A 72,089-nucleotide genomic window follows, 5' to 3' on the forward strand; every position below is an offset into this window, starting at 1 on the left:
CGAGAAGTTTACTAAATTTTGTTCTATTAAGCTTTCACGGATTTGGATTTCAACTATTTGGAATTTTGCAATTTTTGGGCAATGACTATTAATTGAGAATCATGAAGATTTATGAAATCTTTCCTTAAGAAGGTGAATTACTTTTCTAGCTCCATAAATCGTTTTACCCCGAGTTGCTGCGCCACGCCCTTGGATTTTCATAAATTTGAGTTGTAATTGTGATAGTGGGTGGCGGGTATCTGACGGGTAGCGGGTTGGTGGATATCCGACGGGTGGCGGGTATCCACGTGTCTTGGGGAATGACAAATAGTAGTGTATAAGAAGTTGAAATTTTCTCTAAAATTTGTTGCAGTTTCGTGGTGATTTATTTGTTGGGTGGTTGATTGCAGGACGTCGACGTCGAGAAGCACCACCGCCCTTACCTCTCAAGCCACGACGGGTATCCTATGGATAGTGGGTGGCAACTATCCGACGGGTAACGGGTGGCGGGTCGCGGGTATGGGTGGCTCCTCTTTAATTTATTTTTTCATTTTAGTTTGATGTGTAACGTAGACCTATATCATATTACCAGTTTTTTAGTGAATAATCTCTATAATTTATAAATATATTAAAAAATAATTTTTATGCTTTTTTTATATAATTAATTATAACACCAAATGATACCCGTCGAAATTCGACGGCTTATAGTAAGAATATATTTATATATGAGTCTCATAACACCGGAGTTCTATGTTCGCTGAAGTGTATATTTGGTGATATGCTATGTTTGACCAATTTTTTTTATTTCAAAGTGGTGATATGTGAAATATTTTTAAATCATGCATACGTATTCCAGCATTATCATTTGTCTGTTCATAAAAATTTGTATATTTATTCATATAATAACTAAGTTGTTCACAACTAATAATGTGGTATACAGATGGTGTTTTGAAGGATTCATTAGAGGGATCAACCACAAACACTAAAAAGATGTTGCTCTTGGGTAATAGTTCAAAAGGCAGGAAAGACGAAGGATTTCAGTTTTTTTTTTTTTTTGTAAATCATTATGAAGAATTCTGGTACCAAGTTTTGAAATATTCACGAAGACCAGATTCTGTTTTGGACCTATATATTAACATATGTATTGATAAATGAATTGCATTTAAATATATCGTGTTAAAAATTAATATTATTACCTTTTATTCTCTTAAAAGCCAATTTTCAAAATAATGTACAGTAACAAGTTCGAATAAAATGTTCATAAATAATGAATAAATCAAATTAAATATTGAACACGGTCATCTGCAATATATAGTACCGTGTTAAACGTTATTCATATTTTGTTGAACAAAAATTGTGATTCTTTGTACGTACAAATTGTATTATGTTCATTGAAAAACTATATTTCATTCATTGAAAATTTGTGGTTATTCATTATATAATAATATTATTGATACCTGATTGACAATTGTAAAGATATTTTATAAAAAACATTTCGAACATGTTTAAAAAAGTGACTAACATCTAAAATAAAATTTTCGAATTTTACTTATTGAAAAAAAATATTATGTGATAAAATAAACCATAACATTAAACTACAAAAAAAAAATCTCTTACATATGTCGAATTTATATATGATAAAAAAAATTATTCATTAAAAAAATTGAACTAATAAAAAATTAAATAAGGAAATCATGAAGATATGCATAGTTACCACCAAAAATACTACAAATTCGGCCAACTAATTAAATATCAATTTGATAACTACCTAAAATAAAGTGATTGGTTTTAGATTGACCACTAGAAACACGGTTACAGATAAATAGAAATTTACATAATTAGCCTTAAACATAATTAATTGCATAATTAAAAGAATTACATACATAAAAGGCGGAAGTCATATAGACCGCTAGATCTAATCAAATCAAAGGCTATGACCAATTCTTTATTCTCAAAATATATGCAATTCTCCATGAATCCTTTCTCTATATATATATTTGTGTTATATATATCCGGAATCCAAGTGCCTTCACCTCTACCAGCAATCCAGCATATTGAATCCTTTTATTTCTATAATAATTGGATACAATCTATTTATTCTATGTATTAATTTTAACGTTTCAAATATTAACTTAGGAGGATAATCAAGTATATGGATCTATATGTCTCTTGGGAGACATTCAAACACCAAACCTAGCTTATATGTGTAAAGAAAGAGTTATTAGTTTCGCCATTGATATGAGTAATGTTATTTCTAAAACTTACCATAGTTTGTGATGCGAGTAAAAAAAATCACATTTTTGTGACTTTTAAGGTAAAATAATTAATTTCTTGTTATACAAGATATATACATATCATGAGGAATGTTATGATACATATCTTATATGAGCACCTTATGTGAGCACCACTCACGTTTAGCCTTCGTTAGCATTTTTTTTTAGACATTTATTTTTATTCTAATACTTTATAAATCGTTATTAGGATCATTAATTTTATAAATAACATAAAAATCAAAGTCTAATTTATTAGTTTTATTAATTATTTGAAGTTAAATGAAATATGAACAAATCGGACTTTGATTTTTATGTTATTTATAAAATTAATAATCCTAATAACAATTTATAAAGTATTAAAATAAAAATAAATAACGAAAACAAAAAAGATAATGCCAAGGAGGGGCTAAACGTGAGTGGTGCTCACATAAGGTGCTCACATGTCACAGCCCGCCCTAACTAAGGATAGTTAAGCCGAGTGATCTACGACTAGGGATGGGGTTAAAGAAGAAGGGGAAGAAAAGGGGCGTCATTTATAGCCGTAAAACTTACTCATCTTAATAAAACTCGTCATTTTTATTCATGAATACTCAATTGAAAAAAAAAAATTGAAAATAGTCTATGAAAGACAGCATAAAACTTAATTAATATCATTAATCAAGTTATACATCATATGAAACCATTCTCTTAAGACTCAAAGTATGACATAACATACTATAACATCAACAACATCTTGCAGCGGAAAGTAGCTAGACATATGTATGAAGACATATTCTAGACAGGTTAACTATTTATTAACAACCCTGGAGACTCCGCTCATTGCAGCACCATCATCACATCAGCTCAACCTGCACATTTAGAAAACATATGCAGGGCTGAGTACAAAAGCACTCAGTGGGCACGTATGCCTAGGTATAAAAATACATGCTTCAAAACTGTAAATTGTCATGCCATCATAAACAGTACAGCAAGGGAGTTTTTCGCTAAAAAGGCCCAAGCTTACTAAGTTCATTTGTGATTCTTAAAGTTCGTCTGCAGACTAAGTTCTCTTGTAATCTATCATATCTGGAACTGTGTGCCGGAGAGGTGGCCACCTCTCACGGTCACTTGACCGGCCAACCCGCTAGATGACTCACGGTCACTGGTGTACACTAGTCCTGGCAGGATAGCTATCAACTGCTCAGGACCCGAATTCGATTGCATCATTGGCAAAGCCAAAGCAGATAGATATCATACTAAAATTGAAACATTTTATGGCAAGACAATACTTGAAATAACTTTAACTCAAAGATTTTGTCATGAAATAACTTGCTTGAATGTAACATTTAAACTCATTTGATATATATGAAACTGAAATTAACAGTTAGATCATCTCATGCATTCATTCGTATAAGAGGCCTACGATACGTAGGGGATCTCTATATACGTATAGTAAAAGTAATGCCCACCTGATTGCAGTGTATTGCTACTTAAGACAATGATTCTCTTTCCTTAGCGCGATAGGTTACTCAGACGCTTTTGTTTATTTGAACCTTTGATAACACGAAAACATGTGTTCGAGTGAATAATAGAAAAGATAACAACAAATGCAGTGAATCACTATTCACTCATTTTTCTAACTACCCATATTTCCTTAAACGACTATATCTAACTCATATACAATCGTTCTTCCTTTATCAAAATATTTCATGTACCTTTGAGGATGTAGGAAATTCCATTTTATATTATTCATTTATTTATCTATTATAAATAAAGAATAATTCTATAAACATAAAACGTTTTCCTTTTCCCCATTTAATAATGCCAATCACCAATATATATATATATACACATCAATAGCTCATTTATAATCTAAAAGTGATATTTTATCAACAATAAAACTTTAAAATCCTTAATAGGAATTATTTTGAATCATTTCCATCTCAACAAAACTGTATAGATTCAACTTCAACTAATAAACTGCTTTTACTCCGAACTCGTATGGAGTCGAATTTTATATCAATAGAAACCTCTTTGAGTCTAGTTTAATTGAAAAAAAAAGTATGTTGAAAAACTCCAAGTAGTTTAAGAGATATAGCGATTTTCCCATCGCCTACCAGATTCGGCAGTTTCTGCCAACTGAAAGTCCAGATTTTTGAAAAAATAGCAAACGTTACCTGAATGAGCTCAACTTTTATATGTAGATAGCTAACACATATATCTTCATACAATAAAAATTTGAGAGCTAAATATCAACATATGGTTACTGAAATAATTACCCTAATCATCTGCCTCACGACAGTTTCAGCAGATACTGGCAGTAGACTTCTCAAATTTTAAAAGGGTAGTAAACGAAGTTCAAATAACATGAAACTTTGAACAAATATTCACCACACTCCCATCTATACCCCAGAAATTTCCCATAATATAATAGAAACGGGAATGCATCGAAATAAGGGCGTCAACTTACCCTTGTCCAAGTGAGCACTAATGGAAGTTGTCCGTCGGGGGTTTTCCGGTCGTCGTTCCGTGATGGTGTTTAGCCGCGAAGGTCTACGACTTAGTTTTCCTCGTGCGAGGTAGATCAGGCTACACAACGGTGGTTTCTCGATCCTTTTTCGTCGTAAGGATAGTGAGAAACGAAGGCCGTAAGTTGGCCGGTGGCTAAGTCGGGAATTCGACGTTGGCCGCCGAAGGATATTGCGGCCTTTGGTCAGGAAAATATAGAGAAGGCTTCGGCCTTTCGATTGTTGGGTTTGGTAGCCTGAAGATGGAGGAACGAGTACACGTTCTCGGTTCAGAGCCTAGTGGCCGGTCGGCGAAGAAACAGCCCGGCGAAGGGAGCTCACTTGAGCTCTTGCAAGTAAGAAATTTAAAAAAATTCTTCTAAACTCTCTCTTGCCTCACACCTCTTGCTGCACTTCTATTTAACAAAGGGAGAAAAAATATACAGTGTTTACAACACTCACAACACTCAACTCACAACCCGTTATACCCCGAGAAAATTACTATCTAATTTTCTCACACCAAAAGCTTCTAACTAAGCTTTTGTCTCAAACCCTCAAACTCTCGTATTTGAGATTTTACTTCAACTTACTCTTGCTCTCTCTAACAGAAAGAAGTATTTTCTGCTTTGGTGTGTTTTTAAACTGCTGCGAATCCTAGCAATTTATAGGCAAAACTGGAATAGTGTTACTGTAGCAAAGGTTGAAAAATCATGCGCATTAGTCCAAAGCAGCCAAAACTTTTCTGCAAAGCACCAACTTTTTTTTTTGACAAATTGTTAGCACCAACTTTTTGACTAACAAGGGAATAGTGTAGGAATTGATGTGTTGGATGAAAAATCGAGACATACGTGTAGTGCCGTGATCTAGTTTCTCCTAGTTCCTGTAATAATTCTCCAATTCTCGTTTAATAAATACTCGTCTTATTTATATAAATTAAATCCTCAATCTTGAGATTTAATACGTGAAAGTCGAAATTAATTCGCGACTTAGTACTAAACATATAAAGCGTGAAATAATAAAATTATTATTAACATAAACTCGAGTTATAATTCTAGCAATTCGATTTAAATAACACGATTTATGAAATCGGTTATAAATCTAAAATTTCTAATACTATTGATTAAATCAATCAACTGGTAATGCAAGGTCTCAAACGTGTAGCTAAACCAATAATTTAATTATTGGTTTGATTCATGATTGAATATTAAATCGCAGCTCTGTATCTCTTATACAGACTTTTGCTGAAATAATATTATCTGAATAAAATAGTCACAATAAATAATTAAAAGAATTTTATAACTAATGCACATGTTTAATCTAATATATATTTAAAAGAGCGGGGCATTACATACTACCCCCCCTTAAAATAAATTTCGTCCCGAAATTTGCATACCTGGTATTCTAGCTTGTGATACTAGTCATTCGTTTCATTCATCTCTTTTGTAGCCTTTTCCATCCTGTGATGGTTCCACTACATGACGAGAACAATATTATTGCCTCGTAACACTTGAACCTTGCAATCTAGTCACTAAACTGATTTCTCTTAAGCCCTGAGCTTGGACTATCTCATCTTTCTTAATCACATACTTTCTTAACTGCGAGACGTAATATTCAGTGTATACATCCACAATCCTCCACTAACCATTAGTGCACTATTCCTGACTTTCGTGAATCCTTTCGTTTTTATTATTCTTGAGGCGAGACACATTTTCTCACCAATATCCATTTTCATTTCGTGCTTTCATAATCCTTTCTTGCAATTCACACTTAACTATTGATGCAACTACACAGCTTGATATTGTCTCCGGATGGTGAACAATTACTAAACCGAATAAGGCAATCACCAATCAGTACTTCATATTTAGTGGTGAAACATCTTATCTTAATTTCCAATTGATGGTACCATCATAAATCTTCACTAATTCGAATCGTCTCTGTTGTCTTACATTGAAATCTCTTTGCTCGAAAAAGCACTTCAAATTCTTGTCAGCTATAAGGACCTCACACTTAACTCCGTAGAGATAGTATCTCCAAATTTCCAACACGTGCACAACCACAACGAGTTCTAAGTCATAAGTCAAGTAATTCAACTTTGGGGCTAATGAGACATAGTGCTCAAGTTCTCTGAAGTTTAAAACAAATACTTGCTTCCTTTGAACATTCCTATTGATGGAGCTTTTGATACTATAGCCGAAACAATCACCCTTCTAGTGTGAGGTTGTTGGCTCTGAGGCTGGGTTAGATCTTAAGTCCTATTCTAAAGTTCTTTTTCTATTCTCGAATTTTCTGTTGTTTTCTTCATTCCATTTTCTTTCCTTCACCACATTTGGAGCACGTCCTGACATTTTGTTGAAAATCCTATCATACTAGTTATCTGCCCTGGTTCTCCACTTGGGATTCCAGAAGTTGCTTTGTTTCTACCGACTATCGGTCAAAAGATAGGTTGATGCTTAGTGTATCTTTCTAACTGTGAGAATATCACCTTCTAGTACTTCGAGAATTGACAGCAAACTAAGTCATTCTAGTCATTACTGTGCTTATCGTGGTAAAATAAGATCTTATTGTGACAACTACATAGTGTGAGTCTATACATTGGGATGACGCCCTACTCAAGGTCAAAATCCTAATTGACGATCACCGAGATCTTAGTTATATGGGCTGACCAGACCCAGCACAATGAATCACTCAGTCAAGTGGGAGCTTCGCCCCCAATCATGTCAACTTCTTATCTCTTATAAAGCTCTAAGTCAACTTCTAACTTAAAGCACTTACTAATAAGTGTTTCATCATAAGTTATTGATACCATGAAAGTCCATTCTATGTTGTTCTAGCCAAGCTATCATGACTAACATCATAATCATAAGCAACATAAGTTCTTATGTGAAAAACTTAATCTCACCGCTATTGAAATAGCTCAAGTGAATCCTTAGTCTTAAAGCATTGCCTCTATGTTGTAACATCTCTATGTTAAACATTTCTATCTTACCAGTCTTTACTTAAATCGATCAAGCGGTGCTATCACGATTAACATTCTCAAAGCATTCTTGGGTGGTACTCAAACGGTTTGTAAGAGGACCCATTATTCTAATCGTATAGGCAGCTAGCCTAAAATGACAACATAAAGCTTTTTCATTCATTCATACATACATACTTCTGTTTCTTTTGAAACCTTAACATATATGGACATTTAATGTCCCTTTCATGAAAACTTTGCTTATGCCGGAAAGATTCAAGGAATCTAACTCGACCATACATACATACATTGATTCGTTAAGGGCTCGGGTTGTCCCAAACACGAAATACATTCATTGAGTCGTTATGGGTTCGGGTAGTCCCAAACACGACAAAAAGCATTCACATAGCATCGTAAACATAAGGCGCACATTTTCTTGAAAAACTTTCATAACATCTGAAATACATATATGTATATTTTTGAAACTATTATCGTACCTTTGTTGCGGCAGTGTGACGGCGAGCTGAGGGTTACTGACATTCTTAGAAGTCTAGAGATACTATTCTAGACTCGACATCAAAACTTATGATTATCAGAGACATGAAAGGAAACTTATGCTCTATCTCATATTCTATCTCCTTACTCAACTCTATATAAACTCTCCACTCATCTCAAATCCTTAAGTTCAAGGATAGGTTTCAAGAAAATCATGGTTCCAAGTCTCGATTTGTCTCTCATATAAGGCTCGTCTAATCTCATTCAAACACATAGACAACACAATCACCTAAGGCCCATAAGAAAAACACAATCAAACATTATCAAAACATGCTTTGTTTTTACATTGACTCAACTTCAAAATCTAACCTGTTCTGACTCCGACACCTCCTGGACTCGAGACTCATACCAAAAGAAAGATCTTCGAGTCTAGTTTCATATAAAAAAGTAGAGTCAAAAACTCCAAGTATTGTAGGAGATATGACTGTTTTACTACAGTCTACCATATTCGGTAGTTTTGAGCAATCGAAAACTTGGATTTTTGAAAAATAGTAAACGTTGTCAAACTGGGCTCAACTTTGGTGGATATCTAGCTAACACTATAAGGTTAATACCATAAAAATTTTGAAATCTAGATCACACAGGAAGCTACTGAAATGAATGACTCTTTCTTCTGTTCTCTGAAATTCTCGGTAGTAATGTGCAGTTTAGGTTTTGTATTTTATAAAAATAGTAAACGAAGTCCAAATGACTTGAAATTTTATCGGTGTGCTTAAGACTCATGTAGGGATTTGCTATAAAATTTTCAAAGCTATTAGACATCTAAAAACCATCGATCACAGTAGGTCAGTAGGCCTACGAAATTCACCAAAATCTCATCTCAAACTCTTAAATGCTCAACCCAACATCCTTCAATGAAAACCAATCAAAGCTCATTTTAAACACATATAGCACTTGAAAACATTCAAGCACATTATAATACTCATCATACTCAATCTTGACTCTCTTCTTACATCATAACCTCAAATCTTAAGTAAAACATTTCAACGAACGCATCATTAAAATTCTCTTCTCATTTTCGTGCTCAAAATTACTCAAATACTCAAACATGATCTCATTCATCATATAAATCATTATACACATATAGATTCCCTTTTATCATGTAAACTAAACTCTAATGAAACTTCATGTATTATCATAAAACTCTTAATAAAACATGACAAACTTTCTCATAATGGTCATAAAGCAATTAGACCTCATTTTATCAATCATCGACTTCTCAAAATATGAAAACTCAAAAACTCATACAAACTAAACTAAGTCAGAAATTTCTTAGCCAACAAAAGACTTACTCAAACATAATTATACACTAATATCATGCTCAAATACATATATCTTAAGCCAAAATCACTTAAATAACACATAGGCAAAAAGTCCTGATTTTTATTAAAGTAAACTCTTTGAAATTTAATAAACACACATGATACCTTAATCCATTCATAGATCTATCAATCTTAGCCAATTAATCACACATATAACCCATCAATTTACAAATTAGAGCATAGATACACATATCCCTAATTTTATTAAACTAACTCATATCAAAATCATCAATTGACATCATATACTCAATTTACTCCCTCCTTAGAATAATGTCTACGTTCCACATAGGCATTAAGTGCAAGGTTCTTGTTTTCATCTTTAGTGGTCCTAACTCAAATTCTAATTTAGAAATCATGTGAGAAACTGTAGTAGCTCTTCCTACAGGAGTGATTACTCTCAACTTGGGACTAGCTCGTTTTGGTTCGAGTTTGAAGGTAACATGCTTCAAACACTTAAAGAATGCAAGGCTCCTGTATTAAACAGGATTCTAACTGGTGCATCCAATATCTTGCCCATACTACCTTAAAGTCCTGCCTTAAACCAGCACTTAAAACTCAAACATCTCTTCATCAGTATCCATCTTCTGATGAGCGAACGTGATAGCTCACAGAGTTCTCAATTATACTCTACAATCGATTTCTTTCCTTGAATCAAACTTCGATAATAAGTCTCTCGCTGCTTACTGTACTCCTCGGTACATATTTCTCAAGAGTAGCCTTGAATTGTTCTCAGGTGTAGTTTACCAGTTGCTCGGGTGTTAAAGTCCTCTGACGTGCCTCTCACTAGTCTTATACATCAAGAGAATCTACTAGGATAACTCAAAAGTTGTAAGAGTTCAACCCTAGAATGACATCAAAACAAATTGTTTCAAGAGACTCAAATGAATGACCAGAGGGTAGAATGAAGTAACTACCAGGTCGAACAAAAATGACCTAGAGTAAGAACCCATCTGGCTTTTCAACCGAAAGTTGAAACACATGGGTTTATAAACCCAAAACACGTCTACTGAGATTTGGATCATGCGGACTGGCCAGGTCCAACATAATCACTCCCCAGTCACACGGGATATACTATCCCGAACTTGGAAATTATGTGTCTTCTAAACCCTCATAATACTATACAAAACTTAAGTTGATACCAGCAAGCTAAAAGCTTAAACTCAGGGTCCTATGTTCTAGACTCTTGTTTCGAAAGTTCAATATTTTTCGACTCTCCTCTCATGTTGCGGTGGTGGTGGCGGAGTATTATCCCGCCTATCCTTCACATCACACTCTTGATGATATCTTTGAGGCATTTTTGAAATCACAAAAGGAAAACTCAACTCGACCAACGCTCTAAGCATCCTCGAAACTCAAGTTCAATTTACTAACTCAACTTTAAGGAAACCTTCACGGTCACCTTAACATTCATCTGTAAGGCAATAAGCACTCACGAAATGCTAACAAAAAGACCACTCTGGTCAACCTAATATATATCCATCAGTAGAATGCCTCTTTTTAGAGGACTTACATAAAGGGGTTATATAAACCCTACAAAAACCATAGTATCTATCGTAATGTCCCTTCTAAACCGACACCATTAATGGTGCTATGTCTCGGTTTGGACTTCCTACGGTAATTGTTACCAGTTAACTCATCTAGTTGCTACTTTAGCACACTAGGAACATCCATCTATTTAACATCAGTAGGGTACTATATTCGCATGCTTATCTATCAGCATGTCAAAAGCTCAAGTATCAATATCCCCTAAGTAAGTTATATACATCGCAATATAATTGAAACTAATCAAAAACAAGGGTGTACTGCTCATACTCTCAAGATCATCCTTAGCTCTAGCCTACATCGGCTTCTCTTCTCATTCTCATCAACTCTAGCCCTCCTTGGCTACTTCTCATCCTTTCAACCCTAGCCTTCCTTGGCTCTTTCTCATCCTTTCATAGTCTATGAACATGTGTTTGAAAATTTGCTAGGGTATCTCTGTACCACATACTGTACGCCTCGTCCTCGTATCCGATCTTCCCTGAGTTCGATCTCACAACAGTCCACTTTCGTGCAGTGCCAACAGTCCTGGCCAACCTATAAGGAGAACTTAAAGGTGACTCTAGGAACTAACTCTACTTGGCTCCAGCAACAGAAATAAACAAAACATAACTTAGCAAAACTCCTACTAAGTAGTACTGTTATCTTAAAACTCAAGCTCAAAACATCTAAATTCTCATCTCGTCCCATCTTTACTCAGTAGGGAATCTCTCTAAACAATGATATTAGATCCCTTAATCTAAATCATCGTGACTCAGTAAGACAACTCAACAATTTTCTCTCAAAGCCATCTCCAAAGACTATGGCTCATGATACCTCCTCAAGTACCATTAAGGTTGCGTGAGCAAAACTCGCGTCACAAAACAACTCAACATATCGTACAATATCTCATTGCAACATGCTAATAACTCATCATTAATCATGCTATTATACTCAAGCTCATAACTCAAACTCATAACTCAAACTCATAACTCAAACCAACAAGTACTTAAAGCAATTGCTAATTCTCTCAAGCTTTAGCTCTAAGTTCTCATTTCATCCTTCTACTTAGAAAAAAAATCTCTCTTAACAATGACATTAGATTCCTTCATCTAAATCATCGTGACTTATCACAATTGCTCAAACAATTCTCATCACAAAACATCTCAAATACATCACATCATAACTCATAATTATGCATCCTCAATCATATAACATCATATGATATAAACGCTCTCATGATTCATCATGTAACGTCAACATATGCTCTTACAACATAATAACTCATTATTAATCATGTTGTCATCCTCAAACTCAAACTATGCACCTTCAAAGTGTAACATCATAACTCATCATATAACCTCAACATCATGTTCTTCAAAATTTAATGTCAAATAAACTTTGAAATTTTACATACCTCGTTGAGTCTGGTGTGATGGTGCGCTGAGCTCACGGTTGTTAATAACTATTAGTCTAGTGACTCATTCTAGACTAAACTCAAGACTTATAATTCAGAGCTTTCCTTCGCTCTGATACCACTTTGTCACAGCCCGCCCTAACTAAGGATAGTTAAGCCGAGTGATCTACGACTAGGGATGGGGTTAAAGAAGAAGGGGAAGAAAAGGGGCGTCATTTATAGCCGTAAAACTTACTCATCTTAATAAAACTCGTCATTTTTATTCATGAATACTCAATTGAAAATAGTCTATGAAAGACAGCATAAAACTTAATTAATATCATTAATCAAGTTATACATCATATGAAACCATTCTCTTAAGACTCAAAGTATGACATAACATACTATAACATCAACAACATCTTGCAGCGGAAAGTAGCTAGACATATGTATGAAGACATATTCTAGACAGGTTAACTATTTATTAACAACTCTGGAGACTCCGCTCATTGCAGCACCATCATCACATCAGCTCAACCTGCACATTTAGAAAACATATGCAGGGCTGAGTACAAAAGCACTCAGTGGACACGTATGCCTAGGTATAAAAATACATGCTTCAAAACTGTAAATTGTCATGCCATCATAAACAGTACAGCAAGGGAGTTTTTCGCTAAAAAGGCCCAAGCTTACTAAGTTCATTTGTGATTCTTAAAGTTCGTCTGCAGACTAAGTTCTCTTGTAATCTATCATATCTGGAACTGTGTGCCGGAGAGGTGGCCACCTCTCACGGTCACTTGACCGGCCAACCCGCTAGATGACTCACGGTCACTGGTGTACACTAGTCCTGGCAGGATAGCTATCAACTGCTCAGGACCCGAATTCGATTGCATCATTGGCAAAGCCAAAGCAGATAGATATCATACTAAAATTGAAACATTTTATGGCAAGACAATACTTGAAATAACTTTAACTCAAAGATTTTGTCATGAAATAACTTGCTTGAATGTAACATTTAAACTCATTTGATATATATGAAACTGAAATTAACAGTTAGATCATCTCATGCATTCATTCGTATAAGAGGCCTACGATACGTAGGGGATCTCTATATACGTATAGTAAAAGTAATGCCCACCTGATTGCAGTGTATTGCTACTTAAGACAATGATTCTCTTTCCTTAGCGCGATAGGTTACTCAGACGCTTTTGTTTATTTGAACCTTTGATAACACGAAAACATGTGTTCGAGTGAATAATAGAAAAGATAACAACAAATGCAGTGAATCACTATTCACTCATTTTTCTAACTACCCATATTTCCTTAAACGACTATATCTAACTCATATACAATCGTTCTTCCTTTATCAAAATATTTCATGTACCTTTGAGGATGTAGGAAATTCCATTTTATATTATTCATTTATTTATCTATTATAAATAAAGAATAATTCTATAAACATAAAACGTTTTCCTTTTCCCCATTTAATAATGCCAATCACCAATATATATATATATACACATCAATAGCTCATTTATAATCTAAAAGTGATATTTTATCAACAATAAAACTTTAAAATCCTTAATAGGAATTATTTTGAATCATTTCCATCTCAACAAAACTGTATAGATTCAACTTCAACTAATAAACTGATTTTACTCCGAACTCGTATGGAGTCGAATTTTATATCAATAGAAACCTCTTTGAGTCTAGTTTAATTGAAAAAAAAAGTATGTTGAAAAACTCCAAGTAGTTTAAGAGATATAGCGATTTTCCCATCGCCTACCAGATTCGGCAGTTTCTGCCAACTGAAAGTCCAGATTTTTGAAAAAATAGCAAACGTTACCTGAATGAGGTCAAATTTTATATGTAGATAGCTAACACATATATCTTCATACAATAAAAATTTGAGAGCTAAATATCAACATATGGTTACTGAAATAATTACCCTAATCATCTGCCTCACGACAGTTTCAGCAGATACTGGCAGTAGACTTCTCAAATTTTAAAAGGGTAGTAAACGAAGTTCAAATAACATGAAACTTTGAACAAATATTCACCACACTCCCATCTATACCCCAGAAATTTCCCATAATATAATAGAAACGGGAATGCATCGAAATAAGGGCGTCAACTTACCCTTGTCCAAGTGAGCACTAATGGAAGTTGTCCGTCGGGGGTTTTCCGGTCGTCGTTCCGTGATGGTGTTTAGCCGCGAAGGTCTACGACTTAGTTTTCCTCGTGCGAGGTAGATCAGGCTACACAACGGTGGTTTCTCGATCCTTTTTCGTCGTAAGGATAGTGAGAAACGAAGGCCGTAAGTTGGCCGGTGGCTAAGTCGGGAATTCGACGTTGGCCGCCGAAGGATATTGCGGCCTTTGGTCAGGAAAATATAGAGAAGGCTTCGGCCTTTCGATTGTTGGGTTTGGTAGCCTGAAGATGGAGGAACGAGTACACGTTCTCGGTTCAGAGCCTAGTGGCCGGTCGGCGAAGAAACAGCCCGGCGAAGGAGCTCACTTGAGCTCTTGCAAGTAAGAAATTTAAAAAAATTCTTCTAAACTCTCTCTTGCCTCACACCTCTTGCTGCACTTCTATTTAACAAAGGGAGAAAAAATATACAGTGTTTACAACACTCACAACACTCAACTCACAACCCGTTATACCCCGAGAAAATTACTATCTAATTTTCTCACACCAAAAGCTTCTAACTAAGCTTTTGTCTCAAACCCTCAAACTCTCGTATTTGAGATTTTACTTCAACTTACTCTTGCTCTCTCTAACAGAAAGAAGTATTTTCTGCTTTGGTGTGTTTTTAAACTGCTGCGAATCCTAGCAATTTATAGGCAAAACTGGAATAGTGTTACTGTAGCAAAGGTTGAAAAATCATGCGCATTAGTCCAAAGCAGCCAAAACTTTTCTGCAAAGCACCAACTTTTTTTTTTGACAAATTGTTAGCACCAACTTTTTGACTAACAAGGGAATAGTGTAGGAATTGATGTGTTGGATGAAAAATCGAGACATACGTGTAGTGCCGTGATCTAGTTTCTCCTAGTTCCTGTAATAATTCTCCAATTCTCGTTTAATAAATACTCGTCTTATTTATATAAATTAAATCCTCAATCTTGAGATTTAATACGTGAAAGTCGAAATTAATTCGCGACTTAGTACTAAACATATAAAGCGTGAAATAATAAAATTATTATTAACATAAACTCGAGTTATAATTCTAGCAATTCGATTTAAATAACACGATTTATGAAATCGGTTATAAATCTAAAATTTCTAATACTATTGATTAAATCAATCAACTGGTAATGCAAGGTCTCAAACGTGTAGCTAAACCAATAATTTAATTATTGGTTTGATTCATGATTGAATATTAAATCGCAGCTCTGTATCTCTTATACAGACTTTTGCTGAAATAATATTATCTGAATAAAATAGTCACAATAAATAATTAAAAGAATTTTATAACTAATGCACATGTTTAATCTAATATATATTTAAAAGAGCGGGGCATTACATCACATAAGATATGTAGCATAACATTCCTCTTCTATTTTGTATGGATTATACTTATGTTTTATATAGGGGTTATTGCCAGAAAATACATATACTTTGTCAATTTTCTGGTTTATAACATGACCTTATAATTTGGCCAGAAAATACATCAATTTTCAATTTAATTGCAATTATAACATGACTTTATAGTCTGATCAGAAAATACACCAAGTTTCAATTTATTCTCAATTATAACATGACCTTGTAATTAATTTAGTATAATAATATCAAGTTTAATACATTAAATATTTTTAATTTTCTTTTCATCTCACAATATATATATATAAATATATATATATTGATCGTATCAATATTTATATATATATATATATATATATAACAAGATATTATATTGATGTCTTAAAAATACACATATATATATATATATATATATATATATTATGAAATAATTAATCATCTAACTTAATTTTTATAAAAATTAATCAATCAATTAACAATATTTTATACATAACAATTTAATATAAATACAATAAATATTAATACATCTATGATGAAAAATAATCTAAATAAGGTCATGTTATAATTGAGAATAAATTAAAACTTGGTGTATTTTCTTGTCAGACTATAAAGTCATGTTATAATTGCGATTAAATTGAAAATCGATGTATTTTCTGGTCAAATTATAAAGTCATGTTATAAATCAGAAAATTGACAAACTACATGTATTTTTTGGCAATAACTCCTTTTATATAATATATAAAAGAAATATATTAGAAGCTTAAGCCACAAATCAAATCACAATAAAATTAAAAAAATAATCTCCTCTTCTATTTTGTATGGATTATACTTATGTTTTATAAATCGACCAATCATGATTTGCTTTACATATATCTACCAGGCTACACACATATTTATTACTATTATTTTTACTTATCTCTCCTTTATCTTCACTTCTTTTTATACGCATTTTAGACCAATTATTTTTTTTTTTTGAGAGAAAGGTGAAGCATATATTAATTGAAATCCGAATGTACAATGTCTAGAAGCCAATTAGGAAAATTGGCCTTCCAAACAATAGCATCAGAAGAAGAAAAAGAGAAGCGAGCAAGCTCGTGAGCTGCTCGGTTTGCCTCACGTCGAGCGTGAAAAAAATCAAGAACAATGTAATTCCTTGCATGAACAAAAGCATCCTAGAGTTCGTCACAAAGAGACTCGGTGCCAAAGTGAGATTCTTGGAGAACATGAGTCGCCAGAAGTGAATCCGTGTAAACAACCACTGGTCCCGTATCATTCTTCAGACAAAATCCCACAACCACCAAGATAGCATGTAACTCCGCAAGAAGAACCGTTGGTGTGAAACCCATCCTTTGACACCCAGCTGCCACAGGTTTTCCCAGAACATTTCTGATGATAAACCCCATACCCACACAAACACCCTCCTCAAGATAAGCCATATCAACATCAACACGCAAAACGTTGGGAGGTGGAGCGTACCAGTGTCTTTTTCCCTCAGCTGGAAGAAGTCGGTGTTCAATGAGAGTCTGTTCCCGAGCTTTATGGTAAGTTTCCAACATTCGCAATCCTTCACTAAAATTCAGGGTGTCATTCGGCCCCCTCTATCCATGTTTGAGCTCACATAAAAACTTCCAAGCAAGCCATAGGAGGAAGAGCCATTGTTCCAAACCTTCATCCCCATCATGGTCCGCCACCACCCTGCAGAGATCCCTTAAATCAAGATTCTTGAACGGCTTTAACAGCTGCCAGAGATCAGTCCCTGTCCAGGCTTCACGGACTTGCTTGCACCAAAGGAGGCTGTGGGTCGTAGTAGCCCAATCAAAATTGCACCATGGGCAGATCGCCGTTGTGGGAACATGATGTCGAGCTAAGTTAGCATTAACAGGGATCAAATCATTCAAAGCCCGCCAAGCAAAGTGCAAAACTTTCGGCGGAAGATTCAGTGCCCAGAAGCGTTTCCACCAATTACAAGATTCAGCTCGCGACGAATTCTCTTGAGGCTTGTAGAAATTGACAGCACAGAGATACCCGGACTTGACTCCAAATCTTCCTTTTTCATCGAAAACCCAGAAGCGAGAGTCGTCCTTTTTTTCTTTTGGTAATTCTATCGAGCAGATAGCGTGCACAGCGAAAACAGGGAAGAAGTTCACAAGTTTCGCCCTCTGCCACGTTCCATCTGCCCCAATAAAATCCTTCACTTTCAAATTCTGATTAGCTGCAGCTAAAAGGGGCGGTTGCCATCTACCCAAACTCGGAATCCAATAGTCGGAGAAAGCTGAGATTTTGTCCCCATTTCCAACATGCCATCTCAGGCCATTTTTCAAAAGCTCTCTGCCCCAGCAAATAGAGCGCCAAACATACGAGCTATTCGCGGAAATGCGAGCCTCCATAATATCATCATTGCGGAAAAATAGCGTTGTTTTAGCACTCGAGCGAGAAGAGACGTCGGGTTTTTAATGATCCTCCACACTTGTTTCGCAAGTAAAGCCTGATTGAAGGGGACGAGTTGTCTAAAACCCAGACCGCCTTTTGATTTCTGTTGACAGAGCACTTCCCATCGAGACCCAATGCATCTTTCGACCTTGATCCGTGTCGCCCCACCAAAACTGAGCACAAGCCTTTTCAATATCCAAACACACACCAATTGGAACTCGAAAGCAAGCCATAGTGTAAGTCGGAATGGATTGAATAACAGATTTAAGAAGAGTCTCCTTTCCCCCGCCGAAAAGAGTTTCTGTTCCCACCCTTGTAATTTTTTCACAGCACGATCCCGAAGGAAATCAAAATGGAGCTTCTTTTGTCGAGGAATGAAAGTGGGCAGCCCCAAATAAACAGCGTGGCCTGCCGTTTCAGTGATCCCGAGCGTCTGTGTAACTTTCTCAATATCCACGTCCTTTGCATTGGGACTAAATGTAATCGCCGACTTTTCATAGTTAATAGTTTGTCCTGAGGCCTTCTCATACTTCTGCAAAACAGAAAGGAAATTTCGAGCTACCTCCTCCGTAGCTCTAAAGAAAAGGAGGCTATCGTCCGCGAAGAAAAGATTCGTGATAGTAGGACTATTACGCGCCATTTTTACCCCACTAAAAAGGCCTTGATTCTCGAAACTCCGAAGCAAAGAAGAGAACCTCTGCGCACAAATAACAAACAAAAAGGGTGAGAGAGGGCAGCCTTGGCGCAGGCCGCGAGTTGGGGTGAGGTTCCCAAACACCTTGCTGTTAATCACGAACGAGAATTGCACCATGGCTATGCATTGCATCACAAGATCAATCAAAGGTAAAGGGAAGCGGAGAATCACCATCATAGCACGCAAGAACTTCCATTCCACCCTATCATAGGCTTTACTCATATCGAGTTTAGCCGCCGCGTAGCTCTCAGATCCTTGTTTTTTGTTTCGAATCCAATGCATACATTCATATCCCAGGATAATATTGTCTGAAATAAGACGTCCTGGTATAAAAGCACTTTGAGACTCATCAATCACCCAATGTAAGGCCATGCGAAGTCTATTCGCGAGGGTTTTGGCCACCATCTTGTAAGTCATATTGCAAAGGCTAATCGGGCGGAAATTTTTCATGTCTTTCGGCTTCTTGGTCTTCGGGATAAGGGCAATAAGAGTCTTGTTCCAATGCCTAATGCTCTTCTTCCCATTAAGAATCTGAAGAACTTCACTAGTAACGTAGTCACCAATTTCGCCCCAAAATTTCTGAAAAAAGAACAGAGGGAAACCATCCGGACCGGGAGCCTTGTGAGGATTCATCTGAAAAAGTGCCTTTCGAACCTCGTCTGTTGTGAAGGGTCTGGCCAGAGCTGCCATCGAGCCCTCACCCAAGAAAGTGGAGCAAGAGTTTGTAACTTCATCAATGGCCGTCTGGTCCGGCTGAGAAGAGCAAAACAAATCTTGAAAAAAGTTTTGCACAACCGAAGCAATCTCACCCTCCTTCTTCACTTCCACCCCATCTGCATTCCTCAAAGAGATAATAGAATTCTTAGCTTTCCGCTTTTTAGCAAAAGCGTGGAAATACTTGGTGTTGCGGTCACCCAATCCGAGCCAATTAGCTCGCGATCTTTGCTTCCAATGAATCTCTTCCGCTTCTGTAAGTTTTTCCAATTCTTTGGTAATTTTTGCCAAGTCTCTTGAAAAATTCTTTGTATGGGACTGCCTATTCAGTAAATTCTGTCGTTTTTCCCTGAGCTCCTTAATTTGCTTGGAGAGCTTATCCAATTTGTCCTTCGCCCAAGCTGAGAGAAAGCTCTGACAGACGCCCAACTGCTCATGCAAAGAGTCCGAAGAAGAGTTGGTCCAGCACGTAAGTAAATCCGCCCCGAAGGTCTTGTCTAAGAGCCACTTTTGTTCAAAGAAAAACCTTTTTTTCCCCTTATCATGTTCCACCTGTTCATTCCTCATGGCGAGTTTCATCAAAATCGGCCTATGGTCCGAGCAAAAGGGTCCAACACATGGACCGCGCCCACCTCAAAAATTTCATCCACTAAACAATTAAAGAGAAATTTGTCAAGTCTGCCAAAACGGGCTTCTTCGCCTTTTCTTTGGTTGTACCATGTGAAAAGGGAGTCAGAAGGTACTGATTTTAGTCCGCAAAATTGAAGTGCCAAATTGAAATCACGCATTTGAGGCCACGGTCGTTTGCTCCTCTCGCAGCATTCAGCCCTACACGTGATTTCATTGAGATCTCCCCCAACAATCCACGGAATATCCACAGCTGAGCTACAAGCAAGCCTTTTCAGTAGGGTCCATGAATGGTGTCTTTTAGTAGTCTCCGGATTACCATAAAACCCTGTAAAATGCCAAGTCAATTCATCAGTTTGAATAATTCAGTCGATGTGGCCCGGGGAGAAGCTGGTGATGTTAACATTACAAGGTTCCTTCCATAAAAGCATCAACCCTCCACTTGAACCTTTGGGATCAACCACGAAATGCCCCTCGAATTTGAAAAGTGTCTGCCACCATTTCGCTTTAACAGTATTAACTTTCGTCTTAAATGCGTGATTTCATATTGACTTCTCAAAAGTCACAACTTAATTTCAGCATTACATTGACTGAGGGCAATCGAAATCCCCGATCGAAAAATATTTTTTTTTTAAAGAAAGAAGGCTTATATTGTAATACCCCGTTTTCTCATAGCTAAATTTAGAGTAATTTTGAATTTAAAAATTAAGATGATTCATGCCGGAGAAAGAAAATGAATTTATTTTAATTCCAACAAAGACGTTTTAAAAAAAAATTGTAAATTTAGTTATTAAATTTATATGCATTGCATATTTATTTAATTGAGCATCAATCATTTACACGAACTATTTATTTAGCGAACCCCGAAAAAAAATATTACTTATATGTTTTTAATTAGTCATAGCCTTTTCAACCATTCCTATCGGCCACCATACTTCCTCTCACTCACGTACAACTACTCTTCAACATAAACCCCAATTTCAGCATGAGGCCATGTCAAGGTACACGTAGGGATCAATCACCTAAAGAAAATATCAAGTCTACATGTAACACCTCCCCTTCATTTTCACGGATAAAGAGCTGCCAACTCACACCATTCCCTCAACAAGTCACTGCAACTAAGTTACTTTGGCATTTCTCTCAAGCTTCAACAATCCTCCCCATATTTCTCTCCTCTCTCGCAAGAAAGGTTCAAGAACAGAATCATCCACCATTCAAGTACTCACAACTCACAAGGTTTTATCTTGAACTCCTTGCTTATCCTATTTTTTTTTTTACAGAGATTAAAGTCCTTATTTTGTGTTCCACATTCTGAAAAACTCAGCTGCACAGACAAAGAAACGCACATACGCATACATCTATTCTGTATGTATATATATAAATATGTGTGTATCCGCATAAACAATCGAACCAAGTTTTCAGTATGTATAACAAAATTCATTTATTGATTTAAAGAAAAGACTTATGTTTGTACATATGAAAGAATCGACTTGATAAAAGAGAAGTCTTGAAGCTTTGTTTTCCCCTGATTTCGAACCTTGCTGTGTCGGGTCCTTTGGTGTGTTTGTTGGCTGTGAGAGTCGATAGATGGAGAGAGGTAGAGCACGGCACAGCGGCAACTCGCCGCTGCTGTCCGGCCAAGGGCGAAGAGTGAAAAGGGGGAGGGGATCCGAGGCGGCGGCTTTGCTGCCGTTGCTCTGGATCTGAGAACGGAGGGAGCCTTGGTATGGTGTGTGTGTTCTGTTGGTTGGGCCTAGGGCTTCAGGCGGCGGCGGCCTCGTCGTCGCTGCCCTGAGTCGCCGGAGTCAGAGGAAGAGGATAGGTCGGGGTGAGAGTGGTTGAGGACGGCGGCCGTCGAGGGAGCTGCGGTCGCCGGGAATCGAGCAAGAGAGTCGGCGATTTGGGGGCTAGGAACCAGAGGGAGTCGGGAGGGTTGAGAAATTGATGGTGACAGTGGCTTGATGCTGCTGTGCACCGGAGATTCCGAGGAGAGAGAGGGAGTCGGCGGACGGCGGCTGCGTGCTGCCTCCGTCCATGTGCCTGGGTGTGTGTAGAGAGCCGAGGGTGGCGCGGCCTATCGCCGCTGCTCCTCCGGCAAGCTTCGGCGGCGGCGGAATTCCGAGGGAGAAGGGGACGGATTTCTGGCGTGAAGAGAGAGAGTGAGATGGGATGAGGGCGCAGCTAGGGATGAAGAAAGGAGGGGTAGGGTTTAAGTTGTTGGGCTGGTCTGTTGGGCCGGGTCTTGGGCCGATTTTTATGAGTGTTGGGCCCGTTTTTATTTTTAATTGGGCCATGTCTATTTATTTAGTTGGGCTGCTACCTGATAATTTTTTTAAAAATGGGCTATTGTTATTTAATTGAGATTGGGCCTTTCCTTTTAATTAACATTGTGTTTAATTATTTTAAAAAGGATGATTTCATAATAATATCATATTATTATTATGTGCATATATGATTAAGCATGAAATGATTTGCATCAAGTATTTTTGTGAGTGAAAGCATTCATGATTTAATTGGTTTATTTATAAATCCAATTATTTAAGAAAATCGAGTAAAGATATTGTTGGTGTCCTTGACTCAAGAATTTTAGTTTTCAAATATTTATTACTCCCTCCGTCCCAATAATGAAGACACACTTCATTTGGGCACGGAGATTAAGGAGAGGTAGTTTAAGTGGTAAAGTGTTGTGGCCCACTTAGATTAGTGTATTTGATTAAATATGTTTAGTAAATTTCTTTATTTTTATATAAATTTATGAATTTCGAAATTTTTAATTAATTTAATTACATTTAATTTTTTTTTCGAAATTAACTGTCTTTTTTTTTTACATCGCACATAAAACTCAAAATAAATCTGAAATCCCCAAAATCATACACCCAAATCAGAAATAAATCTACAAATTTGGATCCCCAAATCATACACCCAAATCATCAAGAAACATAAATTGAAATCGCCATTTTCAAGGTCTACTTCAATTTTCTGAAAAGTAATTTTTCATCTCATCTTTGAAAAGCAATTTTCATTCTCATCCTTGAAAAGAAATCAAATCGAAACCAGAAAAGGAAAAGGTCTTCATCAGCAATTCAATTGAAATCGAAATCGCCATTTTCCACTTTCAATCGCGGTTGCGGCTTTGCTGCGGTCGCCGTAGACGAGAGAGAGGCGACGAAGCCATGGCTGATTTTCTCTAATGAGGTCGAGAAGGATAGCGGCGAGGATGCGAGAGAAGCTGGAGGTGAGGAGGGAGGTTGGGGTTTGGGTGGAGATGGAGCTCGACTGCTTCAATGGAGTTTCTTGGCGAGTATGAGAAATGGAAATATGTGGTTGTGGGCTAACCATGGGAAGATGGAGCTTTACATGTTTCTTGGCGAGCTCTGGTTGGCGGCAGCAAGGGCGACGACCCTATCGAGAGTCCGATGGTGGGCTCGCCTACCGTTGTTTCGCCGGAGATTTGAGGGAGGAACCGGCGGTGCTGTTCGCCGGAGAGGGGAGAACATTCAAGAGAGAGAGAAAAAGATGGGAGGCGGACGAATTTTGTAGATTTTAGGGTTTGGTTAGTTATTTATAGTCTAATTAGTGTTAAATTAAGTAGTGTTGTTAAGCCCTAATTATTTCCCAAAATAGAAGTGTGTCTTTATTATTGGGACAGCCCAATAAGGAAAGTGTGTCTTCAATAATGGGACGGAGGGAGTATTAAATTTTGGAAACCCGGCGTGATGAATCAGGAATGTTTAGCACACTCACTAAGACATAAGATTAGCATCACGAGACCTATTAAGAATAGAATTTCTTGTAGGCTTTGTGGACCAAGGGGATTAGCGCTGCTTTCCCAAGACAAGTTATATGTGTATGATCTTCAGGCTTTGCCTATCCAGGTGGGCTTTATCTTACAAATGTATCTTGAGTTATATAAGCTTTGATATTTCATGAAAATGTTGTTTATCCAATATAAATGTTTTTATGTGCGTTCTGTATAGTTTAATGCTCGCATAAGCATCGATCGAGATTCTCATTTGGCCTAACACGTTAGATGAGGATTGTGTACACAAGGTTAGTGGCTCGATGGGTTGATCGCCATCGTGCACTAACAAAGCTAAGAAGCGTTATAAGGGTGCTTGTCTGGATGTGTTCCGAAGCACAGAAATGATTATTGATCTGACCGGGTGCGTCCCGAGATTGATAAATGGGAGAAAAGAAAGCGGTCCGTCGGTGGCTAGAGGTCCGGGATCATAAGCAGCGAGTAACAATCGAACGTTACATGGCGCCACTTAATGAAAAAAGTTTTGTCATGCTTAGAAGTGGATTTCTATTTTTAAAACCTTCTGAGTCATGATTGTGATATTGGATAAACTGTCTTTACGAAAATATGAAATGTTTATGAAAATGCATGCCCACTGAGTACATTAGTACTTAGCCCAAAAATACTTTCAAATGTTTTCAGGTTGGCTGGCTGGTGCTGACGGGACTGAGCTGAGGCTATGGTTCAACTTCCTTTTAAGACTTCCGCTGTAGCAGTAGATAATATCTTGTCTTTTGTTTTCTCAACTTAAGACTTTCATGCCAAATTTCAAATGATATCCCTGATCGAGTTTAAACTCTTAACTCCCTAGTTTTATACTAATCAATGTCGGTTGTCAGAAGCACGAAACAAAACTTGTGATCCAAAGGGGCGTAGCCCGACTTATCATCCTATTATTCGGGTTTCAATAAGATTTTTCCCTTGTTTATTTCTATAAATCAGTCGCACCTTGATTATAATTATTTCTTTAAGAATTGGGGTGTCACTTATATTAAGAAAAATATGGAATAACAATATTTAAACGTCAAGTAAGAAATAAAACGAGCAAGCTCATAAATTGCTCTATTAACCTTATGACGAGCACGAAAGAAACCCATGATCACATACTGAGCATGAAAGAAATTCAAAATTACATATTTGCGAGCATGAACAAAGACCTCCCATAAATCATCACAAAGCGAATGCGAGCCTTGATAGTTTATATCAATCTTGTAATTTATAATTACAAAAGCGAAAACACGGAAATAAATCATAGGAAAAGAAAACAAATGTAGAAAAGAAACAAAGGAATAAATCAAAAAGAGAAAAAGAAAAGAAAGAAAACATAATGATGAATATAAAAAGAGATAATTGCAAATTAAATTTCAAAATCTGGAGCTTGTTGTAAATAAGTATTTAATTTTTAAAATATTTCGATTTGTTACAAATTCAATCCTTAAACGTCTAAACTAAAAAATGATTAAGGAATTTTGAGGCTTTGACCTTTCGGACCTTTCCTATTATCAATCTCATCAGTAATTCTACCATAAAAATAACTTAAATTTAATCGCGCCAATTTGTGGTTCAATCACTCAACGGTAAGACACGTCCGAAGCTAGAAATATGATTGGATCAATTCAAGTTTAATCATACTTCTAAAAGAAAAAATAACAAATTATCAGCTCAAAATTTAAAAAGCTAGTTTGATATAGGTTCAAGAGAAAAAAAAACAACAATATAAAAAATCGCAACTTGGGCCGCCTCTGCATTGGGTTTTTTCTTGAAGTTTGATTGTGGGCCGTTTGAACTTTGAATATTCTATTCGTAGTCACTATATTACTCACTATAGCCCCCTTATTAAAATAATAAAAAATAATTATAAATTTATTATTTTGTCCTTCACTTATAGCCCCCAAATTAAGATTACTTTTTCCAAAGTCAAATCAAATTTAAAACTTTAATTAATATAGCCCCCAAACACGTACAGAATCTTTGGTTTTTTTCTCTCGTTTCTCTCTTTTCGTAGACAAATACAATTAATCTTTTTCATCTATCTCCCAAATTATGTGCTGTAAATTGATCGAGTATATTTATTACATCAAATCAAAAATCAATCGGTATAAGTAATTCCAAACCCAACAGTTTTATCAAATATACTTCAATACATTGTTCAGAAAGTATGATATTACCCACAATTTGATCACAATTACAAACATAGGGATGAATTAAATTACCCACGATTTGATCAGAATTACAAAAGTAGGGATAAATCAACATACTTGCCGTAAACTTGGGTAACAATATTGACATAGGTTTCAATAATGTGTTTTCGTAAAATATTGGATTTTTTTTTTGGGAAATCGGCGATAATCAACCAATAATTTTAATCGATTCTTCTTTGAAGATGGTGTCGAGCCTGATTTTATCTATCTCCAATAAAATGCGAATAGGACGGTGGACGAAGTGAAGGGCCACTGCATCAACTACGAAGTTGGAACGCAGGTGGGAAGAAGTCAGAGGGACTAAAACTATGGAAAATGGTTGAGGTTTGTAGCCATAGAAAGAATGGTCTACAAATGAATATGATAGGGAAAAAATGCAGTGGAGACGAAATAGGTAAAAGACTATCTTGAAGATTTCTACTCTTGATTGTGGTTGGGGCTATATACTAAAGTTTGAAATTTAATTTGGGATGGTTGCCGTAAAATACACGAATTTTCAGCAAATTCTAGTTTTTCCCATAACCTTTAAAATTTGAAAAAAAAAAATACACCACTGATTTATGCTTAATTGTGCTAAATTTTGGGGTTTATATGAGCTTTATTTTAAGATAATCTTCTGGAAATTGGTGCGTTTTATGGCTTGTTTGATGCTTCGCAGGAGATTTAGGTTTTTAGATGGAAGAATACAATTTTGGAGATTTCGGGGCTAAAGAGGGTGTTTTTAGCATAACTCTGTAGCCAGAGCAGAGCAGCATAGCTCTGTCGCCAAAGGCCGCGCTCCAGACCAGACCAGAGAAGTCAGCCGAGGTCCCGCGTCAGAGAAACCAATCTCCAGAGCAGCGAAGTCTCGCCAGAGAAATCACTTCGCTGCTGGAATCAAGAAGCGCCAGAGGAATCGAAGCGCCAGAGAAATCACTTCGCTTCTGGAATCGAAGCGCCAGAGAAATCACTTCGCTTCTGGAATCGAAGCGCCAGAGGAATCGAAGGGCCAGAGGAATCGGAAGCGCCAGCGAAATCAAAGTCCAGTGCAGCGGAACCAAAGTCCAGTGCAGCGGAATCAAAGTCCAGTGCAGCGGAATCATAAGTGCCAGAGAAATCGAATGCCAGAGCGGAAGCCGTTCCGCTGGCGAGAGCCGCGATTTCCGCCATAGTGGAGATTATTTCCAGAGCGCGCGTCACAGCTGGACTTACCTTCCTTTGCACGATTCTATTCCTTTTAGAGTCCGGCTTTGCATGGCAACTTCCGTGGTGATCCATAGGGATACGAAGTCTATAAATAGGGCCTAGCTTTTCTTTCAGAAAGACAATTCATTGCCCTAATTTTCGTTTTTCCTGGAGATCATCTTTCCCTTAGCAGCCGCAAACTTTAAACTTAGACTTTTTAGTTTACTTTAATTACGTTCATTCTTTTGCTTTAGTTTTCAGTACAGACGATTTCTCTTTTCATTCCAGAGTGGTGATTTTATTTTCTTCGCAATTTAATTTATTCTCTTGTTTTATGTTTATTTTTATTTCTTTGCTTGTTCTTAATTTAAGCATGAGTAGCTAAACTTTTAATTCGGCGAGAATAATGAAACTCTAATTCAATTATCTATGAGACCTAATTGGTTTAAAATTGATTCTTATTGATTCCGATAAATTCCTAGGTTCAATGATAATTCTGATTTTATTTAAGTCTGATCAACTTAGGTTTAATTGGATTATAGTCAATTAGCACCTCCAATCCGTAATTGTTGGAATATGGCTGATTAGTGACAAAACTACCATGTTCGTAGTAGGAATTAATTGGTATATTAATTATTACTAGCGTATCTAGGATAATTGGTATAAATTGGGTTCCTTCACCTTACTGCTATTAGAATATTAAATCTAAGACTGGCGTATCCAGCTAGGTTATATTTTAATAAGGGAAATAGACAAGACTAGCGTATCTAGCTGTCTATCGACACAGTAAATAGAAATTGGGGTATGTCAGTGCGTATCACGATATCCTATAACTTATTGGTTAATAGGGATTAATTGATTATTGCGTCGAGGATCAGAGATTAAATTAGTGTGGATTTATTTGAGCCGAATTACCTTTCTATTGATTTATTTCAATCGTTATTTCTATTTGATTTGTTGCATTCTTAGTTTTAATTAATATTTTCTCCAAAGTTAAGGCGTGGTGGCATCACCGTTTTTATAGATTTAGGGATTTGAATGAGTTTTAACTGCTCTCTGTGGGATCGACCCTGCTTACCAATATACTAATTTATTTTGGTAATTCCGCATGAATTATTTGGTGGTTGGCGACGTCCACCAACCACCTTTCGATTTTTTCTGATTTTTCACACGAGTATGCAATACCCCTAAATAGAGTTGATTTTAGGGCTTTTGACTTAGATTTTTTGATACCTAAGTATGACGGGTATAAATGTGGCATAATAAAGTCGATGCATCGGCTTAGGTATCAATAAATCAAAGTCAAAAGTCCTAAAATCAGCTTTTTAGGGGTATTTCATACCGATGAAAAAAATCAAAAAAATCGAAAGGTGATGTATTTTTTTTTCAAATTTTAAAGGTCGTGGGAAAAATCAGAATTTTCTGAAAATTCATGTATTTTACGGCAAATATCTCATTTAATTTAGATTCACCTTTAATTTGAGACGGTGGGGGGTAAAATAGTGAACATATTATTATTATTATTATTATTATTATTATTATTATTATTATTATTATTATTATTATTATTATTATTATTATTATTAAAAGGCTATAGTGAGTAAAATTGGGGCTATGAATAGAATCATCCTATCATAAAAAGGGTAATTCTATTCACAACCCTCATTTTACTATTTATCAGTATGCCATCCAATGCGATGCACCGTCCACAATATATATATATATATATATATATATATATATATATATATATATATATATTGATGAGGAGTAAATCCTTATCAGCTTGGACCATAGATCTAAAAGGTTTAATTACACCTCATTATGTTTTCCTACTATCATTTGCGATGTAAGTAACTAAACTGTGCAGGCACGTATCAAAGACCTTAATGCCATGCAGCCATATAAGCTAACTAAAGAGAGATGGCTGCAGACCTGCGCCGCCTTAATCACACGGACAAGAATCTAGCCCAAGCCAAGTTGCTTAGAAGAAGGCCTTCCCTGCCTGTGCAGTCGTAATAAGCAAACTCAGAGGTCTTTCCCTGCTTGCGCAGGCATAATAAGCATAGATACTCTTCAGGCCTGCGCAGGCATATTGTTCCAGAGAGCATGATTGAAACCGAGTGTTAGTTGGAAGTAATCCGTTAGAAAGGACTGATTGTAACAGATAATGACATTTGGTGATTTTATGCATGAAGAGTACGTGAGAATGCGAAAAAGACCTTAATGCCCCTCTGCTTTGTAAACTCTATAAATACTCATTGTACCCTAATGTAAGAAGGGAGGAATTTTAGATATCAGAAATACAAGTGTTATTCTTCTCTGTCCTTCGTAGAGTTTTTCTTATTTGAATCGTCTTTGAATTCTCGAACCTTCAATTGTCCAGGTTCTTATTTCTACCCTATTTTCATGACTAAAAGACAAGGGAGATTTTTTTTTCACCATATATATATATATATATATATATATATATATATATATATATAGTAAACTAATTTGAAGAATAGAGAAGTAACTCCAGCCCTTGATTTTTTGTCATCCAACGGTGTTGATTGTTTCTCATAATCCACGCAATACAATACTGAAGGGCTATATATGTAAATTGGTATTAAGCAGATAATGTCTATTCCTTAATTAGAGTTAGATGATTATAGAAAATATTAAAGCAACATACGTTATGGACCTATAAATAGTGTGGTCTTCGACTCAAGAGTTGACGTCCACTCTTCTCATGCTAACGGCCGATAATCATTCAAGAGATCACAGAACCACAATATGACTGATTCATCAGGTATTCATTTGACGCATTTTCAATTAACGGGCTGTTGTGAAATGTAATATTTTATAAGTTATCGAATGCTGACGTTCACGATCAATATTGGTCTCGAGTCATATATTTTGCTGTATAATCGTTGTATTTTGCATTGCTATTGATGTTCTGTTACCCAAAAAGTTAATAGTTCATGCGTAGATCTAAGTATAATCTATACATAAAATACTTAATCAAGAAAAGTCATCTGTAGATTTGCATTTCATCATTTGAACGTCGTCGAACAAATTATGTAGATACTAAGAGTGCCAGACGAACACGTCTATCATTTCCATTTGCCAAGTTATGAAGATAGAATCGTAGTATGATGAACTTTTTATATATATAGGCACTCATATAGTTCAATTCCTATATAATTATACATAAATTCCATTCCGTCAGCTTACTCATTTCGTTGTACCTCAGAAAGCATATACATAAGCACTACGGATCATGGGATTGTTATCCTCAATGCGTCGATCTTCTAAAACCATATACTGGACATATTTTTGGTAGCTTAGTAGAAGGGGTGGAATTTTACAAGGAATATGCCAAAGCATGTGGATTCACCACTCGGATGAGCACCTCTGGGCATTCAAAAGATGGGACAATGATAACACGATATGTCGTGTGTAATAGACAAGGAGTATGGGATAAGGCGGATGAACCACTTGTTCGACCGAACAATCAACGAGTCAAGAAAAGAAAGACGTCATCTTGCAAGGTTGATTGCAGGGCAAATGTAATTTTTGCTTTTGTAAAAAAAGGTTGCTACAAGATACGTGAATTTGACGAAGGTCATAATCACTGGATGGTGCCGGAAGCTGCACGACATCTAATGCCTGACAACAGGAATGTTGATGAGGTGCATTCAATGTTAATCATGTCTGGCTTAAGGGCCAATATTGGTCTGATGCGTACATTTCGCATGTTCGCAGAAATTGTAGGCAGTTATGATAGAGTGGGATGCACTGGAACAGACTTCAAGAATTTTGTAAGAGACTTGAGAGTATATATCAAAGGATCGGATGCCCACATGTTGTTGGAGGCATTTACAAATAAAAAGGAGTTAGGGAATGTCTTCAAGTTTTGTCACGATGTTGACGAGGAAAACAGATTGCGTAGAATCATCTGGGCGGACCAAACAGCTGTTGCAAACTATAAGTTATTTGGGCAGGCAGTCTCGTTTGATGCAACTTACAATACAAACAAGTTCAGTTCCAAACTACTTTATTTAACCGTTGGATAATTTAGATATGATCTTTGCTGTCTCACTATATGCTCAACAACTTAATGTTATAATAATTTGAACTCACAATCATCTTACTTGTTGTTTGTAGGTACAAGTTGATCTTCACCCCGTTCACATGTAGGGATAACCATGGGAAGTGCGTGTCCTTTGGAGCAGCACTAATATCGCAGGAAGATACGGATTCATATGCTTGGGTGCTCGATAAGTTTGCTGAAATCATGGGACAGGCACCGTGTGTTTTCGTAATGGATCAAGATCCAGGGTTAAAGAAAGCAGTGGCGTTGTCTTGGAAAGACACATGACATAGGTTCTATATGTGGCACATCAACATCAAGGTTGCTGAGAAATTGCCAAAAAGGTTGCAGCAAGATCCCGATTTCAAGTTAACGTATGACAGGATTGTGTGGACTGACCTCGATGATCCAGACGTCTTTAAGGACAACTGGAACTCCATGATTCTGGAATTTGATCTATCGGGCAATAAGTGGTTAGCTGACGTGTTTGAGGAACGCAGGTTTTGGATCCCAGCCTATTTTAAACGTTTTCTGTATAAGAATTCTGATTTGGTGTTGTTGTATACGAACTATTAGAGCGGTATTGATGCTCAGAGATATGCTTACAAGCAGGCAACCTTTGCAGATGAGACACGCACGCCCAGAATGCTTACAAATCTCGATATCAAGCAAAATGTATGAGTTATGTACACGAATGCCATATTCCGAAAAATTCAGGAGGAGATTGATATCTCAAGTAAGGCGTGTGTCATACACAAGATGTACGACGAAGGTGATGATAATGTTTATGAGGTTGAGGACAACCTAGATGGCATTTATTGTCTTCGTTATATGCGGCAGGTTGATGAATTGGTTTGCAACTGCAATTTGTTCATCCGAAAAGGTACTTCTTAAATCATCAGTAGACTCATCAAAAACTTCAGTGTCTCAACACTTCTTTCAGTTTCCTGTTTCCTGAAATCATCAGTAGACTCATCAAAAACAACATGTGGTGTTTCTTCAACACAACGAGTTTGAGAATTAAACACTCGATAGGCTTTGCTGGATCGATTAGCCTTGCTATCAAATGTGTTTAACCTCCTCTTATCATTGTTGTGGATGAAACACCTAGAACCGAAAGCATGAAAGTATGAGATTGAAGGCTTCCTGTTCTTCCATAGCTCGTATGGAGTTTTCCCATGTCTTTGAGTGAGGAATGAGCGATTTTGCGTGTAGCATGCGTTGTTGACTGCTTCGGCCCAAAATTTCAAAGAGAGTTTTGATTCGGCTAGCATCGTCCTTGCTGCTTCCTTTAAAGACCTGTTTCTTCTTTCTGCAACTCTATTTTGTTGAGGAGTCCTTGCTGCAGAAGTTTGATGACTGATTCCTTGTTCCTCACAATACTCACGAATAACAGTATTGAGGAATTTAGTCCCACGATCTGATCTGATGCTGATGATGTTGACTTCCTTTTCAACGCTTAGTCTTCTCAGCAGCTTTGGCAATTCCAGCAGTGTCTCTCTCTTGGTGTAGAGAAAGATAACCCAAGTATATCGTGAATAATCATCCACAACAACTAAGGTATACTTCCTACCATTGTAGCTTCTCAGAGGAGTGTCCTGACTTTGACTTGAATGACGTCCTTGTCTACTTTCCTCTTTGACATGCTTCACATTCTTGCATCTTCTGGAACACAATAGAAGGCAAACCTTCTACCAGTTGATGTTTAGCAAGCTTGTTGATCGTTTTGAAGTTGAGGTGGTTGAGTCTCATGTGCCACAGCCAATTGAGCTCCGAGCTGCTTTTGCTGATGAGACATGTTTCTGGAGGACTGTCTTCCCATGAGACGACGTAGAGACTTCCTTGTCTGAATCCTCTCCGAACCACTTATCTTTGATTGTTTCTAACAGTGAATTCATTCTTTTTGATCTTCACTATGAAACCGTTGTCACAAAATTGACTCACAGACAACAAATTATGTTTAAGACCAGAAACAAAGCTAACATTACTGATACTGACATTACCCATGTCGAGCACACCATAGCCTTTTGTTTCTCCGATTGAGTTATCTCCGAATGCAACTTTTGATCCAGCTTTCTCAACATATTGAGTTAGATATTCTTTGTAGCCCGTCATGTGCTTCGAGCAGCCGCTATCCAGATACCATGTTCTGATTGAAGCTTTAACTTCTTCCATCTTTTTATGTTTCCTATTTTGACCTGCAATGAAGAGTTAATTTAGGTACCCAATCAATGTTTGGGTCCTTCAATGTTAGCTCGTGGTCCCTTTGGAACCCATATCTGCTTCAGGACTGATCTTGGAGATGATCTCTTGCGCTTTGCTGGTTGTCTGGTTGGCGCTTCAGTCGGCACATGAGCAATCTTCTGTTGAGTTTTCCTTTTTAGAAGCTAACTCTTGTAGAAGCTTTGTCTGATGAGTTGTTGAGGTCTTCTTTGCTCTACAAAGTACATTCCTTGAGATACTTGAGTCATTCTAGACTGATGGAGACTTGACTGATGTCATGGAACATGAGTCACATGATGTCCAGTCGCTTGTCGTCGAGAATGGGGTTTGGCTCGCCTGGACCTATCATTGCTTTGTCTCCATGGATGTTTTTCTTTTGGAACTGAAGTTATTTCAATTTCTGACTGGTGTTGTTGTTCTTCCCCCTGGACTGGTGAGGAAGATTCTTCTTGAGTCCTGATGTTCCTTGCCCAATCTTTGACTGAAATCTGCTTTCCAGTCTTCTCAGTAGGATGATCTGGTTGGGGGCCTCCTTTGTTTGTCTGTAGCTTTGTGGAGGAGGAACATTTGTCCTTGCCATCAGTTTGCGTTTTCGAACTTCATCCATATCATGATCTCTTGATTCTTCTGATGTGTCATTTTCAGAAGTATCATCCACTACGTTGATCATGATATTCTTTCCTTTATCAATTGCAGCAACCTTTCCTTCAATGCTTTCAACGAGGCCTTTTGATGAAAAGTTGCTCATCATGGGAGACTTCATCATGCAGTCCTTGACTGTTTCTTCCAGTTTGTGATTGAGCCTCTTGATTTCATGAGATGCTCTGTCACATTCTGAGTTGGATATTCTGAGCTTTTATTCCAGTCGACTGTTCTCCATGATTAGTTGATCAAGACAAGTTTCATCCGGAAAGTAGATGATTGTCTGATTCTTGGCTCGTTCATCATTGATCTCATTTTCCATTTTCTGATTCTGCTTGAGGAGATCTTAGAACATTTTCCTTAACTGATAGTGATCAGTCATGAGCTGATCAAACTCGTCAGTTTCATCGGCTGAGTTTTCTCCAGATTCTGAATGATCTCCTCAAAACACCAGGGAATTATCAGTATAAGGAGTTTTTGAGTGAGAGATTACCTCTGAGCCATTCATTCCATTATCGTAGCTGTTGTCGGCCACGCTTTCAGTTTCATTGGCCATCAGGGCTTGGCTCTCATCATCTGAGCTAGTAGAGCTGAAGTCGGATGATTCTGATGTGTCTTCGGAAGATCCAGCATCGTCAGCAACCATCGCTTTCTTCTTCGCATACTTGCGATCTTTCTTGGCTTTCAGTTCTTTGCGCTCAGACTGCGTCAGTTCAGGGCATTCAGTTCGAAAATGCCCTTTCTTTTTGCATCCAAAGCATTCCATATCTTTCATGTCGAAGGCGGCTGACTTTCTTTCTCCGCTTCGATCAGTGGAATGTCTGGGGTTGCTTTCTCTTTCTTTTCCTTTGTAGTGTTTCTTGTGGAACCTTCTGTACTTGCGGAATTTGGACTCCATCTTGTTGAATCTTTCAGTCAACAACGCATATTGACTGAAGAAGTCCTCGTGCTTGAGTTTCGCTGGTTTCTTTGTCTGCTTCTTGCTTTCTCTTGTTGAAGCTTTCAGTGTTGCTCCTCTTGAGGTTGATGGACCATCTTCGTCTAATCCTCCAGCCTTCTTGATTTCAAGATTTCTCTGGATGTCGAACTCATTTGCCAAGAGGTCAGAGAAGAGCTTGTTTGTCGGGAGCTGACTGAATCCAGGCTTGTTCTGATGAGCGACTGAATAGATCTGCCAATCTCCTCGCGGCAGTGCTTGAAGAATCTTCAAGTTGATTTCTCGTTGAGTGTACTTGTCCTTCGAGATGGATTGAACTTCATTCAGGATGATTGAATCTGAGTTCCATCTCATCGACAGATTCATTCTTGAGCATGAGGAAGGAGTCGAACTTCTGGCACGCTATGGACAACTTGTTCTCCTTGATTTCCTCGGATCCTACGCACATTCTTTCAAGAATGTCCCACATCTTCTTTGCACTTTTGCACTTGATGATTTTGGTGACATGCTTGTCTGGAACTGTGCCGGAGATGATGCTTTTGGCGAGGTTGCCTAACTCATCTTGCTTCCTTTTTTCTGTGGTGAAGTCTGCCTTCTGCTTGATCTGGACCTCATCGTATGGATCCCGTGCTGGATCAACGGGAGCTCTTTTGACGGTTTCGGTGATGATGATTGGTCCGTTGGTGATGACTTCCCACATTCGGCAATGTTGGGCGGTGAGGAAGCTTTCAAGCCGAAACTTCCATATGTCGTATTTTTTAATACTAAACATAGGTAGAGAGGATAATCTGTTGTGGTTAGTCTCCATCAAAAAAGATAGATCAGGTAACAACAGATAGAGAAAATAGCAAGCCCTTTTTAGAAAGAGAAGTTTTTCGAGACCTTTGAGAAAAAAGATCTAGTGCAATAAGAATCTAATCAGAAACAGAATGTTCTTGCGAACAACCTGCTCTGATACTAATTGTTAGGTCCGAAGGGTCTCAAATAGGTGTATGGGGGGAATACACATATAGGCTATTTTTCGTCCAAATCAGAGGGATCTCAAGTTAGAGATCAAAATGAAACTTTACACGCAAACTTAGACGCCTGTTAACTGAAAGGAGTTTTGACCAAACAGGGTTGACACGTTAAGGCTTCAGTCGAGTTTGCTAAAACAGAGATGTTACAAGTCTTCCCGACTATCATAGGATAGATCAATTAGACTGATAACATACGCAGCGAAAATAACTTTGTTTCATAATAGCCTTGGTTGAGCACGTTGTTAGGCTTAGGTTTCTCTTTACTTTTAATCAGTATTCAGTTTATCAATTGAAAGAGCACAAGTAAGAATGTAAAACTGAAAGCTGTAAATAACACAGAGATTTTTACGTGATTCACAAAACACTTCCTACATCCACGGTCGGTTGATCAGACCAACAACTTTACTCCGCAAGTGCTTTTACTGGTGCACTGCAAACCTATCTGTGTGCTTAGCCGCGTGCACACAACTGAATCAACTGAAGATTCAATCTTCAGTACCAACACTTCACTCGCGTTGGATTTTCCACTCCCAGCACGAACCTGCACTAGGATCTCACGGAGTCAGAGTACCTTCCTGAACTCCTTTTCAACTCAAACGCTCGATTCTATCTCTCGAAGGGAGGTTTGAAATCTTGCCAACTAGACTTCAAAGAACAAGTTCTTTGGAGTTAGTTTTGACCTCGGCTTTGGGTAAACAAGGGTTTGCCTAAGGTCTTAGAGAATATATGTAATCAGCAGTGACTGATTTTTGGCTTTGGTATTCTCTTCTTCGATTCAAGCTTTGAAGAGGTTAAGCTTCGGCTGAGAAACAATTTTGGCAGAGTTTCAGCTTATGTCGTTGAATCGGTGAAGATTGAAGTGATCCTCGAGCACTATTTATAGGAGAGGTCTTGAATAGATCCGTTGGCGGAGAACGTCTTCAAGATTTCTTCCGTTGGAGAGCTTTTCGAATTTGGGCTGAGGCTTCAATCTTCGAGGTTCCTTATTTGGTGAGAACGGCTATGTTGAGGAGCAGGAGATGTGACGTCTCTGATAAAGTAGCCACCAAATAGGAATGACCTCTGCAAAGAGGGATGATCCTGAGATCTCTGCATTTAATGCGGCTGTACTTTTGGAGTACGTGGCTTCCTTTGAACGTTGGAGGTTCAGTCCGAGGAAGAATGTTTAACTGATACTTGACTTTAATTAGTATCAGTCCGCTGAATCCACGTGGCACGCATTAAGTAATCAGTTCCGGACTGATTCTTCAACTGATACTTCAGTTGGTAAACTTCAGTCTTCAGTTTTCAGTCTTTTGTCCTTCAGTCTTCAGAACAGCAAACTAAACTAGAAATGAACTCTAACACTTGAGTTCGAACAGTTCTAGTCTATTACAATTAAGGTCAATGGATTTTGGTATCATCAAAACAAGGATTAAGATATTTCAATAAGTTCCCAACAGGTTTTATGTTTTTTTTTTCTTAATTATTCGAATTTAAAGGAGCCGTCCGATTGTGTAGATTAAAAGGTCCAGATTTATTCTCTATTCTTTATTAATGGGTCATTCTCTATAGATCCCTACCCAGATGACTAGGGTATAAACACTTCTTAATATATAAAATATGAACTAGTTAAAATGTAAGAATTTTATGTAGAACATGTATGAATTCGCTGTGTAATTGTATAAATTGCGAAAAATAAAATTTTTATTATCTATGGGATTCAAACTCGAAGCCATGAATTCATCCAACAAGGTGATGAATCAACCATCGATCTTGATGATCTAAAGGCTGGAAATGGTTTCAATTTTATATCATAAGAGGTGTTTTTATTTTAGCCCACCCCTATATATATATATATATATATATATATATATATAGGGAAGGGATCAATGAAGAATGCTAAATGTAGAAGGAAACAACGAAGGTTGAATAACTCAATACATTTACTGAATAAATCACGCGAGCGCATGAACGAAAAATGTACGTGTTTATTCAGTAAAATAACTATTCGTGCGGTCGCGTGATTTATTCGGTAAATTTATTAACTTATTCAGAACGAAATATAGTTACTTCTTCATAGATCCCAACCCTATATATATATATATATATATATATATATATAGAGAGAGAGAGAGAGAGAGAGAGAGAGAGAGAGAGAGAGAGATAGAGATGTTCAATTGTAACAACCCGCTCTTTTATTATATTTAAATCCAGTAATATGATAATTATTATTTCATATTTCAGTAAATCAAGCCCAGTAATTATTTATGATTTAAATTCAACTTATGACACTGGATTATATTCAATTAAGCAGGATTATTATTTTATTACCAAGTCAGTAGTTTCGCGTAAATAAAACCGCGATGAAAATTATTGAGTAAGCCAATAATTATTCATTTCAGATTCATAACTGACTTAGCGAAGTCATGTTATTTATTAATCACAATAGAATTATTTTTTTCTATTTTTATTATTATTTCTTGAGTCGTGAATTTATTCCGGCTTATGAAGAATTAAATCTACGGATTTAATTTAGAATTATTCTAGCTAAAAAAGGAAGCAGATATCGAGTAGTTTCATAGAGTACTTTTGAATGAGACCGAGAAGAGAGTCTGAATACAAATAAACATAGATACGCACAGATCAAATCAGTTACCCTCAATTATTTATACATATGTCTAAGATAAGATAAGTGAAGGAAATAAATGCACAACACGCTCTCCAACTCCACGCCTACACTGTGCATCTTTTGACTCCAACTCTCCACGCCTGTCTGTATTCTTTTTGACTCCATTCTGCACATTTTTGACAAAAATGTGTGCATATTCACACCGAACACCTTCACAGATTGAAAGCATATAACATCCTCATACCCATTCCACACTTAAACGTTTTCATCATTCTCTGCCAAAGAAATTTTCAAGTATCAGTTAATTCTTGCTTCATTCAACACCAACGAGCAGTCCATAAACACCAAGCATCATTCAAGGTATTTCATGCCATCTCAGTTCACTATCTTCATATATGCATTCCACTTCCCTCACTTCATGTTTTAGAAATTCAGAAATATAGGATGGAGTTTATTACAGAGAAACATAGCAAAACACATATGCGTACATGATTAGCATTCAACAGAAATAGTTTAATTCATACATTGATACCTTTATACTACCTTTGTACTTAGAACCAAGTCATGAGAATTTCCATCAGCAACAAAACGAATTGAAATACAATAGTAGAGAGATAGAACAATAACTTAGTTTTAGAAAGACATCGAACGCGGCCCTGCGCAGTCGAGCCGCAACAACGGTAACTTCCTACGGCCTCATCGGAGCCCGAGAACGACAGCAGCGGCTGCCAAGGCTCCAGTTGGCGACGGTGGCGGCAACTCCAGACGGCGGCGGACTCCTCGACGAACAGCAACAGTCGACGGACTCCTCGGTGAACAGCAGCAACAGCCGCGACTCCGGGCGAGCAGCAGCAGTTCCAGGCGGCTGAGCGGGGCGGCGCGGCCGAAGGCCAAGCGCCGCTGGTCGCGGCCCAGAGCTGAACAGCAGTAGTCAGCGGCAGCAGCTCCACGCGGCGACCTCGCTGTGAGTCGCCGGAGCAACAGAAAGCGACGCTCCTCGCCGTTGAAGAGAAGAGCCGCGGCGGCGGAAGTTCGAGGGAGGAGATGGCTGGATTGAGCGAGAGAGAGAGATGTGAGCAACGTTCGGTCTTGATATTGTGAGAGAGAGAGAGAGAGATACTTCAATGTGTGTGTGCATGTGGTGATTGAATAAAAAGAGAGAGATGATGTGAAGCCTCGGTTTTGTTTATTAAAAGAGAGGAGTGTTATGCTTTTAAGAGTGTGATGCTTTTAATAAAGATAGATGCTGTCTGAAAAATATTGAGAGAGAAGGAGATGCAGCGTGAGAATTTTTGTGAGAAAGAGAGAGAGCAACATGCGGTTTTGATTAAAGAGAAAAGAATTAAAAGTAGCTTTAATATAGATAAAAGATAGAGAGAGAGAAACGATTTTTATATAAAAAAAAAAGAGAGAGAGATGATGCTGCAAATTTTTCTTCTTGATTGAGAGAGAGCCGAGTGCGTTTAAAAAAAAGGGAGAGAGAATCGGTTTGATGATTAAAAAAAAAGAGAATGAATATAGCTTTAATAAAGATAGACAAAGATTTGTTAATTAAATGTGTAAAGTGTGTGTGCGTGTATGTTTCTAATTGAAAAGGGGAAAAGGGAGTTTGGGGTTTTGGACCAGGTTTGAGCCGGTTTGGGCCGGGTTTGAGCCGGTTTGGGCCGAATTTTTGGGTTTCCCTTGGGCTTCTATTATTTTTCTTATGGGCTTCAGATTTATATAAATGAGCTCCTATTATTTTTATTTTGATTGGGCTTCTATTATTTGTTACTAATGGGTTACGAATTTTTATTAATTGGGTTCTTACTATTTAATTGATTAAGTCTAATAAAATTTATTTAGTTAAGCCCAATGAGATTTATTAATTTAGGCCCCATTATTAATCCTAATTATTTTTAATTAGTGATAAATTTTTTAAGACTTACTAATTATTAATTAGTAAGTAAATTAGATTATTTTAAGATGAGTAGATTATTAAATATTATTAATCCGTCCTCATAAGACGAGCTTTAATTCCTTAAATAGGATTAGCATCTCATAATTTAATTAAAGAAATATGAGACATGCATAATCATTTCACGCATCCTCATTTATTGAGATTTTTCGAGAATTAGAATCTTATTTTATTTTCTCGGATTAAAGGTCAAGCACCAGAGTTAGAGCTAAACCGTGAGTCTGCTATTCAGGTGGGCTTTCTACGTATAAACTAAAATTATATATTAGAATTGTTAAGACTTTATGCTTATGAATTTAAATGATATTGTCAATGCCTAAATGCTTTATGTTTCATTATTAATTGCCTATCTGATGTTAATCGAATTCGGATTCTGGATGGGACCGCAAATCCCTTCAGAATTAGTGTACACCCTTGTGATCGTGAGTCATCTAGCGGGTTGGCCGATCATAGTGTCCGTAGAGGGAGGCCTCCCTCTCGGCACGAGTTACTGATATGGTGATTAATGATATAAAATACTTGCGCGGGTTATTGATGAAAGAAATGATATTATGTTTGGTAAATACGAGTCTTTAAAGGAAAACCCTCGTATCTTACTACTGTTGAAAGGCTTGACAATAAAATATTATGCATGTATGTAAATTTCGGTAAGTGTCCACTAAGTACTCTTGTACTTAGCCCTGTATGTATTTATAAATGTGCAGGTTGAGCTGTGATCGAGGATGTAGTGTGCAAGCGGAGCTTTTGTCGATCTAGGATGATTACCTCAGAGTAGAGTATATGTCTTCATACATATACTCAAATTGTTATTCCGCTGCGAACACTGATTATGTTAAGATATTATGTCATTTGTCAAACAATATGTATTATTTAATAATGTACTAGAACCATTGAGTACCCCGTTTTGGGATAATATTATGTACGGTCCCCTTGTGGCCTTCGTTGATATCTAGATATTTCGATTGATTTCTTTATACAAGTCGAGTCATCAAGAAAACGAATATGCCCTTTCTAAATCCCGCTCCTAAATTCCCTCCCTTAGTCGCGGTTTTCCCGAATTTGCTATCCTTAGCAAGTGCGGTCGTGACAGAATGGTATCAGAGCATTTCTTTTGCTCTGAGTACTAATCATTCCTTCTAAGTTGAGTCTAGATTAAGTAAGTAAATACACTTTGAACTAGTTGACAAAAGCTTGGCACTACATCTCGTCACGCTCAACGGAGGTTATGGTAAGTACTTTCAAGTTTTAATTAAGTTAATTTCTTGAAATGTATGAAGCATGAATAAGTATGACTATTGTATGAATCACAAGAACTTAGAACTATTAAGTTATATATATGCTCACTCACACGAAAGAACATAGAAGAAAACTTAGGGAGATGCCTTAACTTTTCTTCATGTTACGATGACATCAACCATGACGGTTGAAATAGAGAAAGAGGAATCACACGAAGAGTCGCATGATGAAACCACGAGCATGAAGATTTAACAGCGTAACGAACGCCAATAGTACGTTGATGGCATGGGCATAGCTTAAATATTCGAGTGTTTTTCTACGAGGAGATCTCGAATTAACTTGGCCTTTTGAACTTATTTTGTTGAAACTTTTAGTGCTCGTTGCTAGATCTAAGAGTATATCATCATTTCATAACAAGCCCTAAGATTGGTAAACAACGGCACTAGAACTATATGATAGTCGAATTGGTAATCTGTAATTAAGTATTAAGAACCAGTATGGCTTGTGTAAATGCTAGATTTAGATGATGAGGTGTTTTTGCACGTTATGGTTATCGAACCGAACATGTTTTCCGATTTTAGATATTTAGAACCTTATCACTTTAAGTTACTTGTCGTGTGTTACTTTTGACGATAGAACTTCCTTTGTTAGATGGCGAGGACTGTTTACACCCGACGACGACTACTGCCCCCATGGGCTAGTCCAGAGGAGGTCGAGCGGTTCTACCGCACCTATGCTCCATGTCACGGGGATAACCTCGGACAGTTCCTAGCAGGTTTTCACAGACACTGGGTCGAGGCAAGTGCATATGGAGTATCAGGGTATGACGGTATCCAGAGGTTGATCTTACTTTTACCTTCCGAGTGGCAAGGATGGGCTAGGCTAATCTCTGCCCAGTACATCTTTCGCCGGGAGAATTACCACGGCCTCGTGGGAAACTTCCCTAGCTTCATTGCGGAGCTTCAGATCTGTTTCACCTTGTGGGGCCGCGCCCCTCTAGGGCCCTACATCCTTCCGGGAGACTACGTACAGGTGGGGACGCCTTTGCCAGCGGAGACACCCGCTACTGCCCCTGAGTCTCCGATGGCCTTGCCACGAGATTCTCCACCACGTGCCTCAGTTCTAGGGCGCCGTGGTAGGCACGATGACGAGGCAGGCCCTTCTCGTCCACGGGCTCGTAGGGATTTCCCATCGCCTCCTGACTCAGCGATCCGAGCTACTGCTACTCCACCACCACTGATACCTACGGTAGACGCAAGGTGTGAGGCTTCCATGGCAGATGTCGACAGGGTCATGGCCAACATGAGAGAGTTCCTAGATAGGGACAATTACCCTATGCAAGAGGAGGACCCCGAGGAGGATCCAGAGGAGGACCCCGAGGAGGATCCAGAGGAGGACCCCCTGGCGTCACCGAGGAGTAGTCGTACCGCGACTCAGAGTTCACAGATTTGATAGTTTTAGCTTGTGGATGTACTCCGGAAATGATAATTCGTTCCAATGACTATGATTTTATTTATGTTGTTTCTAGCTAGCATTAGTACGGAAATGTTGGTCTCTAGGACGTTCCGTGAATAAAAACCCTTTTGTGATTGCTTAACTAGTAAGCCGGTACATCATAGGGAGTACTAGATAGACTTTACTTACATTTTGGGTTGACGATGTAAAAGCCCTCGATGAGGCAATATTCCATGAGATAAAAATGACCCTAGCATGGGCTTTCTACGACGATCTCGTGTATGTTTTATGTTTCTCTACGGGTTCTATTCTTCACGAGTCAGTTAAGAATATAGTAATTTTGAATAATGTGACTTGTGCATGCAACGGTTCCTGTTATATTTTAGTTTTGGAGTTATAATAAGTTAAATTTGACAAACAGTTCTTTATTAATTGCCTTAGAGACTCCTGTATAGAATGCGTTAAATGGGTGTTTGTATTTTACAGAATGCCGCCTAAACGAGGTCGCCCCGCTAGGAGGAACATTAACAACAATGGAAATCGTGATGAAATACCTGAGGGACGGCGAAACGACAGGGAACCTACCCCACCCCCTCCACCCCCTGCTAGAAGGACTGAAGAACTGTTTCTTCGACAGAATCCGCCCACATTCACTGGGACAGGCGACCCAGCCGAGGCTGAAGCTTGGATACGCGCCTTGGAGCGTATCTTCACCTTCCTACACTGCACAGAAGAGGAGCGACTCTCGTGTATGTCTTTCCAACTAGCCGGATCGGCTGACTTTTGGTGGGAAGCCTGCCGAAAGACTCTGACTCCCGAACAATGGGCAGCATACACTTGGGAAGACTTTAAGACGGGATTATATGATAAGTATATTCCCAAAAGCTATAGAAAGAAGAAGGAGGCTGAGTTCTATAGCCTGAAACAAGGGAAAAAGACGGTGACAGAGTATGACAGAGAGTTCTGCGATCTATCGCGTTATGCTCCACAACAGGTGGATACTGATGAGAAAATGGCGGAGAAATTTTGTGCTGGTCTGAGGCACGAGATTCGGATGACTCTAGCTAGTCATGGTGGACTATCATACACTGAGTCTTTGAACAGGGCACTAGACATCGAAGCTGCGATGCCAGTAGAAAGATTGGCTCCGCCACAGACCTCAGCGCCAGCCAACCCACCTGCACGCCCTCAGAAATTTAAAGGGAAGCGCAACTGGAACGACCATGGAGGAAATGAAAACCAGACTAACAAGAGGCCATGGCAAGGAAATGCGCCGTTGGGACAATATCAGCAACAAGGACAAGGGAAGCAACAGGGTCCTGCCCCGGCTGGAGGCAGCCAAAGACAAAATGAAGTTCCCCTTTGTTCAAAATGCCACAAACCACATCGTGGTGTCTGTAGGGCTGGAACTGACAGTTGCTACACGTGTGGCCAGAAGGGCCACTACTCCTCACAATGCCCCAACAAACAGCAGGGCGCGGCAATCAGGGCCACTTATGCCCAGCCCCTGCAAGCAGTTCAAGGGCAACACCAGCCCCGCCAACAACAGCCATACCAGCAGCAATACCAATACCAGCCCCGCCAACAACAGCCATACCAGCAGCAATACCAACACAAGCACCAACAGCGCCAACAACAACAGAGGCGGCAGCAACCATTGCCGCAGCAGGCAAGAGCCTTTGCTCTCACCCAAAACCAGCCCGAGAAAAACCAGGGAAACCTGGCAGGTATGGGCAAGCTTAAAGGTTTTTCCATAATGATTCTGTTCGATACTGGTGCCTCGCATTCTTTTATATCTGCCCCTTGCGTAGATACCGTAGAAATCGAATCAGAACGAGCTAAGTGTGCCTTAAGAATCACTACACCCTCAGGAGGAAGATCTACCACCACACATGTTTGCTCGAACGTAGAATTTGAAATAGGAGAACTTAAGATGGTAGCGAACAATCTTAATATTCTGCTCATGTGGGACGTAGATATGATCTTAGGAATGGACTGGCTAGCTGAGAATCACGCCACCATCCTTTGTAGTGAACGAAAAATTTCTCTTTGACCACCTGGAAAGGAACCGACGGAATTTCACGGCATAGGTATGAAGAAAAGAGTACCAGTGATATCCGCATTACAAGCCAGAAAAGAGATGATGAAGGAAGGAAGCACAGCTTATCTCGTCTACCTAAACGGGGAAGCTAGTGAAGACAAGAAGGTGGAAGATGTGCCAATAGTACGAGACTTTCCAGAAGTTTTTCCTGAAATATTGCCAGGACTACCTCCAGACAGGCAACTAGATTTCACCATTGATCTAGAACCTGGATCTGCCCCAGTATCAAAGGCACCGTACAGGATGGCCCCAAAGGAACTACAAGAATTAAAGGTGCAACTACAGGAACTCTTGGACTTGGGTTTCATCAGACCCAGTGTCTCGCCTTGGGGAGCGCCTGTACTCTTTGTCAAGAAGAAAGATGGAACCATGAGAATGTGCATTGATTATCGAGAGTTGAACAAACTGACGCTTAAAAACAAATACCCTCTTCCAAGGATAGATGATTTGTTCGATCAACTCAAAGGAGCCAGTGTATTCTCAAAAATAGATTTAAGGTCTGGTTATCATCAACTGAAGATCAGACCAGAGGATATATCTAAGACCGCTTTCCGCACAAGATATGGTCACTATGAATTCATTGTCATGCCATTTGGTCTAACCAATGCACCGGCAGTATTCATGGACCTCATGAATCGAGTTTTCCATCCATACTTAGACAAATTTGTCTTAGTGTTTATAGATGATATCCTCATCTATTCTAAGAATGACCAAGAGCATGAAAATCATTTGAGAATCATCCTGGAGACATTAAAGACGGAGAAGTTGTTCGCCAAATTCAGCAAGTGCGAATTTTGGTTGAAAGAAGTAATGTTTCTAGGGCACATCGTATCAGCAGATGGAATCAAGGTGGACCCCGCCAAGGTGCAAGCAGTGCGCGAGTGGAAATCACCAACCACACCTAATGAAATCCGGAGTTTCTTAGGTTTGGCGGGATACTACCGGAGATTCATCAAAGGATTCTCTAAAATAGCGAGACCAATGACGCAATTACTTCACAAAGGAATCAAGTATAAGTGGAACGAAGAGTGTGAAGCCAGCTTCCAAGAGCTGAAGAAGAAATTGACAACTGCACCAGTGCTAGCAGTTCCAGCAGCCGATAAAGAATACGTGATCTTCACGGACGCGTCCAAAAATGGGCTAGGTTGTGTGTTGATGCAAGAAGGAAAGGTCATTGCCTACGCCTCGCGACAACTAAGGCCACATGAATTGAACTACCCCACTCATGATCTGGAACTGGCAGCAATTGTGCATGCTTTGAAAATTTGGAGACACCATCTATACGGAGTTAGATGTGAAATCTTCACTGATCACAAAAGCCTTAAGTATTTTTTCGAGCAGAAAGACTTGAATATGAGACAGAGGAGATGGCTCGAGCTCGTGAAGGATTACGACTGCGGTATCAACTACCACCCGGGAAAAGCTAATGTAGTAGCTGATGCTTTAAGTCGTAAAACTCAATCCGAGTTAGGACTTCTTCTCACTCAAGAGGACACGCTTGTAAGGGATTTTGACAAATTGAAGATAGAAGTGGTTCAGCCACCGGCAATGACAAGAGCAATTATTGCAACTCTGGTAGCCGTCCCAGACCTCAGAGAAAGGATCGTCAGTGCCCAGAGAGCGGATGAGAGCTTGGAAAAAGTTCGTCTCAAGATCCGAACAGGCACGCCAGGAGGCTACCAAGAGGCAACGGATAACGCAGTTCTTTTTGAAGGAAGATTGTGTGTTCCCCATAACGAGGAACTCAGAAACGAGATCATGAGTGAAGCTCATGACACGCCCTATACCGCTCATCCCGGGAGTACCAAAATGTACCAAGATCTAAAACAGAAGTTTTGGTGGGACGGGATGAAACGAGATATAGCCTCGTTTGTAGAGCGTTGCCTTGCATGCCAGCAAGTGAAAGCTTTACATCAACGACCATATGGGAAATTGCAGCCATTGGAAATCCCAGAATGGAAGTGGGAGCACATAGCAATGGATTTCGTGACGGGTTTACCCAAGACAAATAGGGGCAACACAGCTATTTGGGTAATAGTAGACCGTCTCACGAAGAGCGCTCATTTTATACCGATTCCAATTACCCATGGATCGGAGAAACTAGCCCAACTGTACATTCGTGAGATTGTACGGCTACATGGAATACCAATATCCATTACTTCAGATAGAGATTCAAAATTTACTTCTAGATTTTGGATCAGTTTACAGAAAGAGTTGGGAACGAGATTAAACTTTAGCACCGCCTTTCACCCTCAAACAGATGGACAATCAGAAAGGACAATTCAGACCCTTGAAGATATGTTGAGGACAGTGGTGCTAGACCGAGGAGGAAGTTGGGAATCAGTGCTGCCGTTAATCGAATTCGTCTACAACAATAGTTACCAGGCAACCATTGATATGGCACCTTATGAGGCGCTGTATGGAAGGAAGTGTAGATCACCACTTTACTGGGATGAGGTGGGTGAAAGAAAAATCCTTGGGCCAGATGCAGTAAGCGAGATGATTGAGACCATCCGCCAGATTAGAGCAAGAATTAAAGAGGCTCAGGACAGACAGAAGTCTTATGCTGATACCCGACGAACCGAACTACAATTCCAGATTGGAGACAAGGTTTTCCTTAAAATATCACCCTCGAAAGGGATCGTTAGATTCGGTGTTAAGGGTAAGTTGAGACCCCGTTTTGTAGGACCTTATGAGATCCTTGAAAGAATAGGTCCCGTAGCGTATAGGTTGGCACTGCCACCTAGCTTTGGAAACGTCCACAATGTGTTCCACGTGTCACAGCTGAGACGGTACGTGTTTGACCCCAAACACGTGATTCACCAAGATGAAATGATTCTTAACCCAGACTTGACGTACGAGGAAAAACCTGAAGCCATTTTGGACCGAAAGGTGCAAGAGTTAAGGAATAAATCGATCGCGTCAGTCAAAATACTGTGGAGACACCATGGACCGGAAGAAGCAACGTGGGAACTTGAGGACCAGATGAAAGAAAAATACCCAGAACTTTTCACATAGGTATGCAAATTTCGGGACGAAATTTTTGTTAAGAGGGGTAGTATGTAACAACCCGCTCTTTTATTATATTTAAATCCAGTAATATGATAATTATTATTTCATATTTCAGTAAATCAAGCCCAGTAATTATTTATGATTTAAATTCAACTTATGACACTGGATTATATTCAATTAAGCAGGATTATTATTTTATTACCAAGTCAGTAGTTTCGCGTAAATAAAACCGCGATGAAAATTATTGAGTAAGCCAATAATTATTCATTTCAGATTCATAACTGACTTAGCGAAGTCATGTTATTTATTAATCACAATAGAATTACTGGTGCACTGCAAACCTATCTGTGTGCTTAGCCGCGTGCACACAACTGAATCAACTGAAGATCCAATCTTCAGTACCAACACTTCACTCGCGTTGGATTTTCCACTCCCAGCACGAACCTGCACTAGGATCTCACGGAGTCAGAGTACCTTCCTGAACTCCTTTTCAACTCAAACGCTCGATTCTATCTCTCGAAGGGAGGTTTGAAATCTTGCCAACTAGACTTCAAAGAACAAGTTCTTTGGAGTTAGTTTTGACCTCGGCTTTGGGTAAACAAGGGTTTGCCTAAGGTCTTAGAGAATATATGTAATCAGCAGTGACTGATTTTTGGCTTTGGTATTCTCTTCTTCGATTCAAGCTTTGAAGAGGTTAAGCTTCGGCTGAGAAACAATTTTGGCAGAGTTTCAGCTTATGTCGTTGAATCGGTGAAGATTGAAGTGATCCTCGAGCGCTATTTATAGGAGAGGTCTTGAATAGATCCGTTGGCGGAGAACGTCTTCAAGATTTCTTCCGTTGGAGAGCTTTTCGAATTTGGGCTGAGGCTTCAATCTTCGAGGTTCCTTATTTGGTGAGAACGGCTATGTTGAGGAGCAGGAGATGTGACGTCTCTGATAAAGTAGCCACCAAATAGGAATGACCTCTGCAAAGAGGGATGATCCTGAGATCTCTGCATTTAATGCGGCTGTACTTTTGGAGTACGTGGCTTCCTTTGAACGTTGGAGGTTCAGTCCGAGGAAGAATGTTTAACTGATACTTGACTTTAATTAGTATCAGTCCGCTGAATCCACGTGGCACGCATTAAGTAATCAGTTCCGGACTGATTCTTCAACTGATACTTCAGTTGGTAAACTTCAGTCTTCAGTTTTCAGTCTTTCGTCCTTCAGTCTTCTGAACAGCAAACTAAACTAGAAATGAACTCTAACACTTGAGTTCGAACAGTTCTAGTCTATTACAATTAAGGTCAATGGATTTTGGTATCATCAAAACAAGGATTAAGATATTTCAATAAGTTCCCAACAGGTTTTATGGAAATTTTTTTCTTAAGGTCCCCCTTAAAAGAAATTTCGTCCCGAAATTTGCATACCTATGTGAAAAGTTCTGGGTATTTTTCTTTCATCTGGTCCTCAAGTTCCCACGTTGCTTCTTCCGGTCCATGGTGTCTCCACAGTATTTTGATTGACGCGATCGATTTATTCCTTAACTCTTGCACCTTTCGGTCCAAAATGGCTTCAGGTTTTTCCTCGTACGTCAAGTCTGGGTTAAGAATCATTTCATCTTGGTGAATCACGTGTTTGGGGTCAAACACGTACCGTCTCAGCTGTGACACGTGGAACACATTGTGGACGTTTCCAAAGCTAGGTGGCAGTGCCAACCTATACGCTACGGGACCTATTCTTTCAAGGATCTCATAAGGTCCTACAAAACGGGGTCTCAACTTACCCTTAACACCGAATATAACGATCCCTTTCGAGGGTGATATTTTAAGGAAAACCTTGTCTCCAATCTTAAATTGTAGTTCAGTTCGTCGGGTATCAGCATAAGACTTCTGTCTGTCCTGGGCCTCTTTAATTCTTGCTCTAATCTGGCGGATGGTCTCGATCATCTCACTTACTGCATCTGGCCCAAGGATTTTTCTTTCACCCACTTCATCCCAGTAAAGTGGTGATCTACACTTCCTTCCATACAGCGCCTCATAAGGTGCCATATCAATGGTTGCCTGGTAACTATTGTTGTAGGCGAATTCGATCAATGGTAGCACTGATTCCCAACTTCCTCCTCGGTCTAGCACCACTGTCCTCAACATATCTTCAAGGGTCTGAATTGTCCTTTCTGATTGTCCATCTGTTTGAGGGTGAAAGGCGGTGCTAAAGTTTAATCTCGTTCCCAACTCTTTCTGCAAACTGATCCAAAATCTAGAAGTAAATTTTGAATCTCTATCTGAAGTAATGGATATTGGTATTCCATGTAGCCGTACAATCTCACGAATGTACAGTTGGGCTAGTTTCTCCGATCCATGGGTAATTGGAATCGGTATAAAATGAGCGCTCTTTGTGAGACGGTCTACTATTACCCAAATAGCTGTGTTGCCCCTATTTATCTTGGGTAAACCCGTCACGAAATCCATCGCTATGTGCTCCCACTTCCATTCTGGGATTTCCAATGGCTGTAATTTCCCATATGGTCGTTGATGTAAAGCTTTCACTTGCTGGCATGCAAGGCAACGCTCTACAAACGAGGCTATGTCTCTTTTCATCCCGTCCCACCAAAACTTCTGTTTTAGATCTTGGTACATTTTGGTACTTCCGGGATGAGCGGTATAGGGCGTGTCATGAGCTTCACTCATGATCTCGTTTCTGAGTTCCTCATTATGGGGAACACACAATCTTCCTTCAAAAAGAACTGCGTTATCCGTTGCCTCTTGGTAGCCTCCTGGCGTGCCTGTTCGGATCTTGAGACGAACTTTTTCCAATCTCTCATCCGCTCTCTGGACACTGACGATCCTTTCTCTGAGGTCTGGGACGGCTACTAGAGTTGCAATAATTGCTCTTGTCGTTGCCGGTGGCTGAACCACTTCTATCTTCAATTTGTCAAAATCCCTTACAAGCGTGTCCTCTTGAGTGAGAAGAAGTCCTAACTCGGATTGAGTTTTACGACTTAAAGCATCAGCTACTACATTAGCTTTTCCCGGGTGGTAGTTGATACCGCAGTCGTAATCCTTCACGAGCTCGAGCCATCTCCTCTGTCTCATATTCAAGTCTTTCTGTTCGAAAAAATACTTAAGGCTTTTGTGATCAGTGAAGATTTCACATCTAACTCCGTATAGATGGTGTCTCCAAATTTTCAAAGCATGCACAATTGCTGCCAGTTCCAGATCATGAGTGGGGTAGTTCAATTCATGTGGCCTTAGTTGTCGCGAGGCGTAGGCAATGACCTTTCCTTCTTGCATCAACACACAACCTAGCCCATTTTTGGACGCGTCCGTGAAGATCACGTATTCTTTATCGGCTGCTGGAACTGCTAGCACTGGTGCAGTTGTCAATTTCTTCTTCAGCTCTTGGAAGCTGGCTTCACACTCTTCGTTCCACTTATACTTGATTCCTTTGTGAAGTAATTGCATCATTGGTCTCGCTATTTTAGAGAATCCTTCGATGAATCTCCGGTAGTATCCCGCCAAACCTAAGAAACTTCGGATTTCATTAGGTGTGGTTGGTGATTTCCACTCGCGCACTGCTTGCACCTTGGCGGGGTCCACCTTGATTCCATCTGCTGATACGATGTGCCCTAGAAACATTACTTCTTTCAACCAAAATTCGCACTTGCTGAATTTGGCGAACAACTTCTCCGTCTTTAATGTCTCCAGGATGATTCTTAAATGATTTTCATGCTCTTGGTCATTCTTAGAATAGATGAGGATATCATCTATAAACACTAAGACAAATTTGTCTAAGTATGGATGGAAAACTCGATTCATGAGGTCCATGAATACTGCCGGTGCATTGGTTAGACCAAATGGCATGACAATGAATTCATAGTGACCATATCTTGTGCGGAAAGCGGTCTTAGATATATCCTCTGGTCTGATCTTCAGTTGATGATAACCAGACCTTAAATCTATTTTTGAGAATACACTGGCTCCTTTGAGTTGATCGAACAAATCATCTATCCTTGGAAGAGGGTATTTGTTTTTAAGTGTCAGTTTGTTCAACTCTCGATAATCAATGCACATTCTCATGGTTCCATCTTTCTTCTTGACAAAGAGTACAGGCGCTCCCCAAGGCGAGACACTGGGTCTGATGAAACCCAAGTCCAAGAGTTCCTGTAGTTGCACCTTTAATTCTTGTAGTTCCTTTGGGGCCATCCTGTACGGTGCCTTTGATACTGGGGCAGATCCAGGTTCTAGATCAATGGTGAAATCTAGTTGCCTGTCTGGAGGTAGTCCTGGCAATATTTCAGGAAAAACTTCTGGAAAGTCTCGTACTATTGCCACATCTTCCACCTTCTTGTCTTCACTAGCTTCCCCGTTTAGGTAGACGAGATAAGCTGTGCTTCCTTCCTTCATCATCTCTTTTCTGGCTTGTAATGCGGATATCACTGGTACTCTTTTCTTCATACCTATGCCGTGAAATTCCGTCGGTTCCTTTCCAGGTGGTCGAAGAGAAATTTTTCGTTCACTACAAAGGATGGTGGCGTGATTCTCAGCTAGCCAGTCCATTCCTAAGATCATGTCTACGTCCCACATGAGCAGAATATTAAGATTGTTCGCTACCATCTTAAGTTCTCCTATTTCAAATTCTACGTTCGAGCAAACATGTGTGGTGGTAGATCTTTCTCCTGAGGGTGTAGTGATTCTTAAGGCACACTTAGCTCGTTCTGATTCGATTTCTACGGTATCTACGCAAGGGGCAGATATAAAAGAATGTGAGGCACCAGTATCGAACAGAATCATTATGGAAAAACCTTTAAGCTTGCCCATACCTGCCAGGTTTCCCTGGTTTTTCTCGGGCTGGTTTTGGGTGAGAGCAAAGGCTCTCGCCTGCTGCGGCAATGGTTGTTGCCGCCTCTGTTGCTGTTGGCGCTGTTGGTTCTTGTGTTGGTATTGCTGCCGGTATGGCTGTTGTTGGCGGGGCTGGTGTTGCCCTTGAACTGCTTGCAGGGGCTGGGCATAAGTGGCCCTGATTACCGCGCCCTGCTGTTTGTTGGGGCATTGTGAGGAGTAGTGGCCCTTCTGGCCACACGTGTAGCAACTGTCAGTTCCAGCCCTACAGACACCACGATGTTGTTTGTGGCATTTTGGACAAAGGGGAACTTCATTTTGTCTTTGGCTGCCTCCAGCCGGGGCAGGACCCTGTTGCTTCCCTTGTCCTTGTTGCTGATATTGTCCCAACGGCGCATTTCCTTGCCATGGCCTCTTGTTAGTCTGGTTTTCATTTCCTCTATGGTCGTTCCAGTTGCGCTTCCCTTTAAAGTTCTGAGGGCGTGCAGGTGGGTTGGCTGGCGCTGAGGTCTGTGATGGAGCCAACCTTTCTACTGGCATCGCAGCTTCGATGTCCAGTGCCCTGTTCAAAGACTCAGTGTATGAGAGTCCACCATGACTAGCTAGAGTCATCCGAATCTCGTGCCTCAGACCGGCACAAAATTTCTCCGCCATTTTCTCATCAGTATCCACCTGTTGCGGAGCATAACGCGATAGATCGCAGAACTCTCTGTCATACTCTGTCACCGTCTTCTTCCCTTGTTTCAGGCTATAGAACTCAGCCTCCTTCTTCTTTCTGTAGCTCTTGGGAATATACTTATCATATAATCCCGTCTTAAAGTCTTCCCAAGTGTATGCTGCCCATTGTTCGGGAGTCAGAGTCTTTCGGCGGGCTTCCCACCAAAAGTCAGCCGATCCGGCTAGTTGGAAAGACATACACGAGAGTCGCTCCTCTTCTGTGCAGTGTAGGAAGGTGAAGATACGCTCCAAGGCGCGTATCCAAGCTTCGGCCTCGGCTGGGTCGCCTGTCCCAGTGAACGTGGGTGGATTCTGTCGAAGAAAAAGTTCTTCAGTCCTTCTAGCAGGGGGTGGAGGGGGTGGGGTAGGTTCCCTGTCGTTTCGCCGTCCCTCAGGTATTTCATCACGATTTCCATTGTTGTTAATGTTCCTCCTAGCGGGGCGACCTCGTTTAGGCGGCATTCTGTACAATACAAACACCCATTTTAACGCATTCTATACAGGAGTCTCTAAGGTAATTAATAAAGATCTGTTTGTCAAATTTAACTTATCATAACTCCAAACTAAAATATAACAGGAACCGTTGCATGCACAAGTCACATTATTCAAAATTACTATATTCTTAACTGACTCGTGAAGAATAAAACTCGTAGAGAAACATAAAACATACACGAGATCGTCGTAGAAAACCCATGCTAGGGTCATTTATATCTCATGGAAAATTGTCTCATCGAGGGCTTTTACATCGTCAACCCAAAATGTAAGTAAAGTCTATCTAGTACTCCCTATGATGTACCGGCTTACTAGTTAAGCAATCACAAAAAGGGTTTTTATTCACTGAACGTCCTAGAGACCAACATTTCCGTACTAATGCTAGCTAGAAACAACATAGATAAAAACATAGTCATTGGAACGAATTATCGTTTCCGGAGTACATCCACAAGCTAAAACTATCAAATTTGTGAACTCTGAGTCGCGGTACGACTGCTCCTCGGTGACGCCAGGGGGTCCTCTTCTGGATCCTCCTCGGGGTCCTCCTCCTCATCCTCCTCGGGGTCCTCCTCCTCATCCTCGCCCGGCTCCCAGCTGGGCAACAGAGTCTCTCCCTGGCCCTCGCCTGTCTCCCGCATGATCTGGGCTGAGCGGAAGATGTCGTTCACCATCTCACGGATCGGATCGTCTCTGGTGCTGATCCTGGCCGTGGCACGAGGCTCGGTTGGAGCTGGAGGTGGCACGGGTTCAGGACGAATAATCCTCATCGTACCATACTGTACTGTATCATCATCCTCCTGCATAGGGTAATTGTCCCTATTTAGGAACTCTCTCATGTTGGCCATGACCCTGTCGACATCTGCCATGGAAGCCTCAAACCTTGTGTCTATCGTAGGTATCAGTGGTGGTGGAGGAGTAGTAGCTCGGATCACTGAGTCAGGAGGCGATGGAAAATCCCTACGAGCCCGTGGACGAGAAGGGCCTGCCTCGTCATCGTGCCTACCACGGCGCCCTAGAACTGAGGCACGTGGTGGAGGGTCTCGTGGCAAGGCCATCGGGGGCTCAGGAGCAGTAGCGGGTGTCTCCGCTGGCAAAGGCGTCCCCACTTGTACGTAGTCTCCCGGAAGGATGTAGGGCCCTAGAGGGGCGCGGCTCCACAAGGTGAAACAGATCTGAAGCTCCGCAATAAAGCTAGGGAAGTCTCCCATGAGGTCGTGGTAATCTTCTCGGCGAAAGATGTAGTGGGCAGAGATCTGCCTAGCCCATCCCTGCCACTCGGAAGGTAACAGTAAGATCAACCTCTGGATACCGTCATACCCTGATACTCCATGTGCACTCGCCTCAACCCAGTGTCTGTGAAAACCTGCGAGGAACTGTCCGAGGTTATCCCCGTGACATGGAGCATAGGTGCGGTAGGACTGCTTGACCTCCTCTGGACTAGCCCATGGGAGCAGTGGTCGTCGTCGGGTGAAAACAGTCCTCGCCATCTAACAAAGGAAGTTCTATCGTCAAAAGTAGCACACGACAAGTAACTTAAGGCGATAAGGTTCTAAATATCTAAAATCGGAAAACAAGTTCGGTTCAATAACCATAACGTGCAAAAATACCTCATCATCTAAATCTAGCATTTACACAAGCCATACAGGTTCTTAATACTTAATTACAGATTACCAATTCGACTATCATATAGTTCTAGTGTCGTTGTTTACCGAACTTAGGGCTTGTTTATGTGATGATGATATTTTCTTAAATCTAGCAACGAGCACTAAAAGTTTCAACAAAATAAGTTCAAAAGGCCAAGCTAATTCGAGATCTCATCGTAGAAAAACACTCGAATATTTAAGCTATGCCCCTGCCATCAACGTACTATTGGCGTTCGTTATGCTGCTCAATCTTCATGCTCGTGGTTTCATCATGCGACCCTTCGTGTGATTCTTCTTTCTCTATTTCGACCGTCATTGTCGATGTCATCGTAACATGAAGAAAAAGTTAAGGCATCTCCCTAAGTTCTCTTCTATGTTCTGTCGTGAGAGTGAGCATATATAACTTAACAGTTCTAAGTTCTTGTGATTCATACAATAGTCATACTTATTCATGCTTCATACATTTCAAGAAATTAACTTAATTAAAACTTGAAAGTACTTACCATAACCTCCGTTGAGCGTGACGAGATGTAGTGCCAAGCTTTTGTCAACTAGTTCAAAAGTGTATTAACTTACTTAATCTAGACTCAACTTAGAAGGAATGAGTAGTACTCAGAGCAAAAGAAATGCTCTGATACCATTCTGTCACGACCGCACTTGCTAAGGATAGCAAATTCGGGAAAAACCGCGACTAAGGGAGGGAATTTAGGAGCGGGATTTAGAAAGGGCATATTCGTTTTCTTGATGACTCGACTTGTATAAAGAAATCAATCGAAATATCTAGATATCAACGAAGGCCACAAGGGGACCGTACATAATATTATCCCAAAACGGGGTACTCAATGGTTTTAGTACATTATTAAGTAATACATATTGTTTGACAAATGACATAATATCTTAACATAATCAGTGTTCGCAGCGGAATAACAATAACTTGAGTATATGTATGAAGACATATACTCCACTCTGAGGTTCTCGTCCTAAATTGACAAAAGCTCCGCTTGCACACTACATCCTCGATCACAGCTCAACCTGCACATTTAAAAATACATGCAGGGCTAAGTACAAAAGTACTTAGTGGACACTTGCCGAAATTTACATACATGCATAATATTTTATTGTCAAGCCTTTCAACAGTAGTAAGATACGAGGGTTTTCCTTTAAAGACTCGTATTTACCAAACATAATATCATTTCTTTCATCAATAACCCGCGCAGGTATTTTATATCATTAATCACCATATCAGTAACTCGTGCCGAGAGGGAGGCCTCCCTCTACGGACACTATGATCGGCCAACCCGCTAGATGACTCACGATCACAAGGTGTACACTAATTCCGAAGGGATTTGCGGTCCCATCCAGAATCCGAATTCGATTAACATCAGATAGGCAATTAATAATAAAACATAAAGCATTTAGGCATTGACAATATCATTTAAATTCATAAGCATAAAGTCTTAGCAATTCTAATATATATGGTTTTAATTTATACGTAGAAAGCCCACCTGAATAGCAGACTCACGGTTTAGCTCTAACTCTGGTGCTTGACCTTTAATCCGAGAAAATAAAATAAGATTCTAATTCTCGAAAAATATCAATAAATGAGGATGCGTGAAATGATTATGCATGACTCATATTCCTTTAATTAAATTATGAGATGCTAATCCTATTTAAGGAATTAAAGCTCGTCTTATGAGGTCGGATTATTAATCTTATCTCGTCAAAACCTTAAACTCAAAACATTATCACATAACTATCATTTAGGTTCGAAACTATTTATTCGAACATCAACATGCGCATTAATCATAACTCGTTCTATTTATGTCATCAAGTCAAATATTCCGTCATTTAAAAACAAATCCTATAATATTACATAGATAAATTATATCATCATAGATCATGCTTTCTTATTTTTAAAATCATTTAATCATTTTCAAATAATCCATATTAATAAGTCATTTGAAAAGAATTAATTTAAATGAGAGTTTAACTCAAAATATTTTATTTTATAATTCATTTATAAATACTTGAAATAAAGAACTCCATTTAAATAATTAATTTAAAGGTCAATATATAATTAAATTAATCAAGCTCAATTTAAATTAATAATTAAGAGCTCAAATAATTTAAATAGATATAAGCCCAAATTAATTAGATAAATTAAGTCTATCATGTTTTTCTTTGAATAAGGCCCAAACAATTAAATTAAAATAGGCCCAAATCCTTTAATTAAAAGAAGCCCATCAGATTTTATTTGTAAAGGGCCGAGCCCAAACATTTAAATCGAAGCCCATCTGTTAATTAAATAAGGGCCCAAACACTTATTAAAATCGGCCCAAGTCTCGGCCCAAACAATTAATAAAATCGGCCCAAGAGGGAGCCCAACATTTCAAAAAAAATCGGCCCAACCCGGCCCAATTCCTAACCTAAATATACACACACAATTTCACCTTCTATCACACACACATCAGCTGCGCCTATCCTCCTTTCTCTCTCTATGGCTCCCTCTCTCGTCTCTCCCTCTCTGTTCGGCTGAGGGCGGCGCCGCCTCCGGCGCGCCGCCTCGCCGTCGCCTCCTCCCCTCCCTTCTCCTCTATCTCTCTCGCTCCCTCGGCCGCTGGAACCAGGCGCAGCAGACACCACCACCGCGGTGTGCCGCCATCGCCGGGCCGCCGCCTGCTCCCTCATCCTCGCGGCAGATCCGCCGCCGCCGTTCAACGCCACGGCCGCCCCTTGTTCTCCCTCTCTCTCTATCCCTAACTCTCAACTTCATCTCGATCTCTCTCTCTAACCTCACTGCCACACACGCCGGCAGACACGGCGTAAGCCGCGCCGCCGCGTCGCCCTCCCTCTCGCTGGCTGCACAGGCCCACGGCCGTTGAGGAGCCGCCGTCGCCGGAGACAGCCCAGGTAAACCCTAAGTTTCCCCTTCTCCTTTCATTTTAAATTTCCTCATCTTTTTCCCTTTTTTTTTTAAATTAAAAACTGAAACTCCTCTTTCCCTTTCTTGGCAGATCGGAGACAACGGCAGGTTCACTGCCGCCGCTCCGTCGCCGGCGACGAGCCACCGCGGCTGCCGCCTCCCTCTGATCTCGACTCACACATACAAAACAGGGTTCAAGCCTCATATTCAGTTCAAAACATAGAAATAGGCTTTTTACTGAATTCATTTTCAAATACTGTAAATGTACTTCAATAAAGCGTACTGCACTTAAACATTCATTCATGTAATTTCAACCCTCCATTTATACATGTAAATTCTGTTTATAACAGGCTGCATATGCACATAAAAATGGAATATGAGAAATTGGTATGTGTTGGTGGTTCTCTGTAACAGTTGAACGAAATAGAGAGCTCAAAATAAACGAGCTCAGTTTAAGAAGAAAACCTTGGTCTGGTAGTGTAGTTGCTGTGTGAATTTGCTGCAGAATTTAGAAATGGTGAAGTGGTGAGGATTGGGTGAAGAATGGTGTAGATTATAAAAGAAAAATGGTGTGGTGAGGATTGTGGAAATTCTTTAGCTGACAAGTATGAACACTTCAGCTAGCTTTGTATGACTGAAGAATTTCTTCAGCATGCGTAGTAAATTCTTCAGCATGCTTAGGATTCAGCATGCTTATGATTCAGCATGCTTAGGATTATTCAAATTTAATCATTAAAATATCTAAGAGATTAATATATTAATTATATGGTTCCAAACTCATTTAAATACATTAAGACATATAAACCTAATTCTTATTGAAGCATAAAATCCATTTGAGCTTGCTTCTAACATAAATTAAATTACTCATGGGCTTAAGTAAAAAATCGATAAAAGATTCATATTTAACACTTCAGTGTTAAATTCTCCACAATAAATTAATGGACTCAAAATATATTTTGAGTGCATCATCTATTGAAAATAAAAAAATAAATCATCACATATATAAATTATCAAATTCATATAAGTTCGTATTTTATTAATGGATGCTGAACTCTAATTACCATAATCAATCCTTAAATCAGTAATTAAAAGTATATAATCCTTAATAAAAAGTCGGGTCATTACAGTATGTAAATTTCGGTAAGTGTCCACTAAGTACTCTTGTACTTAGCCCTGTATGTATTTATAAATGTGCAGGTTGAGCTGTGATCGAGGATGTAGTGTGCAAGCGGAGCTTTTGTCGATCTAGGATGATTACCTCAGAGTAGAGTATATGTCTTCATACATATACTCAAATTGTTATTCCGCTGCGAACACTGATTATGTTAAGATATTATGTCATTTGTCAAACAATATGTATTATTTAATAATGTACTAGAACCATTGAGTACCCCGTTTTGGGATAATATTATGTACGGTCCCCTTGTGGCCTTCGTTGATATCTAGATATTTCGATTGATTTCTTTATACAAGTCGAGTCATCAAGAAAACGAATATGCCCTTTCTAAATCCCGCTCCTAAATTCCCTCCCTTAGTCGCGGTTTTCCCGAATTTGCTATCTTTAGCAAGTGCGGTCGTGACATCAATTGATAAAGACAAATGTTTATACAATTGAGAAGTAATCCTAACCATGTATTTTATGCAATCTAACAACCAGCAGACCATATATCATATCTTAATTAATCAAATTAATCTGCATAATTTTGGAACATACGTTTATATATGGTATATACATTTATGAAAAATACATTAGGAATTCATAAGCAATTATTTCTTATGTATTACGTTCTTTACGTTTCTGAATAGAGTCCATTAAAATTATTTATCATGTTCAACATATCTAATTATAATGACTGTGAGATATATTCTTATGTTCAACATAAGTTCAAAACAAATTTTTATGAGTTTCATCAAAATAACTATAAGTTCATTAAAATAAAGTTCAAAATAACTATAAGTTTGAAATAAAGTCGTCTAGACTTCTCTCAAACACATTAATTAAATTCGACACAAATAACTATAAGTTCATTAAAATATATTGAAAATTTCATTAAAATGTCCAAAAACTATAAGTTCATCAAATTGAATCCCCCATCGTGAGAATATTGACAAAATATTGCATATAAATTCGAAGCATTAATTATGAAATGCACGTATTATTATTTTTATAGTAAATTCCAATTCTGTAGGTTTGGCGCCTCAATAATTACTGGAGTTTTTTAATCTGTAGCACCTACAATCCTATGCATGCAAGTTACATATGAATTTGGTGTTTAGGTTTACGAAGAAACAGTGAGTAACATATATATGATGTCAAATTAATATTTATGAATTATAAACAGAAGTTAAATAACAAAATTGCAAATTAATACTGTTGTGGTAGTGAGTTCTTACCACAACATCAAATTTGTAAAAATGAGAAAAATCCCGCGAGTTTCTATTTTGAATAAGTGAATGATGAATAAATATTTATATTTAAGCATGAGAATGAGAATGAGGGGTTAGTTTCTATGGAGAAGCAAAAAAATATAGAGAATAGAGAAGCATTGAACATGCCATGAACATATCAGTAGAAAAATAGAGAAGCAGTTGAACATGTCATGAACTTTTGGAGGCAGGAGGGTTCGATGGCTGTTCATGTTCAACACAAATTTCCGTTGAACATGGCGCGAATCAATCTCAACCGTTAGATTAAATAAGATCAATGACTGAGATTGCTTCTCCTTTCTTTGCAAATATTTGCTTCTCCGTAGAACTCTCTCCTGAGAATGAGATCCCTATGTATAGGCTACAAGTTAGATCTAACATCAAGGTCGATCTATTAACAAGGCAACTTGGTTCAAGTTTCTTATAAGGCAAAAACTCAATCAGAAAAAAAATACTTGGTCTAAATATCAATATAATTTAATTAAGCTAATATGTTTTGTGTCTTTTAGTTATGGTGATTCGATTCTTTAATATATTTCTTGATTTTGATGAATTTTATTTTAATAATCCTTTAAGAGAATTCATAGATATTTTAATCATTAATTTGAGTTTGAAAAAGAGAATGCAAAACCGTCCACATGAGATTACATGCAAATCAAGATTTGTTTTCAAATTTTCAATATATTTTAGCACTAGATCTATACAAGTTTATTTACTTTCCAATAAAATACTTTTGTTTTGTGCGGATCCTTGTCCCAACTTAAAAGAACTATATGTATATTTCATTGACGAATAATTAAGAAACTTATTCATGTACGTCAGTAATAGTTTAATTTGGGGCTATCTAATTGGTTATCGGGTTTTGAATAATCCGTTAGCCGAATCGAAATTTCTGCGTTTGGGTATCCAATAACCGAATTTTTTGGTTATCGGTTCGATTTCGGGTATCATTTTTAGAAAAATTTCGTGTATCGGTTAACCCAATAACCGAAACGGGTTAATCGAAATAACCGAAAATTATTTAATATATATATTATATATTTTTTAATTATTAATTCATTTATATATATTTTTTTAAAAAAAAATCGAATCTTAGGTAAAATAAAATTATGATATATTTAAAGTATAAGAATAAGCTTTAGTTTAGTGGATAAGTTGCTTTGTTTGTTTTTTAGAGACTAAGGTTCAAATCCTCTATCTAACAAATTATTTGAATTTTAATTTTTTAAATGGGTATTTCGGATACCCAAATAACCGAATCGAGTAACCGAAGCGGTTATTGGGTAACCGAACACCTAAAACGGTTCGAAAACGGTTAGTGAAATATGACAATTTCGAGTTCGGGTAACCGAAAATTTGGGTATAAATTGAAGTAAATCGTGATTTTTTAATTGCTTGATGAAAAGGCCATGTAGTGTATATTCATAACTCAAACTAAAATAACAGATTTAATTTATTGCAAGGCTAGGTAATTTATAAACTAAGGAAGTTTCCATATATATATATATATATATATGTATTAATGAAACAAATTAAATTAAAGAAAGGGCAATCTGACTTGGTAGTATTAATTTAAAAAATCAGAACCCTAGCTAGCTACCCCAAACTTGCAAGTTGCATACAAATTTCTTCACTAAAAAAGGGCGGGGCTAAAACAAGTATAAATAGGGCTGATTCCCACACATTCTAATACACCAAAAACAAAATCACAAAACAAGCATAGAAATGATGTCTCCGAAGCAAGCTCCGGCCTTGGTGGTGGTGGCTCTCCTTCTCTTGGCCGTTGCGACTCCTCTGGCCCACGGCCAATTATTGAATGGGGTCAGCATAGGCGGCCAAGTTTGCTGCACGTCCACCGGAAACTGCCCGGCCGGCGCTACGGGCATTCCCGGAGTGCTGGTGCTGCTGAACTGCACATCCCCACTTGCCGGCGGATCAATCACGGTGGGGCAGGGCGTCACCGGCGTGAACGGAATCTACAACATTAGTGTTCTCAACGCACTAACTTCCATAGGCCTCATCCCCTCCATTGTCGGCGCAGGCCTACCGTGTGTCGCCATCGTCAAACTTCCGCTCAACCAGACAGTCTGCCCGCTGCTAAGCACCACCACCGGCATCCTCGTCGGCATTCCCACCTTTCTTAACACTGTGATTTCCTCTGTGTTTGGACTCCTTGGGAATTTCGTCGTCTCGTTGCTTCTCATCGTCACCCTCTGAGATCGATCATCTATTAATCTTCTCCTTATATAATTAATTAATACTACAAATAATTAATCAGGAACCAAGCATATATATATATATGCTCTTCTTGTAACTCTTTGTATACCTATATTACACTCAAATAATATATAACATATGGCGAAGATTACATGCATGCATCCCTTAATGTTTGCTTCTTCTTTTCTTTTTAATTTTAATTTGGTGACGAGGAGACTCGCATCCGTGCGTGAATAAACTGCATACACTATATTCAATTCTCGTAAGACAAGCCTCATCGACTAAAGAAAAACTTGGGGATAAATCATCAACTCATACAAACATAACTCGTGAGAATAACTATTTTTTGTGAGAAATGATAACAAATAACGAATATGTTGCTTGTAATGCATGACTAGTCGTATTTACTTGATATGGTAAAAAATTTGCACCGTTCAAAAATTCTAGCCCATAAAAATTATTTTAATCCCTTAAAATGTGTTTTAGAGTGAATTTGTTATTTGGCCGAATGAATTTGTGATTAAGGGTTTGTATCCTTAAGTGACGAAAAATTTATAATTTTGCATTTATCATTCATTAGCAGCAAATTCATATTCTTTCTTCGAAGCATTTTTTTTTAATTAAAACCATTTTGTTTTATTTAAAGTTCCTCATTCATTTTATTTTTTGATAACGAGGTGAACCTACAGTCGTCGTATGTAAATGTACCGTGAATAAATTGTACTCCTCCCATCCCACAACAAGTGTCTTAGTTTGTTTCGGCACAAAATTTAGACGAGTATTATTAAAGAGTAAAAAAATAAAAAGTGGTGGGGCCTATTTTTATTTTGTGAGAGAAATAGAATTAAAGTGGAGATAATTAAAGATAAAAAGGTAAAGGTGGTGAAACACACTTTTTTTATTTTAGAACTGGAACACTTATGATGAGACAGTTCAAAAAGAAAATTTGGACGTTTATTATGGGAGATAGGGAATACTTACTAGTCAATTGATTGATATTTGAAAGAGAAAAGTCAATCTCAAACAATCAAACGGGCTATTTATAATTGATATTTTGCAGAAAATTATCACTCATCTATTTATAATTGATATTTCGTGTTATAGAAATATATGATGCATTTAAAAAAAAGAAAAAAGAAATATATGGTGCAGATTTGTTGTATTACTATGGGTTTAAAATCGATATTTGATAATCGAACTAATTACGGCAAATAGCGTCAAAATCCCTATACTTTCCCCGTTTTCGCATATTTCCCCTGACTTTAAAAATTCGCGATAGAATCCTTGACCGTTGATTAATTTCGTAATTTTCCCTTTATAAAGTTTCCGGCGAGTAACTACAATGACGTGTCATTTATGTGGCATTATTTTGCTGAGTTATCTAACTAAGTTTGCTTAGTCACGTAAATCAGCCAAAAACGTCCCGGTTACAAAGTTGCCGCTGTCCAAATCCGCCGGTTTGACTCCCAACCACATGCTCCGGCGGCTTATTCAGGCGTGGTGCGTCGCCAATGTGAAGAGCGGGATCGATAGGATCCCGACTCCCAAGTCCCCCCTCCACCGCTCCGCCGTCATCAAGCTCATCCGCACTGCGGGCAGCCAGCGGAGCCGATCGGAGAATCTCGAGGCCCTGAGCAAATTGGAGGAGCTCGTTGGCGACGAAGACGGTAAGAATCAGCAGTGCATGGCGGAGGCCGGCGCCGCCAAATCGATGATTCTTATGTGATGAAATGTTTCGACGACGGCTGACTTGGTCCCCCACGGCGGAGAACAAGCAGATCGTTGAAGAAAAAAAAATTCAATCGATTATGTGGATTTTGAACGGCAAATTAGAAATTTCAGCCAAGACTGATGCCCTAATTGTACTATAAATGCCATAGAAGTGACGAGTTCGAATTTTTTGGAAAAATTGAAGCCGTGTTTCTTTAAAGAGATGATTAGAATTTTGAGGTCGCAGACGGCACCGGCGGTGAGGGCGGTTCTGAAAATTCTGATCCGGAAACGACGACGTTTTACGTTATTAAGTAAAACTACGTCGCTTAATACGCCGAAATTTAATCCTACGTGGATTTTCGGACTCCATTTCAGCATTCTATAAATCGCCGGTCATTTTTTAGGGAGAAACGCGAACGAGATTTAAAGTCAAGGATTCTATCGCGAATTTTTAAAGTCAGGGGAAATATGCGAAAACGGGAAAAGTATAGGGATTTTGACGCTGTTTGCCCAACTAATTATATACATATAACTAGAGTTGTTAACTAAATATGGCCATGGGTGGGTGATAATATAATTAGCACATGGTATATGTTTTTGGTTATGAACACAAGCGATAGTCGGTTTTTTATTTATTAATTTTAAAGGAGTGCCACATCCTGTTTTGGGTTTACATTACATGGGGTGCTAACTAGCATCATGTTTCCCATATTTATAGTGATAGGATTGTTATTTGCCACACTCAACTACTCATAATATGCAACCGGCCTTTTGCTTTCATTTGGTGTTTTTGTAAAACCGATCGATTCGACCGATTATGGTGTAAATATCAGAATTTTAAGAAATCGCCATGAACTGATTATGTGGAATTTACAGAATTAGGTATTTCAAACTCTAAAGAATTTTAAGAAATCGCCATACAAGATGATGCTCAAAATTCAGATTTGGTATTTCAAACTCTAAAGAATATGGTTTTCAAAATTTTGACGTTCAAATGCCATATGTGGTCTTTAGAGCTTCATATGATTATCTGGTCTTATTAGGTCCATATGAGATGATACTCAGATGACATATGTTTAGTTAAATTATTTTAGTATCCGTCAAATTTAAAGAATTTGAACAAACTTAATACTTTCTCCGTCCTCCAAAGATCTTCCTAAGAGAGGATGACACGTGTTTTAATAAAAGTTAGTTATGTATTTGATAAGTTGAGAATGGGTCCCACAAAAAGTGAAATTATAAGAGTGATAGTTAGTGAAAGTGGAGAACGAGTCCCACAAAAAGTGAAATTGTAAGAATAATAATTAGTGAAATTGTTTCCAAAAATAGGTTAGGAAGATGTTTTGGGAACGAACCAAAATAGAAAAAAAAAAAAAAAAAAAAAAAAAAAGAAAATGTTTGAGGGACGGAGAGAGTAAATATTATCGATATACGATTAACAGCAGATGCGACACATCAATCGTACATCATATCATACTTTAAATTTACATATTTTTTTCTTCTAAAATCTTCAATCCCACATCAACTTTTTATAAACTTCATCAAATGGATTTTTATATAAAAATATATTTCTATTATCACAACCTACATTTAATTGGCGAAAGTGATTAAGATTAATATTATTTCAAATATTGTATTACTAATTTAATTTGATCATATCAAATTAATTAAAGAAATAATTTATCTATAAACTATTTCATATGCTATAGTAATAAAAATAATATAAAATAATTATAAATAATGACATAAAATGATTCCCGTCGAATTTCGACGGGTTTGACGCCAGTAACTAATTAAAAGGATTAATTGTATTTTTTTTATCCATTCTCAAAGATAAAAACAAAAAATGCACACAAATGAAAACATAATAATACTACTTTTTACAAGACTTGATATTTATACCCTTAATCAAATTATAATTGAAAATTCAAAACAGAAAAAAAAAAAAAAAAAAAAAAAGAACCCACGTCCCTCTCCACATCTCTCTAGAATCACCGCCTCTTCCTCCTCTGCGCTGCTCGGCTGCTCCTCCACATCTCCGTTACGAGTCGCCTTGCCGCTTCGTTATGCCTCGCCGCGTTTCACCTTGCCTCCCCACATCGTTGTCCTTCCTCACCGGCTCTCTGCCGCTTTCTCTCTCAGCGTTGTTACCACATGTACATGTCACACTCTCTTCGATGTGCTCGCTGCACTGCCTTGCTTCGAGCCTCACCTCGTAGTCACGCCGCACTACCGCTCTCATTATCTCTCTCATATCTGATCAGTTGCGTTTGGCACTCGACGCTCGAGTGTCAAACAATAGTTCTAATTGAACTATTACTTGATGTCTATCTCCATGCTCGATGCTCCAGTGGTATGATAGTCAAATTGGCACAATGAGCGTTCGCTCCACGTCAGACATTTTTTTTTTCTTTTTCTGACTTTCTTTATTTCTCATCTTTCCTTTCTCTGCTCTAATCTTCTTCTTTAATGTCACAGCCCGCCCTAACTAGGGATAGTTAGGCCGAGTGATCCACGACTAGGGATGGGGTTAAAGAAGAAGGGGAAGAAAAGGGGCGTCATTTATAGCCGTAAAACTTACTCATCTTAATAAAACTCGTCATTTTTATTCATTAATACTCAATTGAAAACAGTCTATGAAAGACTGCATAAAAGTTAATTAATATCATTAATCAAGTTATACATCATATGCAACCATTCTCTTAAGACTCAAAGTATGACATAACATACTATAACATCAACAACATCTTGCAGCGGAAAGTAGCTAGACATATGTATGAAGACATATTCTAGACAGGTTAACTATTTATTAACAACCCTGGAGACTCCGCTCATTGCAGCACCATCATCACATCAGCTCAACCTGCACATTTAGAAAACATATGCAGGGCTGAGTACAAAAGCACTCAGTGGGCACGTATGCCTAGGTATAAAAATACATGCTTCAAAACTATAAATTGTCATGCCATCATAATCAGTACAGCAAGGGAGTTTTTCGCTAAAAAGGCCCAAGCTTACTAAGTTCATTTGTGATTCTTAAAGTTCGTCTGATCAGACTAAGTTCTTTTGTAATCTATCATATCTGGAACTTTGTGCCGGAGAGGTGGCCACCTCTCACGGTCACTTGACCGGCCAACCCGCTAGATGACTCACGGTCACTGGTGTACACTAGCCCTGGCAGGATAGCTATCAACTGCTCAAGACCCGAATTCGATTTCATCATTGGCAAAGCCAAAGCAGATAGATATCATACTAAAATTTAAACATTTTATGGCAAGACAATACTTGAAATAACTTTAACTCAAATATTTTGTAACGAAATAACTTGCTCAAATGTAACATTAAACTCATTTGATAGATATATAAAACTGAAATTAACAGTTAAATCATCTCATGCATTCATTCGTATAAGAGGCCTACGACACGCAGGGGATCTCTATATACGTATAGTAAAAGTAATGCCCACCTCGTTGTGTCTCTGTATCAATGAGTAACGTCACTCTCTCCCTCAAGTCGTTACTTCCCAAAAGGACCTTCATTGTTATGAAGAATTGATGAGAAGTTATAAAAGAAACCTCGATCAATAATCTAATCTCTTTTATGAAACATTAGTATCTCTAATGTTCATCTCTCTTGATTGTTAATCAATATAACAATTATTATCTCTCGTCATTACTCATTAATTATAACATCCTTATGTTATAATTAGCAGCTCTTCAATTAAAAGAAATATTTAACACATCGAAAAGTCCACTTTCTTAGCAGATCTATTCGCTCTCATCTCGTCTAATTAACCAATTAGAAGTTAAACTATCCATTAGGCATGTATTTGAGTCACGGGTCAACAAGAATTGACTATGCTCAAATCCTAATTTCACTAAAAATTTCGACATGACCTATTCATATATAATGTCAGCCACGAGATTTCAACGCGTGAATCTCACTACGTGAACTCGTCTCTCGACTCAAAACTTAACATCTTGACATCTTTTCAACGCAAACCAAACAATTCAAAATCATCAAAACTCTTTATCAGTAAACTATCATTTATACTCGACACCAATTGTTCGAGTGTCAGATACCAACATTTATGTGCGTTAATCATAACTCTCACAACTCACACCATTTAGTCATATCGTATCATCCATCAAAACAAATATAATCAAGTTGTTTTCTAGAAAGTTTTGCTGTTTTTGTGTCATCTTTAAAAATTCATAACAACCAACTCAATCATCATAAACTATCATACCAATTGATCTCAAAAACTTCATGAAGTGTAGTTCACTCTAAAAATGGTAGTTAACCAAAAAGGTTAAAGGTTTTTGGAGATATGGCTCTTTTAGTGCAGGCTGTCAAAGATTGACAGTTTCTGCCAATTTTGTTTAGGCCATTAGAAACCAAGGCAAACCTTAATAAAATTCCATCAAATTTAATCATCCAAAACTAAAGGTATCCTTGAAGATTTGGTTAAATTTTCACAAGAGAAAACGTTCATATGATCTGCCAAATAAACAATGAAACTCATACACTTTTACTGTTGGACAAATATGACAGCAGAACAGGGCATTTTTGAAATAATAAACTGCTCTGTTTCAGAGGTCATAAAAATCGAAATCTTATGTTTTTAGAAACGTATTGAAGTCTAGTTTCGTTTAAAAAAAACGGTGATGCAAAATCCTTCATGGATTAATAGATATAAACGTTTTTGTGAAGTCTACCAATAGTTGACAGATTCTGTCAAGGATTTTTCAAAATATCTTTAAAATAGCAAACATCATCCAAAAGACATGAAATTTTGCAGAAACGAAATACACATATCATAGATAAACATACTAAAATTTCAGAGCCATCAAGCAATGAAAACTCATCGAAACATAAGCTTGAAACTGCTGTAAAATTTTGACAGAATTCCAGTTTTAATTTCGTTCAACAATTATCATCCATAAATTGTAAATCAATTAGCATGCTCATGTGATATCGTAGAACACATATACGCAATAATATTCATTATGCAACGTCTCAAACTTCACGAATTTAAATAATCATACTCTAAAAATTTATACAATTTTCGTGCTTTGGAAAAATACGAATTTAATATATATCGATTCTAGCATACCCCTAAGCACAAATATCAAGTCAAAACGATCAAACAAAAATCGAAAGACAAGCTAATATGTGAAAAACGGGGCTGCCCTCATGGGTTTCATAGCTACGGTTCGTTCCGTTCTTACTCCCTTCATTAAACATGCTCAACATCTACCCAAGAACAACATACTAAAATTTCACGACGATCCGACGTCGTTTCAAAATAAAGTCGAGAATCGACGTTTTTCGACGTCGACGAAAATCGAAAAGAAAACCATCAAAACGTAGGTAGAGATCTTACCTACTTAGATACGTGATCGAAAAGATGATCGGCGCTCGTCTCGGTGCTCAAATCGGAAGTCAAAAGCTCTAAGCTAATGTTTTCGTATATTTTCATATATCGATTCGTAAGACCAAGCTCCCTTATTTATAAGCGAAGAAGACAATTCTAAATTGTCTTGTCTTCCTTAGTCAACAATTACGACTAAGGAATTCACACTTGAGTCAACAATTACGACTAAGGAATTCACACTTGAACTGTCTTACTTAGTATTAGAATATATCAAATATATCCTAATCTAGTCCATAATATCTTTCAGTTTTGGTGGGGTAGCCTTAGATATTTAAGATATTAACTCGTTAGTCGTTAAATATCCCGTTTCGTCTCGTTTTAACGACTAATTACCCACATTCTTCGTTACTCACCCTCTTAACTCCTACTCACTTTCATTACACTCGTAATTCTATATAAATATAGAAAACGCAAGCTCGTTCTCGAAATTCTGATAAACGAGCTCGGTTCGTTTATCGAGAAATCCCGATTTACTATTCACTCGTCGTCCACAAATAAAAACTTTCATTATTGGACTCGTATCGAAAAACTAAGAATATTTCTCGACGACGTGCACGTAAGATTTTGAAAGTCGATAAAAAGACGAAATAGCAGTATTTTACTATTCATCGTCAAAAAGTAAAAATTTCAAAAACGTCTTAACGGACTTAGATCTCACTTCCGAGTTCACCGTTCTCATTCAAATAATTATCTCGAATTATTCAAATACTCAAACTCAAATACGGATATAAAATCCCACATCATTCTCACATCATCGAAAGAACATCTCAACATCTTAAAA

At 38.4% G+C, this 72,089-nt stretch overlaps 2 long non-coding RNA genes across 2 annotated transcripts; one reads left to right on the top strand and one right to left on the bottom strand.

The window, feature by feature from the left end:
• Window positions 1-21,551: 21,551 nt before the first annotated feature.
• Window positions 21,552-25,141, top strand: LOC131024834 (uncharacterized). Its single transcript, XR_009101993.1, has 3 exons — window positions 21,552-21,723; window positions 24,284-24,362; window positions 24,929-25,141. It is a non-coding gene; the product is annotated as an uncharacterized LOC131024834 (long non-coding RNA).
• Window positions 25,142-39,100: 13,959 nt separating this feature from the next.
• Window positions 39,101-40,580, bottom strand: LOC131024835 (uncharacterized). The gene is made up of 2 exons (XR_009101994.1): window positions 39,786-40,580; window positions 39,101-39,433 (listed from the first exon to the last, which is right to left on the bottom strand). It is a non-coding gene; the product is annotated as an uncharacterized LOC131024835 (long non-coding RNA).
• Window positions 40,581-72,089: the final 31,509 nt, after the last annotated feature.

The sequence above is a fragment of the Salvia miltiorrhiza genome, chromosome 5 (assembly GCF_028751815.1).
Source record: "Salvia miltiorrhiza cultivar Shanhuang (shh) chromosome 5, IMPLAD_Smil_shh, whole genome shotgun sequence".
Taxonomy (NCBI): domain Eukaryota; kingdom Viridiplantae; phylum Streptophyta; class Magnoliopsida; order Lamiales; family Lamiaceae; genus Salvia; species Salvia miltiorrhiza.